This window comes from Strongylocentrotus purpuratus, unplaced genomic scaffold (assembly GCF_000002235.5).
Source record: "Strongylocentrotus purpuratus isolate Spur 01 unplaced genomic scaffold, Spur_5.0 spur5_scaffold_18, whole genome shotgun sequence".
NCBI classification, from domain to species: domain Eukaryota; kingdom Metazoa; phylum Echinodermata; class Echinoidea; order Camarodonta; family Strongylocentrotidae; genus Strongylocentrotus; species Strongylocentrotus purpuratus.
In genome coordinates, this window is record NW_022145603.1 from 2,584,151 (window position 1) to 2,637,711 (window position 53,561).

Consider the following 53,561-nt stretch of genomic DNA (forward strand, 5'->3'; position numbering starts at 1 on the left):
TTATGAATTCAATAAATATTTTTAAAGGCCAAATAAAAATAATATCCATTTCTTTCTATGTATAGAATTGTTTTTTGATGTAAACTAGTCATGCTTAACAGTCTTTACAAATGAAATAACAAATAAATAAATAACGGAGTAGACCTACCACCTAAATGCACCCTTTCGCAGGCACGTAGCCAAAGTTTGATGTTGGGGGGGGGGCACGTGCCCCCCCCCCCCCCGGTGGGTACGTGCCTGCCCTTTCGGGATAAGCGGGCGGGGGGGGGGAGGGGGCTTTCTGAATTCCATACATAGAAAGAAATGGATATTATTTTTCGTTATTTTAATAAATAAACGACTGATATGCAAGACTAGGAAAACACGTTTATTAGATTTTTAGATATCATAGTAAATTATTTGATTGTGTTTCTTGTTATTTATTGATTTAATTCTTATAAACGCCTGATGAGCAAGACTACGTAAAAACCAGTTTGATTCAATTTTTAATCTGTTTCTATTTTGATTGTTTGAATTTAAACGACTTAAATTTCTATTCCTTAAATTCTATTATAAACGACTAATGTGGAAGACTAGTCAACGCACCCTTTCGGCCAAACCGGGGGGGGGGGTGTGATGGGTGTATCGACCGATTCTAGATACATTGTACCAACCGTCCTGAGGACGAGTTAAGTCTAGTTTTGGAGTTGAAGAACGAAGCTCGAAATGAAGATCAGCCCATGAAATCTAACCACTTTGTGTTGTGTAATCTGTTGTTGTGGAATTAAGGACCTGGGGACAACGGGTAGAGGAAACCACACGTAACAAATGGGGGCTCGGCCAGGTATATAAAGTGGAAAGTATGATTTTCAGGTGATTTTCGTGATCATATTAGCGCTGGCAAACTAGCATGTTGGATTACATTGCGTGCGACAAGTTTCATACACGTTACTTATGAGCGGACTGTTCGGTGTGTACTGTGTGTGTGTTGTCGATGTCCATACAATGCACCCAGTGCCACAGTGCTAATCTCCTGTGTGCCAAGTTAATTTTAAGGTTGGTTCAAGTGCGTGTTATTTAAATCTTTACAAAAAACAAATCGCTGAATTACTCGAGAAAATCCAATCTGACTGTTGTATACAAAGACGCGTAATCCAAAGCCGATAATCTGATGCACGCGATGGTACTTTCAATAGCGCTGTAAAAGCACTCAGCACGGTGCAATGGGCATGAACAATAACTGTTTTTACATATGCGTGCTAGCGTGCACAAAGCAGACAAACGGTAGCGCGCTCGCGGTGTGTGTGGTGAGAAAAACATTGTTGTCTTCTCATGTTTCTGCATGGATTTGCAGGGTTTGACTGAGGGTTATAACAGTCAGGTTGTCTAGATTTCTCGGATATTGTAGAATCTAGGTGTTGTAAGGTTGGCTGGGGATTATAACAGCCAGGCTCTAGTTCTTTCTAGGTTATTTAGGAGGCTAGGTTTTTTGCATGATGGCTAGCGAGTTCTCGTTGGGAGAGTTTGTTAGGGATCCGTCTGCGGAGCGATTAAGCTCATTGACTAAAGTTGAATTGTTAGATGTAGCAGCTCATTATGAGGTTGTGGATATCAAACGTTATATGCTGAAGTCTGACATTTTGAACAAGATTGTCAAGTTTCTGGTTGCTGAAGAGGTTTTGTCTTCAGAGGCGGCGGACAGTATGAGTGTGACTCCTCCAAGGTCTCGGTCTCCGGAATTAAATTCTCAGGCTAGGGCTTCAGTTTCGGATGAAGTGAGGATAAAGGAGTTGGAATTAGAAAGGGCGAGAGTAGAGTTGGAGAGAGAGAAACTGGTTGCCGTACACAGAAAAGAGAGCAGAAATGCTGATAGGCATTTTGACGTTGCAAAGCATGTCAGAATGGTCCCTCCATTCGAGGAGGAAGGGGTGGAAAAGTACTTTCCACACTTTGAGAAATTAGCTCAAAGCATGGGGTGGCCTAGGGAAATGTGTGCTCACCTGATTCAGAGTAAGCTTAGCGGTAAGGCTAGGGATGCTTATTTAGCGATGTCGATGGCCGACGTGTCGGATTACGATAAAGTAAAATCGGGTGTGCTAAAAGCTTACGAACTTGTACCCGAAGCGTACAGGCAGCGATTTCGCAAAGCGCGAAAGGAAGAATCGCAAACTCATATGGAGTTTTCAAGACAAAAAGAGCAATTGTTTGACAGAGGGAGCTCATCTCTCCATGTAGATCATGATTATGATAAATTGCGTGACATTCTTCTGTTTGAGGAATTCAAGCGCAGCGTGCGACTGGATGTTCGTATACATCTCGAGGAGCAGCGCGTCGATTCGCTGGATGAAGCAGCAAGAATTGCGGATGATTTTGTGCTCACACACAAAATCTCAAACAAAATTAGTGTAGAACCTAAGAAGAATGGAAACTGGAGCAAAAGCCAGAAAACTAGTTCATCACAAATAAAAGATGAAATGAAACCGCAGTCCCAGCAAGGACAGGTAACAGAGGAAAGAATATGCTTGCAAACAGTATGGGCACATAAAGTCAAAGTGTCCTTCACTTCTGGATAAGAAACAGGAAGGTAGTGCACATCCTAATGCATTCGTACAAACTGTGTCAAACTCACAAAGTGGAATTATTCCAGCGAACATAGACACAATTCAGAAAGAGTATGAACCGTTTGTGTCTGTAGGATATGTTTCTGTACCAGAGAGTGATGTAGCACGGAAAGTGAAAGTGTTGAGGGATACTGGTGCTTCTCAGTCCTTGATGTTGGAAAGTGCGTTGCCCTTTTGTGGTAGTTCTTCTGTTGGTGCTAGTGTTTTGCTCAAAAGCATTGGAGACGGCTTTGTGGAGGCACCCCTTCATGTGGTAGACTTGAAGTCAGACCTTGTTTCTGGTATGGTGAAGATGGCAGTTAGACCATCACTTCCTGTGGAAGGGGTATCCATCATCTTAGGTAATGATCTCGCTGGTGATAGAGTCGTGTCATGTCCAGTAGTGAGTTTGAGTCCTTGTGATAGTTCTGAGACAGATGAGTTGGTTGCAGAATTTCCAGTAGTGTTCCCAGCATGTGCTGTAACTCGTTCAATGGCTAAGAAAGTTGAGTCAGAGAAGAAGTCTAATGAGATAGATGTTGACTTAGGAGATTCTTTCTTTTGTCGTTTGGTTGAGGATGAGTCTGATTCCAATGTGAATGAGAGTGCGAGAAAGGTTCATAGTGTAGGAAATAGTAAAAAATCTGAACCACTATCTTTGAAAAAGAGTAAGTTGCTAAAGGAGCAACAAACAGATCCTCAGCTGAGTTCTTTGAATGAGAGAGCTGTTTCTGAGGAGGAGGCATTGACTGTGCCTGTTTGTTATTACAAGAAAGCAGGTGTGCTAATGAGAAAGTGGAGGCCAGCAGATGTCCCTGCAGATGAGGTGTGGAAAGAAGTCCACCAAATTGTAGTCCCTTCTACATACAGGCAGGACATAATTAGCCTTGCTCATGAAGCTCCACTTGCAGGTCACTTAGGGGTTCACAAAACCCAGGAGAAAATTCTTTCTCATTTCTTTTGGCCAGGTGTGCAAAAAGATGTTGCAAATTTTTGCAGAAGTTGCCACGCATGTCAAGTTGTAGGTAAACCGAATCAGAAAATACCGGCAGCACCATTGAAGCCAATACCGGCGTTGGATGAGCCATTTTCTAGGATCATAGTAGATTGTGTAGGTCCTCTGCCAAAGACAAAGGCAGGTAATGAATACTTATTGACGATCATGTGCGCTGCGACGAGATATACCGAATCGATACCAGTAAGGCGCATTACAGCTAATAATGTAACAAAGGCATTAGTGAAATTTTTCACTACTGTAGGGCTACCAAAAACTGTACAATCTGATCAAGGGTCAAATTTCATGTCTAGGGTGTTCAATCAGGTGTTGAAGGAACTGGGCGTAAAACATGTCGTTTCGAGTGCATACCACCCAGAGTCCCAGGGAGCTCTGGAGAGATTCCACCAGACTTTGAAGAATATGTTGAAAACTTATTGTATGGAGTCAGAGAAACAATGGGATGAGGGAGTTCCCTTGTTGTTGTTTGCTGTGCGGGATGCTGTACAAGAGTCGCTTGGTTTCAGTTCTTTTGAGTTGGTATATGGTCACTCAGTACGTGGACCATTGAAGTTGCTGAAAGAGAGACTGTTGTGTGATGATGCACAAACAAATGTGTTGGAGTATGTGAGTACTTTCCGTGAGAGAATGCATAAGGCGTGGGGGATGGCCAGACAGAATTTGTCAGATTCTCAGGAGAAGATGAAGTCATGGTATGACAGGAAATCCAAAGAGAGGAATTTCGAGGAAAGAGATGAAGTCTTGGTCTTACTGCCGATAGTTGGTCATTCTCTGCAGGCTAGATTCTCTGGGCCATACACTATTGCTGAGAAAGTTGGTGATGTCGACTGTGTTGTCAATACTCCAGATAGGCAGAAGAAGAGACGTGTGTGTCATGTGAATATGCTTAAGCCATATATCCGGAGAGATGACGAGAGTAAAGCACAACCAGTGTTGAGTGCTGTTGAATGTGAGTCAAAGTGTGAAGTTGAGAAAGAAGTGTGCAAGATTGAGAGAGAGAACCCATGTGTGAAATTGAAAAATTCAGAGGTTCTAGCACAAATCGATAACAAACTAACACACTTATCTGTGAAGGAGAGGAGCGACGTGAAAGAGCTGTTGAGTGAATATCCACAGTTATTTGCTGATGTTCCCTCTCGAACTGATGTTGTTGAGCATGATGTTGATGTGGGAGATACACCCCCAATCAAACAGGCACCATATCGTGCAAAACTGAATAATCTTGTAGCGAATATGGCAGGTTGTGAAGCATACATAGATGACATAATCGTGTATAGTGAGGAGTGGGATGGGCACTTATCTCTTATCTACCAATCCGGTACTGATGGTCCGGATTTCAACCAGCCGTTCAGCATGATGGTGGACGCGAGTGATGTGGGTGCTGGTGCAGTTCTTACTCAAGCAGACGCTGAAGGTATCGACAGACCCATATCATTCTTCTCAAAGAAATTCAGTGCAAGTCAAAAGAACTATTATACTGTGGAAAAAGAAACATTGGCTTTGATACTTGCACTTGAACATTTCGACGTGTATGTCAGTGGATCTCAACATCCAGTCAGGGTACTAACTGATCATAACCCCCTGACATTCCTCAACAGAATAAAAAACAAGAACCAAAGACTGACGCGATGGAGTTTGCTGCTCCAAGAATACAACTTGGACATTCTACATGTGCCAGGAAAGGACAATGTTATTGCGGACGCTTTATCTCGTGTGTGATATTTGGACAGAAGTGAGCAACTAATTGATATATTCACATGGAAGAGTAAACAACCCTTGTGTGAACCATATTTCTTAAACAGTTGAACACTTACAGTGAAGCATCATTCTTGAACAGTTGAACATTGGTGAATTCACTGGAATTCTATGTGAGAAAGGAAACCAGAACTTTTTACTTTGATGGTTTCTTTACTAATCACAAAGCATTGTGAACATAGACTGATTGGACTCATTGAAACTGTTTATTGGACTCAAAGAAAAATGTGTTTTTCTTATGTTTGCTTTCGAGATGTCTGTAAACCAGTGTTATATGTATGTGATATGCTTATCTTAATCGTTGACGAAAATGAACACGCATGATAATATTATTGTGTTATAACCCTTTTGGTACAAACACAAGGAACTAGAAAGACTTGTGAGTTATCATTTTGTCTGTGCATGTATTTATATATGAAAACAGAAACAGTAATTTGATTTATATGTTTTATCCAAGGCAGGATAGATATTGAAAGAAAGAATTTTGGAACAAGAAAGGATTTTGGTGTTTTACCATATCTTTGGTTATGGATATAAAGTAATCAAAAAGTATTCTTGAAAATATTCAATACTCAACCAACACAGATGATATGGTTTTGCACTACAACGCAAAACTTCAGATTAATAGTAACATGTTTCTACAACTGACGTGAAGGCTATATTATATTATCTTTCAGACAGGTTTAATGTTGCTGGAGTTTGCTTATTATTATTTTTATGCAAAGAAGTATGTTTAGATTCAAAATTGCAAAGAAGCATGAAGACATATTGACATTGATAGGTCATTTAAGGTGAACTTCTCTGCGATTTTAATTGTATTTGTGTTATGTTTAGTACAAATGACTTCTGATATATGCAAAAGTCGGTGATAAAAATGATAGAGCAGGATGCTAGAAGAATGGTTAATGTTTTTACTTATAGCTGTTCATACTCAATTTAATTGTATGAACAGAAACCACTAGACAACACTGTGATACCATTTGCATGCTGGTACTGTATAGTTTAACAAGCTGACTTGTTTATCAGATTTCTAAATCTTCAAAGACCTCATACTTATAAATACTTTCAGGTTTTTGTATTCTTACAGCAGTTGCTGAAACAGCATTGAAAAAGAAATGTTTTTATATCACTACTTCTACTGGTATAAGTGCTAATTTATGAGGGGGGGTGTGATGGGTGTATCGACCGATTCTAGATACATTGTACCAACCGTCCTGAGGACGAGTTAAGTCTAGTTTTGGAGTTGAAGAACGAAGCTCGAAATGAAGATCAGCCCATGAAATCTAACCACTTTGTGTTGTGTAATCTGTTGTTGTGGAATTAAGGACCTGGGGACAACGGGTAGAGGAAACCACTCGTAACAGGGGGACTTTGGACGAATGGTCGCGTTCGACGCGACGCGACACTCCCAACGCACCCTTTCGGCCAAACCGGGGGGGGGGCTTTGGACGAATGGTCGAGTTCGAGTCAGCGCGCCGCGACGCGACGCTACCCACCCTTTCGGCATAAGCCGGAGACAGATATTCATGTGGAAAGTTGAAAAAGACGAACGGTAACATTATAATTTTTAAAAAATCAGATTAGTCAGATCATACGGATATACAGACACGCACACGCACGCACATATACATAGAGAGAGAGAGAGAGAGATGAGGACGATAGAGAAAACGATATGTGTATATATAACGAGAGAGAGAGAGAGAGAGGGGGAGCGAAAGTAGGAGTTGTTGACGATGCCTTAGTCTTTTGCCTGCCCTAGGCCGTTACAACCGCAGCAAGTCTCCGATGTAAAATACGCTGGGATTATTAAAATCTTGTCTTTCCTTTTAAAATTTAAAATAATTTAAAGAATTGTTAGATTTTACATCTTTATCATGTTCATGGTACATTGATTGTGTTCAGATGATTATGTACAAAATAACACGGGTTCGACAGATTTCTTTAAAACAAAATAATTTGGTTCAAGCAATGAGGGACTTACAAAAAGTACAGTTTGGTTGTGATCGAAGAACGGGAAGCCGACAGAGATTGATAGCTCGTCTGTGGCACCATCATCACTTTCTGGTAGAGATTCGTCCCCTTCATTTAACCCAAATGGAAAGAACAGACCTGAAAAATGGGGTTAATAAAGGGGAAAAATTAATAATTCTTATAATTTTAATGATAATAATTATTATAATATTAATACAAATAATAATAACTAGACTTGAATTCGTCCCTTTGACGGATTAGGTGATACGTATGCTAATGTTTACATAATGAAGAATGAATTTCCACGATTTCATCATATCTTATAAAATGCTCCTCCCATTATGGTCTATCCAAAAGTCAAGTTTCAAATGTTTAGCCTTGATCATTATGGGTCTATGGAAGAAAGATTGAGACAATATGACCATTAGGCATTGACCATGTACATTAACCAGTATATACCGTTGACTCTAATTAACACAATGAAGAATGCATTTTCACAATATCATCTTATTTCATGAACTACTTCACCCATTATGTTCTACATATATGTCAAGTTTCAGCTATAGTCCGGGAGCCATGGGGGGGGGGGGGGTCAACCTAGCTGGAAAGGAAACCAATTTTCATGTGCACGGATGTAAAGATCGCATAGCCATATATTACTAATTGACCGTCTGGTACAGGGGTGTTGATTTGTATCCGTGGTTGGGGGGATGATAGGTGCCAAAATATTTTCGGCAATGGATCAAGGCAACCAAGAGGTAGAAGCGTGTGGCAGGTTGCACCCCCTCCCTTCCAAGTTATTAACTTTTTCAAGTCACCCTCAGTAAAGATAATATTTCAGAAAACATAAGAGTGGTAATAAAATTAATAACATGCTAAATGTTAGTCCTGACTCTTGCCTGCAGTGTAGGCCTACCAGACTGATATCATATATTTTTAAACGAAATTTAAACATTACCCTAAAAAATCCAATGGTGCATGAGGGATATCAACTTGTGAAAGTATAATGTTACCAGTGGGCAAATGCCTTAATAAGCAACCAGGAAAGGTTCATGTAGACAGAAAATTCTGTAGTTCCTGGTGATAGAAACATACATTTTATGAATATTGATGTCTCCAAACAACATTCATCGTGAAAAACCCATTTCAATATTCTGTGTAAGGAGATCTCAAAAAAAACATAGTTCTCATTAGTAAATGAAAAACATATTGCTTTTGGTTCTTCATTTGACTCTCTTCCTTCTTTAATTAAACAAACTGAATCCTCTCTGCGGGAAACTCAATAATGAAACAGAATATCACTGATGCAAAATTTGGTTCACAAAATGACAGAAAATGTCCACTCCTGATCTCATACAAACCGTCTGTTTCTTAAAAACATAATATAAAACTTACGTTCCAACTACCAAACAACAAACTTCCATTATCTCCTTCTTCACCCAGATATACTTATCATACTAGATACGCTCTAAAATATAAGCATAATATTCTCCTAAGGCCCTGACCAGAGCACTATTTTTTTCTTCAAAAACTATAACCAGTCTTATAAGGTGCATTATTATTGGAAGGGTGTTATAAACAATATTTCAGACTTGATAACATTCTAACCTTCAAAAACACCTTGACTATCTTATGCCTGTTATTTTTTAATACAATACATAGGCCTACATCAGCTTTAAAAAAATATAAAAAAATTGTGACTGATTAATCTTTCTCCGAAATATCGAACTGGAGTATTCTGTTGTATTGCTTGTTTATGTACATACAAAGAGCTTATTTTCAAGAGGCATTTGGCGCACTGCATTTCTATGATTAAGGCGCATGACTGGAGATGCGAAGGTCGAGGGTTCGAATTCCGACACGACACTAATATCCTTTGGCAAGATATTAACCTGCACTTGCTACTCTCCACCCAGGTGTTAAATGGGTACCCGGTAGGATGCGACCGTCATTGTTGGTCAAACAGTTTTTGAGCGTCATGTAACGCCTGGCTGGAATGCTCCCCAGGGAGCGGAGATTGTGCATACAGTGTGTGCGGGCACATATTGCTCCGATTGTCTCATTTTCGCTCGCGTGAACATTGCCAGCACAAACCACTGACCTCTACCTCCTGAACGGATCATCGCCCATTCCCATTCACTATACGTTACGTACTAAAAGGCTGTATTGTCTGACCGTTCATGAATATTCATGTTTTTGCTAAACTCGGCAAAATGTTTGCTTTTACTAAATGGAAAAATTACGGTGGGGGGTTGGATGAAATGGACATAATGAAATAGGCAGAAGTGAACTTTGATAATTCATGCGTTTTATGTTTCGTGTGCTCGACCTATAATCTTCAAATCGCTTGGTAAACTGAGTCCAAAGTTAGACTTGTTTCACATGTGTATTATAGGCAATGACGAGCTTGCAACCTATTTTGAAAAATTACGGTGGGTGAACTTTCAAAAGTCAATGAGACATGAGGGCTCAAATGAAAGAGCTAGTGATAACGTACGTCGGGTGGATGTGCTTTTCGTTTAAACAAAAAATGAATTTTTAACGATTTTTAAAAAAAAACGTCCATTGGCTAACATGTTAGGCTGCTGACGCTGACCATGCTCTGACGATAGGGGGCGTCGTGAAATGAGACTAAACGGAGCCATATGAGCACTGAATCCAATGACCGGGGTAATAGTATATTTGTAAAGCGCTTAGAGACATTTGTAATAAGCGCTATATAAAAATTAAATATTATTATTATGATGCTGTTGATTGAATAAATTGAAAAAATTATCAATTCCTGATAAAGCCGTTTGAGCGAGAATTCGATTTATTCTTGTCTCATATGCGGTTGTCTTATTTACTTCGTTTTCTATTTATATATGTATGTATTACGAAAATGAGATAGCAAAAAGTGTATATTGATAGTCATCTTGCGAGTAATAACCATTAACTAATCTCATCGGGCTCTCATCATTAATTTTTCTCTTCATTTTTTTTTAATGGTAAATTATTGGAGGGATGATCGTACAGGCCATCCCCCCACATGAAATATTTGGGGGGGGGATATATCCCCCACCCCCCCCCCCCTGCCCGGATCGACACCCATGGTCTGATATGTCCTGAGTGGTGGGTGTGGTCAGGGGGAGGCCCCAAAGTGGTAAAAAATAGAGCTAGATCAGCTGGAAAGGAAACCCTATGGAAACCCATATGAGAGGATTCGCTATAGTCTCGAGGTACATGAATGGACAATGCCAGACGTTTTAAGTGGTGGGGAGTGACGGTCGGACGCCCCCCCAAAAGGTCAAAAATGGAGCTAGATCAGCTGGAAAGGAAACCCCATGAAACCAATGGGGAATTGTTGGACAAAGTTCACAGATACACAAATGACCACTGCCAGACGAATGAGTGGTGGGGAGTGCATGCCAGACGCCCCCCCCCCCCAAAAGGTCAAAAAATGGACCTAGATCAGCTGGAAAGGAAACCCTATTAAAACAGTAGGGAATTATACGGTGGAGTCTACAGAAACACAAATGACCACTACCAGACGAATGCCTACCAGATGCCCCTAAAGTGACCCAATCCCCAAAATTTAGCTGGATCAGCTGGAAAGGAAACCCAATGGAACCTATATGACAATATTCTCCTTCTCCTTGCGGGACTAATGTGAAAGGCATATTTTAAGGTTTGAACGTCACTTTCCTACCCTCCTTCCCGATATACAGTAATTATTGTTATTGAGTTATTCCAATTTACAAAACAATGTCCAGCCAAATGCTTTATGCAACGCCTTTAACAACTTTATTTATGAAGGCAATATCAGAACGCAACAAATATGTTTTCAACATCTAGGAAATATCCATCTGAGATCAAACATGAACAATATTAAAGATACTATGTCCCTTTTGGTGCCAACATCAAATTCTGTAGAACTTTGCAGTAATTTTGAATATGTCATGTATGTCCTATCTGTGAAATTTAAACGTTAGCAATGTCTTAGTATTCAAATTATGCAAGGAAACCCGAGAAAACCCGTTTACTTTCTAGACTTCCCTGTCAGACACTATTGAATGACTGACTGACATCTTTTTATTTTTCTTTGGTAATAACATACACAAAATCAGTTTAACAGATACGTGAGCATTTGTCTACATCTATAACCCACTACTTGCAACGGCCAAAATTCAGCTGATTAAATCTTTGTGCAGCACAAAACACACTGCCATTCGGTACAAGAGTCTGAAAATCAGACTATTACTTAGGTGATAGCAATCACTTATGTCGATTCAACAACCGATGGTCGTTATTTGCCCACTTAAAGGGATCCGGTAACTTTGTCTCAGATTCTGAAAACATATTCTGGATTTAGCTCATGATGCAATGATAATTATAAACCTTTAGGTCAGTCAGGAACCCCGTGACTTTTACAAGCCGATCGCCTGTCTGATTATCAAGATATTTATGATTGGAATTACAAATTTTGAAAACCGTTCGCCTGACGGTTTTCATAACACTACAGTCTATTGGGGGAAAACGAGTATGTTAAAACCGGTCACTCAAAGATTTTTACTTTTTTGAGGCACTTCTTAATCATTTTGAAGCGCAATTTGTTTAGGGCTTCAATATTACATCATATCACAGACACTGATAACACGTAGGGCCGTGTATCTCAGATTTAACATTGTTAAACGATCCCTTTAAAGAAATTACAAAGTCCTGTTGTTTTTAGGAAAGTTCTAAATACATGTAATTATTGTCTATCAAATGCCGTTGGAATTTAACATTTTCAGTTTTTGACCTACAAATGGGACATAATACCATTAAAACATGGCCATATATATGTCCATTTATAAAACATAACAAGTAATTTTCCAGAAACATTGTGCCTACTTGAGTTCGATGGTATATGGTACATAATACGCTTGAAATGATCAGTCGTAGCATGTTCACTAGCTTGAACTTCATGAATTATTAAATATCAATGATAGTTTAAAAATATGGAAAAGGATTTTTTTTGTTGAACTTTCTTAACAATGTATTTCATAATTAGCAATGAATCCCAGACAACTCGACCCAAAGACAGCTCAAGCCTGGACAACTCGACACAATACCCTGGACAACTCGCCCAGGTCGAGTTGTCCAGGGTGGGGTGCCTTTTCGGACAGCTCGCCACACTTTTTTCCCCTCATGATTTCTAGATCTAAAATCCCTCATCTTAGATAAAATTGTCATTTTATGTATTCATTATGCTTTTATAAACACATTCATGACAGAAAACATGGAAATTGTGAGTATGTTGAGAGCTGTTCCAAAGAATAAAGCTGATTTCCCTTGCAAAAAGTATATATTTTTGACAAACCGAAGGCGTACGATCGCCGGAAAACTTCTCAGTATGTAGAGGTATATAAGTTCATTTTTCTGTCTCAGAAAACCTTTTAATGCTAGGAATATGCTGTTATATATCTTTACATTTCAATATTACCTTTCTTCTACCATCGACAAATGTTTACAATTATGTGGTTTTAGGAAATCCTTTCGGCAATTGATTGAATTGTTATATTTAAATCCAAGCTTATCAGTTAAAGTAAATTGATAGTTTACTGGCAATATTAAACCATTTAGAGGCATAAGGCAAGGTTGTCCCCTGTCTGCCCTTCTTTTTATCCTGAGTGTCGAAGTTTTAAGCAATAGAATAAGACAGAATATAAATATTAAAGGTATCACTATCGGAAAACACAATACAGAAATTAAGGTAGCTCAACTGGCTGATGATATGACATTTTTTGTACAAGATGTTTAATCTGGAAGGAAGGTAATAAATGTGATTGAAAACTTTGAAAGGGTATCGGGAATACATTTAAATACAAATACAACTAGATTCAAGATTCAAGATTTTATTGTTCATAATATAATACAGAAAATTGTTTTCCATTGGTGTAACATGTAATACATAAAACATAAGACAAAAACATGGTGTCGTGTGCTAAAACCCAGAAGGGCGTCAAGACTCTATAAGAAAAAGTTTATGAGCATGTACGGTCCTCCGGCTTTCAGCACAAAACATGACAAGACAGTTATATGACTTATATACATAGCAAGAATTTTAAATACAATTCTGAATCACATCATGAATAAATTCAGGTATGAATATAAATGTGAATATTAAAGTAGAATAGGAGCAGCATCACAATCGAAATACGAGCAGAAAGAGAAAGGAAAAGAGAGCTCAAGCTCGAAGGACTGATAAAAGAGAGCAATATAGGGAGAGTTGGTAACGGTCTAAAGGGAAAGGAGAGAGATAGAGAAGGAGAGATGGCATAATTTCCCATCAGATTATAATGCATGATAGAAAATACATCGCCATAGTAATGTGGAAACAAATCAGCAGCAGAGCTAAACAACGGATATTTTTGACACACAAAGGTGATAAAGTGGAAAACTTTCCAACCCAATCCCTACAAATTTATTTTACTGGGTGGGTAGAGAAAAAGTTAACAAATAATCATAATCGCTATTATCGCTATTATTTCGCTTAAAGCTGAGAACTATGTGTTTTTTGTGCATTATAGATGTGCATGGAATTTGGAATAAAAGAATTTCTGTATCTGGCTCTACGTGTAATTGGTACACGAAAGCGGATTCCTGAGCGGTTAAAAGTAAGACAAGAAATATTGGATGTGATGGGTCTTTCATAACAGAAGTTATTTTAGTCAATAAGCGATCTTCAAACAAAACTGATAGGGGTGGTAATTCAATGCCGATAAGACGTTGAGCAATTTTCCTAGGACGTTCGAGTTTAGTTTTGTCTGCTTGTGTGAGATTTCCATAAAATTAAATGAGATTGAATAGAAGAACACTTTGAATGATAGACTGATATAAAAGACGCAAGATCGTCCTGTCAACGTTAAATTTGTTGAGCTTCCTTAGAAAAAAACATCGGTTGATTAGCTCTACTGTGTACAGCGTTGGTGTTCTTATTAAATCGTAGCTTATCATCAATCAAGGTACCAAAATACTTATATTCATGTACGTGTTCGATTGCCTGTTCATGAATATACAAAGGGATATGATTAACATCACCACGTCGAATGTCTATAATAATCTCTTTGGTTTGTTGAACATTCAAATATAGGTTGTGGCAATCGCACTATTCAACAAACTGATTAACTTGACAAAAATACTCATTCTCACTATTTCCTCCCTTAATGAAACCTGTAATAGCAGTGTCATCAGCATACTTTATAAATGAACAACATTGACTGGTACTAGTGCAATCACTGGTATACAGTGAAAATAACAGGGGAGAAAGGACACACCCTTGTGGAGCTCCTGTATTGGTTACCAAAGTAGGTGATTGAATATTTCCAAGTCTTATTGATTGTTGTCTATTTGTTAAAAAGTTATGAATCCAGAGCACTATTTTAACATCAACCCACATTTCTATCAGTTTATTTATTAAAAGGTGAGGAGTTATGGTATTGAAAGCACTAGAGAAGTCAATGAAGGTACATCTTAAATATGATTCAAAATCAACCTTTCCAAACATTTCAGGACATTAGATGTGAGTGCTATACAGGGCGCAAGGCATTCAGATCTGTGCTACTACCTTTCCTATTCCCTTTTGGAACTGGTATAATCGAAGATGTTTTCCATATTTTTGGTATTACACCTAGATCCAAAGTTAACTGATATAATCTCGTAAAAATAGGAGCTAATTGTTGATAACAAGTCTTAAGAACCCGATTTGAGATGCCATCAGGTCCAGTGGCCTTGTTTACCTTTACTCTTTTTAAGATGTTCCTCACATCTAACTCTGATATTACAATGCCAACATTACTTGTGATTTTACTTAGCAAGGATTTACTCATGCATTCATTTTGATCATGAAAATCATTGCAATCAAATCGTGTATAAAATAAGTTTAAATCATCTGCAAAGTCCTGGTTACATTCAGTTATTTTCTGTTTGCTCTTAAACCTGTAATCGTTTCCATAGCTCGCCATGATGCGCGACTATTGTTCTGTTGAAAGTCTCGTTCCAGCTTACATTTATATTCGTGCTTACATTTATTAATCTGACGATTTATTTCTCTTTGTAGTTCTTTGACCGACGAATTATTGCCATCAATAAATGCTTTCCGTTTTTCCTGTAGTAATGGCTTTAACTCACTAGAAACCCATGGCTTATTATTTGGATATATTTTCACCTTCTTGCTTGGTATCAGACTATCAACGCAGAACCGTATGTATGCGGTGATCGTGTCAACAGCCTCATCAAGGGAATCATCCGCGTCCATGAAAACGCTCCAATCGGTGCAATCGAGACAACTCTGAAGCCGCTCAGCTGTATCGATGTTCCATTCGCGGCTCACTGTGTTGATGGGTTTACTTCTTTTCAACTTTTGTTTGTATAGGAAGTAACAGAATGTTGTTATGATCGGAGGCTCCCAGCTTGGGACATATATAAAGCTATATGGTTGGGTAAAACTTCCCCCTCAGAGACAATAAAGAATATAAGTTGGTGTGATACTTTTGTTAAACCTCTGGGTATATGCTTCAGTAAGAATAAATCTTTGAGTATGAATATTAATTGGTCTCAAGAAAGATTCATTAAAATACAACAACTTTTAAATTCTTGGAAGCGGAGGAATTTGACATTTAAAGGGAAAATACTTATCTTTAAAAATCTTGTGATTTCAAAATTGATTTATACAGCTCAAGTGTTATCGTGCCTCTATGGAATGGATAAAAGTGTATGAAAAGTTATTTTATAATTTGTTATGGGGTAATAGAGCAAAAAAGGAAAACATGATAGTTACTCTTGAGAATGGAGGCATGAATATGGTTGACATGTGTACGCAATTTATGTCGTTACGAATAAAATGGTTGTTTTGCTTCCTAAGTTTTTAAAAAACTCCAAGAAAAGAAAGGGAAATGGATTTTTTGTTTGTTTTAGTATTGGATTGAAAAACTGGGAGGGATTGATATCATTATGAATTGTAAATGTTTACCAAAATACAGTGCGTCCCAGAAAAAACTTTGTTTAAAGTAGTGCTTGCATTTTCATAATTTTATTAAACGAATTCGTTTTCACTGGCTGCCTGCCGTATCAATAAACGAAATTAACAAAAGACTTAACTCCGTTTCGTTGACAATCAGCCGTAGACGAGAGTCTTCATGCATGGCTGATTGTCAACGAAACGGGGTTAAGTCTTTTGTCAAATCTGCTTTTTCGTTTTCACTGGCTGCCTCACGTAACAACAAACGGAATTAACAAAAGACTTAACTCCTTTTCGTTGACAATCAGCCGTAGACGAAAGACCTCATGCATGGCTGATTGTCAACGAAACGGAGTTAAGTCTTCAGTCAACTATGCTTGTTGCATCGGCAGGCAGCCTGTGAAAATGCATTCGTTTGATAAATTATGGAAATGCAAGCACTACTTTAAACAAACAGAACTTTGTCATTCCTAGCTCGTTTTTCCTGATTGAGGTGTCATATGAAAGGGCAGAAACTCAACTTTCTAGAAATGTGAATGTTTCTTCGAAATTCAGATACCGTCCGCCAAATGACTTTTTGGTTTCCTCTCTTCAAATTGATTTTAATCACTCATGCGTAAAATATGCATCATATAAGTTGCATCAAATGAAAGAAGAGGATCCAAGCTTTCCAAATATGTGTCATTTATTTATTATAATTTTGATTAAGTTATGATAAAACATCGATAATTCTCGGTTTCGTTTTTTCTGGGACGCACTGTATAGTAGGTCTGGATTTTGAGACGTCATGTGACGTCATGTCCTCACTATATTTATCAATTTCTTTATATAGTTTAATCCCATTAATTTCCCTTTTTATTCCCCAAAGCTTGATTTCCCCATGCCTTTGCCCAGGTTATATGATTTGTATCATATTACGTGCATGACATTTCACAAAATCTTTTATGAACTTTGAAGAATTTATACTATTTTCTGAATATTGTATTTCATAATTATTGATTTTTATATAAATAGTTAATCAAAATTCACCTTTTTCATGATTTAACTGGAAAAAAGTTACTCTATATTAGTGCATCCACACAAAAACATATTACTATCAATCTAACTTGGATGTTGGTGTGAAGAAATAAGATTATTAAGGAGAAAATAGGAAATTTATATCATCAATTTAAAGAAAATAATTAGTGGATAGTGAGGACATGACGTCACAGACTCATGATTGAGTTGCCAATTTGTATAGTGATTTTCAAAGTTTTTCATGTCATTAAATATTCATAACTTTCTTATTACTTATCCGATATTGCTCAAACTTGTTTTGATTGGTTAGTCTGATTTGTCTGCTTCTATTGAAAGTAAGTTATTTTTGGAGTGGACTTGGGCTTTAATATTCATCAGGGGTTGTTTTTTTGTCTTCTTTATAAGATATAATTTTTCAAATGGGACCTCACAAATCTTATAATTTTTGCTCGCTTGCTTCGCTTGCTCGAAAATCAATATTCAGTCCATCACACCCAATTGCGGAACACGTTGCGTAAGCAGTTTATTGTTCCACGTAAAGAAATACACAAATATTGATGTCATTCGTGGTAGTGTATTCACAATCTTGACCAAGGGGTAGACCTATATACAAATGTCAAAAGGGGTTTTATTATTTTTGATGTTTCCCTTTGTAGGTGCCCCCCCCCCCCACCACTTTTTTGAAAAGTATGTTAAGGAGAAAGAGGAAGAAAGAACGAGTGGCCTGCTAGTGTCACATATGAGGTATTTGGGCGTAATTAAATGCCTAAATCCCCTGAGCTTCTGGGGCTCCACCCCTTGACCCCTGCCGGTGCAAAGCCCCTGGACCCCACGCCAATTTACGCTCAACCCACTTTGCTCGCTACGCTCTACCTGATTGTTGATACTCCACATCGAAAAACGTTCCGCCAGGGGCCTGCATGTTACGTGTAAGAGTGGTGGCGATGCAGATTTTTCTTCTCCCCCAACCCCCTGTTACACCCACAATGTAATAACGCCCACAAATGTTATAACACTTTACCCACAAATGTAATAACACCCACAAATGTAATAATGACTTTACCCACAAATGTAAAAAATTTGAAGTGATATTTTGTCGAATTTGTTCAAAACTAAAACCCTGTAATAAAGCATGGGTATAGCGCGCAGTCTTTACTCCAGACCCGGTTATTTCAAAAATTTAAAAAATCTTCAAAACTAAGACCCCATAATCCTTTTCCTGTGGAATAACATGAGAATCGAGCGTAGTCTTTCCTCCAGACCCCTCCTCTGTGTGTTATATATATGGACCATTTTTTACTGATTCGTCAGTTCGTGTGACCGCCGACCAATCATTTATTTGTGACGTGTTGTATCCACATATGTAATCATGTAATTTATTTTTAAATGGAAAAAAAAAAGAGGAATAAAATGGTGGGTCTTAGTTTCGAAGATTTGTTTAAATTTCTATTTCTTTTGAAAAAAACCGGGTCTGGAGGAAAGACTACGCTCTATACCCATGTTATTTCACAGGAATGAGATGGTGAGGTCTTAGTTTTAAGATTTTTTTAAGTTTTGAAATAACCGGGTCTGGAGTAAAGACTGCGCGCTATACCCATGCTTTATTACAGGGTTTTAGTTTTAAACATATTCGACAAAATATCACTTCAAATTTATTACATCTGTGGGTAAAGTCATTATTACATTTGTGGGTGATTCAAACAAAAATTAAATAACCGAGTCTGAAGTAAAGACTACGCTCTAATCCCATGCTTTATTACCGGGTCTTAATTTGGAAGATGGAGGGGTCTTAGTTTAAAAGGTTTTTTTATTTTTTTTTATTTTTTTTTTATACTTTTGAATAACCGGGTCTGGAGGAAAGACTACGCTCAATACTCATGTTCTTCCACAGGAAAAGGATTACGGGGTCTTAATTTTGAAGATTTTTTAAATTTTTGAAATAACCGGGTCTGGAGTAAAGACTGCGCGCTATACCCATGCTTTATTACAGGGTTTTAGTTTTGAACAAATTCGACAAAATATCACTTCAAATTTATTACATTTGTGGGTAAAGTCATTATTACATTTGTGGGTGATTCAAAATTATTACATTTGTGGGTAAAGTGTTATTACATTTGTGGGTGTTATTACATGTGTGGGTGTTATTACATTTGTGGGTAAAGTGTTATTATAATGGTGGGTGTTATTACATTTGTGGGTAAAGTGTTATTACATTTGTGGGTGTTATAACATTTGTGGGTAAAGTGTTATTACATTCATTTGTGGGCGTTATTACATTTGTGGGTGAAACACCCCCCCCCCCCCCCAAAAAAAAAAAAAAGTTTTTGCTCATTACGCCACAGCCCCCGGAAGGTGAGCCCCTGGAATATTCCTCCCTCCCCCCCCCCCCCCCACACCCAACTAAATCCCAAACTGCTTCCAGCGCGAATGGTTGCGATGTCACCAACGCTCGTTTAACCTCTTTGGTAATCCTGGCAGTGACAAAAAAATGTAACCGGGGCTCATGCCATGCAGCTTCACTTTTTATAACTTAATTGAATATTTTATTTGTCTTAGTCCTAAAAACTATTGTGCTGTGTCGGGAAACACAGCCTTGAACTATCATCCTGAAAAATCAATAATTAAAGGTCTGTACCCCCACAAGGGCGTATTCCGGATTTGTTAAAGGGACTGTGTCCCATTTGCAGGCCAAACAAAAGAAAAGGTTAAATTCAACCACATTTGGAAGATAATACTAATTTAGAACTTACCTTAAAAAAAGGGGGCTTGAAAATGTCTTTAAGTGGGAAAATAACGAATATTAGTTGTCGAATCGACTTAAGAGCTATAGAGCCAGTAAGTAATAGTCTGATTTTCAGACCATTTTACCGAATGGTCGTATGTTTTATGCTGCTCAAAGATTCAATCAGTTTAATTTTGGCCATTACAAGAAGTGGGTTATTGATGTAGACAAATGCTCATGTACCCTTTACAGCTCATTTTATGTATGTTATTACCAAAGAAGAAAAAAAGCCAGTCAGTCACTCAACAGTGTCTGACAGTGAAGTCTAGCAATTCAATTGGTTTCCTTGCGTAATTTGAATATTAGGACAGTGCTAAAATTTCACAGATAGGTCATGCATGACATATTCATAATTCCTGCAAAGTTCTACAGAATTTTATGTTGGCTGCAAAAGGGAATAGTATCTTTAAGGGGGATGTTTAGGATTATTTTTCAGTTAAACTTAAATCATTCAATGACATGCGGGAGCATTGGAACGATATGGAAGTGGGGGTGGGGTGGAAAGACGCTCAAAGGAGCTTTACCAATGAGCCTTAAAAAGATACCGGTAATAACAATACTACTACTGATTCACTACTACTACTACTACTACTACTCTACACTAATAATAATAATAATATTACTAATAATGATGATGATGAGGAGGATGATGTTGAAAATTGAACGACAACGGTGATGATGATGACGATGACGACGATGACAACAATAATAAAAAGTAATAAATATAACTGCAACAAGCCAGACATTTTATAAATCTAATGCTTCCTGGGAAAAATTTCAATTATTTAAACATATTTGTGGCTCACACCCAGTAAATAAGATCGATTGATCGATCTGTATTGAAAAACGAGTCAGAAAAAACTTGGAACCAGCGGGACTTGAACCTGCATCTACTGCTTGCCGGGCAGCGACTCTATACCACCAGGCCATCACTGGTCCATGTCACAGTCACGATGAACTATAAACAAATATCCAAGCTCTCCTGATTGATCAATCGATCTTATCTACTGGGTGTAAGCCACAAATATTTTTAAAATAATTGAAATTTCTCCCAGGAAGCACTACATTTATACAAGTTATTGTCCTATGGCGGACTAATGAATATCAATAAGTCAGAATAAATCAGGAGAGCTTGGGTATTTGTTTCTAATTCAGCGTGACTGTGCCATGGACCAATAAATACCTCTTGAATCATATAAGACATCATTCACCCTATGCTGATGACTTGATGGCATGCCAAGATAACAATGGCTGCGTTTCCATACACAAATAAAACTAGTTTTCAATTAAAAATAGTAAATTTATCGATTATTTCACAATTTGCCGTCACATACAATATTACATAATTGATAGGTGATTGGCTATTTTTTTAGTAATGTCGACCGAGCCACGTTTGTGCTGGCATGTGTTACAGCGAGCGAAATACAGGAGCAATATGAATTAACGAGAAAATGAACTTTCATCTAAAACACGTATAGTTATTCTCCCCCTCTACGAAACAAAATTGAAATGGAACACACAACAAGAACAAAGACAAAATCAATATTTACCATTTGGATCCGAAGTTACAGCCATCGCTGTCGTTGGTCCGTTCATAGTAGTAGGAATCGGTGTTGATTTTGTTAAAAACAAAGAATACGAGAAGTTACTATTGTAGCGTTCCATACACCCATTTATTGTGGGGTCAGCAAACTTTTATATCGGCACTTCCTTTTTGTTATGTAAATTACGTGCACCTGTGTTATGACATTTGTGGTCTCCATGGTTTATTTTTCTCTAAGCGCCAATCACGGCGTTCCATAGTCTTGTGTTTTTGGCTAAGCAGCGTGATTATCGCCACTCATCCCGTATGTACTCATCAGAGCTACACGTGTCTACGGTTTTAGTCATTTTCCTTACTTCATACATATCGCGTACGATTTTTGCGACGTTGTATTTTTCTCGGTCTATTTAATCGTCTGCGGTAGTATTTCTTTTCTTCGCTGGATTAAATACGAGTCTTCATTTGTTAATTCGCCAAGTAGGCTATTCATTCTTTTTCTTCGGTTTACGCTTGGGCTAGCCAGAGTTAGCCATTTTGTTTCTGAGCACATTTATTGTATATATATTCCTGATAGTTTCGGTTCTCGTCGAAGTTTCCGATAAGATTGTGTATTGCATTTTGCCTTGTTGAATTGACAGAGTGTTTCATTCGTCGAGACTACGTAGTGAGTTCGTCGAGAAGACATTTCAAGTTGGATCATTTCCAGTCTCCTTAATTCCAGTTTTCCGGTGAGTTCAAATCACAATACCACTTTCTTTTCTCACGTCTTTGTAATTTTAGTTGAACCTGTACTTTGGTTCTACACTATCAATATTAAAATCAGGGAACACAAATATTAATAAAGAAGAGGAGATATAAAAATTGAATAGTGTAATATACTTTTAAATGAAATACTCAAGATAAACACTGGCGTACTGATGGAGGGAGGTGGGCTTGAGGGGCACTTGATCCCCCCCCCAAAAAAAAAAAATAAATAAATAAAAAATAAAACGTGGTTTATATTTCTAATTCGATACCAGTGATTTACAAACGGTGCTGAAATGACATGATTTTCCGAAATATGACACCCCAAATAAAATTCAAATGTGGTTTATTTCAGATTCGATACCATTAATTTACAAATGTTTGCTGAAATGACAGGATTTTTCAGGATTTTTTCTCACTTTTTTAAAATAATTTATACTTTTTGTATGCGTTTGTTGGACAATGACTTATTCCCAAATGTACAGTCGGGAAAATTATGCTTATTTAGAACTCTACATGTCAAGACCTGCGGAACGGCGTTGCTCGGGGGCTCGAGCCCCCCTCACTTTTTTGAAAAAGAGAAATAGAAAGAAAGAAAGATTAGCGACCTGGCAGTGTAACAAATGAGGTATCAAAATATGCTCATCTGAAAGTAATTTATTGCCTGAAACACGTGAGCTTCTGGGCGCTCCGTCCCCTGGACCCCACGCTTATTAGTAACCTACCTGTGTCACAAATAAGGTATCAAAATATGCTCATCTGACCGTAATTAAATGCCTAAAACCCATGAGCTTCCTGGGTCTCCGCCCTTTGACCGCCGCCGAGGCTTTGTCCTTGGACCCCAACCCAATTTACGCTCCACTCTCTTCGCTTGCTACGCTCTACCTGATCGGAAATACTTTAGCCCCCCCCCCCCCCCCTCCCCCACTTTGAAGAATGTTCCGTGGGGCCTGCATGTAACATGTTAGACTGGTGTGGATGCGGAATTATTTCTTCCCCCCCCCCCCCCAACGTTTTTGCTCATTACAACACCGATGATGAACAACCAATAAAATTACAATAGACAGCAACACCGTTCATTGGCTCTCAGCATTGTTCTTAAATGCTCATTCACATAGGATAAGGTTACCAAACAAAATGGTCTAAATATTATATATTTGAAACATTAGGATTGCCGCTCTTAAAAAAAATGAAACTGAAATCATTAGTTAGACGATACGTGAGCGATACGGTACTTATACTTAAGCGCTTAGAGACGTCATAGATGTATTAAGCGCTATATAAAAGCGGAGTTATTATTATACTCTATGATAAAAGAATGTTAGCATTACCATTCCTATACTAATTTCTAATGAGTTTCCTACACTTGTTGGTTTTGTATTTGTTTGCAAAGCTTACAGTTAATGCAAGTTTGTACAGGTAATGCACATTTATCTAAAAAGTGTAAGTTTGTTAATTTATTGTAATGGAAGTGAATCTGACCTTGTCCTTTTTTGGAAATACGAAAATATTTTACTAAGATTGACATTAATTGCTCGTTCCCTCTACTTTTAAAGACAATTGTAAAAATGATATAAATCAGAAGCATAGCTTTCACCATAGACCAAAAGCTTTGGCGTGTCACATTCTCAAAAGACATAATTTGGGATAAATAAATTTCACATACTTAAAAAGGTACAAAACGTGGTATTTGTATAAAATCATTTTTTCGTAAATTATATATATAAAACCATAAAAGTGCCCCCTCCCCTTTCCACCTCTGATATGTGCCCCTTTTATTTTGACACGTACCTCTTTTCCCTGACAAGTTCCCAGTTTCCTTTGCAATAAGGGTTTATTTTCCTTTCTCATAAGTGCCCTTTTTAATCTATAGTAAGTGCCCCTTTTGGGGTACAAGAAGCGCCCCTTTTCACTTTTGTTAAGCGCCTCCTTCACCTCTGATAATTGCCCTATTCAAATTTTAGAGGTGCTCCTTTTACTTTGACAATTGCCCCTTTTCCTTTGTAAGAAGTGCCCCTTTCCCTTTTAATAACTACCTCTTTTTAACTCGGATAACCGCACCTTATATTTTCACATGTGCCTCCTTTCCTTTCTAATAAGTGCCCCTTTTCCTTATGATAAGTGCCCCAATTTAACAAAGAGCCCTTCGCCTTTTCATAAATGCCCCTTTTCAACTATGAAAATAGTCCTTTTTCATTCTCCTACTAGTGCCCCTTTTCATGTCTGGTAAATTACCCTATTCAATTCTGAGAGATACTCGTTTTATTTTGACAAGTGCCCCCTTTTCCTCCTCATAAGTGCTCTTTTCATCTCTAATAACACCCCCTTTTATTTTGACACGTGCCCCTTTTTCTTCCTTAATAAATGCTCCTTTTCCTTCATAATATCCGCTTTTCATAAAAGCCCCCTTTCACCTCCAATAAATGACCCTATTAAAATCTGATCGGTGCTCCTTTTCTTTTAACAAATGCACATTTCCCTTTATTATTAGTGCCCCTTTTTCATTCTCATAAGTGCCTCTTTCATATATGGTGTGTGCCCCTTTTCACCTCTGATAATTAACCTTTTTAACAATGATACGTGCCCCTTTTCCTTTCTTATGAGGAACCTATCCCTTTTTCATAAATGTCCTTATCAAAATCTGATGGTTGCCTCTTTTCCGTCGACAAATGCCCAATTTCCATTCTCACAAGTGCCTTTTCATCCCTGGTGAGTGCCCCATTTTAACCTCTGATAATAACCCTTTGTACTTTGACACGTGCTCCTTTGTCTAAAAATGGTATATTTTCGCTATGAGATTTCCCTTTGTAGGTGCCCTTTTTTTCCCAGAAAGTGCCCTTTTTGTTGGTGCCCCCCCCCCACACTTTGGAAGTCGCTCCGCCGCCTCTGTATATAACTGAAGACATTTTGTCAGCTTTTAAAAAACGATAAGTGCGTATCGCGATCTCAATCCCCTACCTGCTGTACGCCGAAGATGGCGTGATCCACGGATCCGCTCGCCCAGCCTGACCAACTGTGATTAGCAGTAAGTAGGGGAGATCGGGAAGGTGTTCTTACCTGATACGTTGACTGTTTGAACACTAATCACTATCACAGCGATTTCTGCAACTAGCATCAGTATAGACCTCATGGTCGAGGGCATCCTTCCTCCAACCAGAGACAATTCCACAGACTTCTACATGAACAGAAAATGGTGTATTCGATATAATTTGCAAGATTTCACAGCTCTATGGGGTGAGGAGAGACTCACATATTAGACAGTACTATCTCACATAAAATGATTTTCAGAGTCACCCACACTTTATTCATCATAAGATTAGAGGCACTGCAATATTTTCGTATCAAACTTAAGAGTAGACATCAACATTGAAGTTGACATTAGTTTAACAGTTGTAAAGCGTTTCAGGAAGCAGTCATGGGTTAGAAGCCACCCTCAATACAAATACATATCCCATGTTTTACATGATGAAAGTCTGTTACGATAACAGTCTTTCTTGACAAAAGCGATAAGCATCTGCCTTCCGACTTATATGCTTTGTGGACTGTTTCACTCCCCGTTCGTTGCTAAGTTACATCAAAGACATGCGTATTTGTGTAATTGTGTAATTGTATGATGACGATAGTGTCTTTCTGAATTGATTGAAGGAAAGGCTTTCAGTGAAGAATGAAGTGATGACTTTTTTTGCGAGGCGTATACTATGTTTCACTTTAATACATACACCGTTTATTTGAATATGGTATCCCTGATTGGTACAGCAGTTAGGGAAAGGGGGATCAGAAAAGGTTAATTTGGAATATTCAAAGATAACATTGTAAGATTTATCAATTGATCATGCCCACAGACACATGTCAGGAGGAATAGACCCGAAAAAGCACATCCATCAATGATGTAGATCATTGGATAACCAAGTATTTTTTTTAATTATTAAATAGCCTTTTCTTAAAGTGACTCGGTAACATTGTTGAAGGTTGATGAAAAAAATAGCTTAAGTTTTGTATAAAATGTTACTTATTATATTCCTTTTACTGTACTAACTCTCTGACATTCTCAAACCACGAAGATATCTATGGTTTTCTTTGAAGGCGTAACTGCGCAACACCCTCTAACAGTGATTAACAGTAAATTCTCCTAACCATTATTGAATTTTTCCAACCGTTTTTTCCGTGGAAAAAAGACATAAAACAGGCCATTAAAAATATGTCAACATTTAAATGTCTGGAATCGTATGTAAAGCCAATCTTTTGCTTTGTGATGATTTACATTCACCTAAAATGTAATTAAATTGTAATAATATAGTTGGGAGAATTAAGGAATCGATCAAATCAGTTTTTCCCAATTTGTATCCTTAATAATGGTCCGTTTTCACTCAAATTTGCAGATTATCTTTAATTGTAGATCTAGGATATTGAAGTCACCACCTTAGCACCACTATCTCTCATGTGAACAATGTTACCAAGTCCCTTTAAGCATTTCAAGAAATAACTTGTAACTAATAAGTGTTTATCTCAAAAGACACAGACAAATCTGGAACTATTTTTTAAATTTCAATGTAATTCAATTTTCGAACTTTCATCCATAACACTGTCAAAGTTTGTGAAACTTAACTGTCATTTGAATAGGATTTATATCTAGAAGACTGCCTCCTCCCCCTTTAAATGAGCTACCTAATTTCCTATTGCTTTACTACATCGAAGATGTCCACCCAAACTCTCAATTCGTTGCCGAGATATTATCGAGAGAAAAGAGAAAACATAAGAATGAAAATTTTTAAATAAAGTTAAATACAAATTAGAAATAAGTAAAGAATAAAATCATGACAATAAACATAGGCCCGAATTCACAAAGCAAGGTTTGAGATCAGACCAAGGTTTTCGTACGTCATTATGACGCGTTTCAGGTTTGAGTTCGGACCTTGGTCTGAAATGCATTTCACAAAGCAGGTTTGTCCTCAGACCAAGGTTTTCGTACGTCATGTGACGCGTTTCAGGTTTGAGTTCAGGGGGTGTTTCATCAACATTAGTCGGCGGAAAACTGTCAGCGCTGACTAAAGGCCCTTTTACACTTTCACGGATCGCATCACGGATCATCCCGGATCTTAATCCGGGGTGTTCCGGCGTGCGACACCACGATTTCTTCTCGATGCAGGTTTGGATACGTTCCGAACTGGGTGTATACACGGGCAAGTACGGTGTCTCCACGGACAGACAAGGTAGTTCAGTTCAGTTCAGTTCATTTTATTCAAAACCATACAAAGCATGATATAATCTGTTACATAAAAAAGAGACTGGTAATAGTACATCAATCAACATATTCTAACTTGATTACATCATAAACTGAACGGTTTTAGGACCCCTTTAGAAGCTAAGCTTGTGAGCGGGGCCCTATAACAAAATACATACATTTACAGTAAAAAGAATGTTACGTATGATTATACAATGGATGAAAATACTAAGCTACAGAATATAGAACATACAAATACTCTCACACACACACACGCACACGCACATACACAGCAAACACACTGACGAGTAGGTCCTTAGTGGTCAAAAAGCATTTCAGAATAAGAAATTACTAAGATGCGAATAAAAACTATGTCAGTCTTTCAAGCAGGTACGTTTTCGATAAACTTCTAAACCTAGAAAGAGTTGTACTATTTTTTATATCATCAGGCAGACTGTTCCATTCTTTAATGCAAGAGATATGGAAAGAGGTCAGAGTGACATTTGTTCTTGCAAAAGGCTGTCGAATAAGACACCTTTGACGTGTATTATAATTATGAATTTGCGAGTTCTGACGGAATAAATCTTTTAACGTACATTCATGAGGCACAGACTTAAGATAAGATTAAACATAAACAATATGCAATTGAACGACACAAGTCCACTTAGTGGTAACGTTCTTAGTCGAAGGAACAATGGAGAACTTGGATGTCTATAATAAGAATTAGTAATAAGCCGTATTGCTTTCTTCTGCCATACTCTCAACTTATCAAGATATGACTTAAAAGTGTTTCCCCAAGCAACATTACAATATGTCAAATAAGGAACAACAATACTATTATATAATGTTATCAGCACTCTTTCAGGTAAAATAAATAAACGCGGACCACGCCGGAAACGCATACGGAGCTAACACGGATTTCAAGGAAGAGCACGGAGGCTACTGGGTACTTTTACGGTCCTTACACGGAGGTGTACGTTGTCTATTGGGATATCTCCGGAATGTTGACGGGTGACTTGAGCTTGTAGGCGCTCATTTGATATACGGAATTTCAAACCCGGATGAAACCGGTGTTAATACGGACCTCCCGGTGTCTACACGGACTGTCCCGGATGTATTCGCCGGCTACAGGGAAGAGGACGGATTGTTTCATCCGTGAACTCCGGGATGAAAAATTAAGCAAGCTTAATTTTTTCCCCGGATATGCCGGTACGCCAAGGATCACGCCGGATGCCTCCCCGGTGTATACACACGGTAATGCCGGAGATAACACGGATGATGCGACGATCCGGGATGATCCGTGATGCGATCCGTGAAAGTGTAAAAGGGCCTTAAAAACCGTTTCACGAAGCTCTATAACAAGCTCTGACAAATTGTCAGCGGACTTTTAATCTTCAATCGAGTGGGACGAGCCTTCTGACTAATTAAGCCATGAATTAGGCGCCAGAAAAATAAACAAAAAATTCTTTATCGCACATAAACGATCGCGATGATCAAACTTGAGCTCGTACCAATCTAGTCATCATCATCATCATCATCAACATCAACATCGGCAAAATGACCGAAATGGAGGTGTCTGTAAGTATAGCTTTTCAAAGTATATATGTTGAATACTGTTCATAAAAAAGTAGAAATTCTTTGTATAGATCTAGAGTCTTTAGAGCTAGAGACAGAATTAAAACCCGGCAGCGGCCCCAAACGGGCCCCAAACGCAACCTAAAATAATTCTAGTATTGTCCCACATATGCGTTTCTGTGTCTGTACTACAACGCGCTTATGCTTTCTCCCTTCTTTTTTTCACCGCCGTTGTTACAATTTTTCCATGATTATTCATTCAACCTGCCCGTTATTCAACCCTATTTATGGCATTGATTGCGAGTGTGAATGCAGACGCGTACGCAGGGGGGTGTTTGGGGGGTTACCCCCCCCCCCCTTGGTATTTTTATGTGTATAAAACCCCCTAAAAAACCCAAACACCCCCCCCCCCCCCCCCCTTTGGTTTTTTTTTTTTTTTTTTTTTTTTTTTTAATAAAAAAATTAAATTAAAAAAATATTCCCATGGTTGACCTAAAAAAGGTAACCTTACCCCCAGCCCCCCAACGGAGCAAAATGTCAAATTTTCAAATTTCGAGACCAGAAAAAAAGTGTCCTCTTACCCCCCCCCCCCCCCCCCCCCCCCCCCGGCTTATTCAGCGGCTGACTGAGTCGATGCGAACTTTTCGGCCCGATTTAAAAATGTTAACCCCCCCCCCCCCCACTTGAAAAAATCCTGCGTACGCGCCTGTGTGAATGCATATAGGGTATAGACTCTAAATTCACTTAGCCTTGCCTTACTTAGGCTTAGCCTTACTAGATCTAGGGCAGTAGGGGGGGGGTGTCTGATTCTCAACGAGAGCCGTACTGTAGTGGATGTGGTACCTTTTTTCTAATCTCTTTGTTGGTTTTGCCTCTAAAGCCAAAGGCTCTAGAAAGTCTATCTCTGAAATTATTTTTTGTTGAGAACATGATTAAGTTTTCTGACTCTGTCAGTCATAGCTAGATCCATGTTTATTTTGCATTTTCTCAATTTGATAGAATAAACAGATCTACGAGACATCGATCTAGATCATATCAGATATGATCTAGGATCTATCTGAGATCAAGAAATGTAACATACAGTAAATTTCAATGGTAGATAATGAAAGGGGCTTTTTTTTGGTAAAGAGAAAATCCAAATTACAAGTCAATAGCACAGTTAATTCTGCAAATGCTCATCAATATTCATAATGGTCATTAAAAAAAATTCTAAATCAAATTCCCCCTCTCTTGTTTACAGGAAAATTTACAGAGCGACTTGTCGCAGCTGCTTGCCTTCTTTGAGTATGTGCTTGAAACAAAATGTCCTGGAAAGAACAGACCACCACAAGAGAAGGTAAACATATTTACCTTGGATCTTATAACTTGGATCTGTTTAGTTTTCTCAAGTAAAAAGAAATTTTGAAATGAGTGAGGTCAAGTTGGAGGGCGATGCAAAGGGCTGGTTTGAGAAGTATCCTTTAAAGGGAGTGGCTATGTGTGTATCAACATCTCTACTTATAAGTTGCTGTAGTGTTTATTTAAAGTGTAATTTTAACCCTATCTAGCCCCCCCCCCCCCTTTACATTTTTTGCGATAATTTGTTAACGCCAAAGACTCTTAGCTGATATTTTGTGACTTTTTTTTTCAAGCCTTGCGCATCTTTTAAAATAATTTTTTTGAAAAACTGGACCTTACGTTACAAAGTCACGTGACCTTTTGTCTTTGCATATCAGCCCGAAAATCACTCATTTTCATGATTTATGTACAAAACATGGAAATCTCATTTTCCAGAAAAAGAGATAAAACATTGTTTATTTGGTCTTGTTTATAGTTAAGGTGTTTATTTTTTTTTTAGGGGGGGGGGAGGGGGTTCAAAATATTTGAATTATAGTTAGAATTGAAATAAAACAATAAAATACATAAATTAAAAAAACAAAGAAATACACTGTACATAAGAAATTATCAAATTAATAGAATAGATAAGGGATAAGGAATAACCTGGCTCCAAAGTTTAAATTACCATAGTCTACACTTCACTTGACATGCATGCAAATTTTGGCAGCGATTGGCCGTTCAACGGCCGAGATCATAGGGGGAGGGGACCTTCAAAGTCCCCCCCCCCCCCCCCCGGGCTATGCTATGCAGTTTCTAAATAGCCTAGGCTAGATAGGGTTATACCTCCAATATATCTCTTTTTAGAATTAACATTTGAAGATTTTGTAGAAGTCCAGTACATGAAACGGAATGGCGAGCAAAAAGAAAAAATAATTGACTTTCAAATTTTGCTGAAAAGTAAATATTGAAGACAACTAAACTCTTAGACAATGCTATTTTATTTGTATTTTCTTTCATATTTGGTTAATATTTATTGAAATGTTTATAATTCTGTTCCAGGGATTGAGAAGGAGGGTTTCCTGTGGAGAGATGGGGTGCCTTGAGGTTCCAGTCTTGATGTTCTGCCCCTTACCTCATAGCGGTGGCCTCTTGTGCCCAACAATATAGGAGCAAAGCACAATCGACTGGTAATTCATAGTGAATATTACAATGTTTTTAATAAACGGGGAAAGAAACAGATACATTTATTTATTGACGTGAAACGATTGATATTGTTATTGTTCAAGAATGCGTCATTCAGTTGTCTCCTTTGGACAGCCAACACAACAACCTTGCTATGACGTAAATAAAGCATATATATATATAAATTTGAAAGTTCTGTGATGGGTCCACATTAAAAACACACAATTAGAGATAAATATATAGATTATAAATATATATTTTATTATATATTGGATCACTATACCATCAAATTCAGACCCCCTCCAAAAAAAATGAACCACTGGAGGTAAAATGTTGCCTTTTCTGTGAATATACCTATTTGAGAAATGGTAAGTAAAAAATGGTAAGTGTGAAATATTAATGAAAGCAATCTCAATATTATTCATTTTATGAAGTGGTGGACCCCGGCCAAAATGTCATGACCATCACTAGATGGTGCTGGAGGCACTGCCAGCACAAACAATCCAGGGCTTCTATGGTAGTGAAGCTGAAGCCGGAAATGTAATGTCTTTGGTGAGTTGAACATTCTTTATTATAAATTTCCAGGCTTTCCAACTGCATTCATGTTTTCATTAACCTTTCCTGCACTGCCCCCCCCCCCCATCAGTTGCGTGACTTGACCAAACGCCACACAGACATTGATAAGTGTGTTAAGAACCTAAATCCATTATTGCTATTTGTTTAATCATTTAATGTCTTTTTTATCATTAAATATGATAATTTATGCAAATTTTATGAATAGATGTATATATCACTTGATGATCATGCAAAGTAAAGCAGTAGGGTTAAATGACATGTCAAGTGCTAAAAATAGTTATAATAGAAATTGGACACCAAGTATTCAGTAATTCCTCACTGCTTTTTAATATTTTTAACAGCTTAGATATCTATCAAAGAAATATTTAAGTTAAAACAAGTTTGTTTTTTCATCACTTACCGGTATGTCGGAAATTTACGATGCATACTGCTCAAATTGAACCACATTGACATGTTTCTACTTCATTACTAAACCAATTTGATGCTTTTCTGCAAATGAGATTCTTTGACATTAATACATTCTACTCTGCTCAAGTCATGATGAAATAATCACATAAGTCAAAGTATCATGTTTGCATTACACTGTTCGCAATAATAGATGGGCCTATATTGGATAAGCATTTTTTTTGTATTTTTTTTGTTAATATATTCAACTATGTAGTTACCTGACTTGTTCATTTTATTTCAGTTTTCAAGTAAGGAACTCTGGAAGATTTGAAGAAAGACACAATCACTTAGTCTAAATTTATTGGAATGTATTCTTTTAATGAATATATAAGGAGATCAAGAAAAAGACAAGCCATATAAAATCAATGATTAACAATGACAATGATAGGGGAAGTTATAATAGCAGTACTTATACCACAAACAATAACAATTATTTAATATATTAATGTTTTTCATAAGATGATAATAGCATTATAACTAGAAATGCAATCGTGTCACAACGATGTGCGTGCAATGACGCCGTGTTTCTACGTGTCGAACGAAAGAGCTTCTCTCGGACTATCCAGAGCAATTTGTACGAAGTCTTTAGCTTCTGTAATATTGGAGACAGGTAGGGCGAAAGAAAGGCCTCAATAGTGACCTTGATTGGATGGTAGTGACTATGCCTACGATGTTTGAAAGAAATTGGGATAGGGGAAAGAACCTAGAAAGGGCTCGCAAGCACTGCGTGCAAAAACAAATGGGATTAGTTGCATGTTCGTCAAATCAATCAAGCTCGTTCTAGGGGTCAAAAGCGTGAACCCGATTTGCCCCATAGACAATGCGTGTAATGCATGGGCGGAAAACGTACAGGATCTGTATTATGACCGGAGTTAAATTGTTTTTTCTCTCTCTCTTTATGTCTCTTTATGGGCCGTATATGGTATCATTGGAAAGAGAATTTCATGGTTGTTATTGTAAACTACTCTCTTTTTTTCTATGATAATCCTATCGAAACATGTGATGTAAAATAGATTTAAAGGACAAAATGGCGTCTTAAATGGCCCCCTTGACTACTTTCAAAAATCCGGCCACGAGGTGCCCTGCGTATTGCATCTCGGAATGTCATTGCAAATTTTCAACGAAAAAAAAGGATGTTTAGGGGGCGAAAAGTAGTCTGAAAAAATGACGTCATCGCCGATAAGTGTTATAATCGGGCGGAATTCGTATAGTGACCCTTGTTCAAATGCGATTTACTCACAATTTTCTGTGTAAACATATACCATACTTGGTATCATTCGAAAGGGCACTTCATTGCGGTCAGTTTGACACCATTGTCATCTGCACGCAATGTACTGCACGCATTAACGGCGCTATTACGTAATGCATAGCAAATTCATCATTTTTGGCGATAACTTTGCGCTGACGTTATTAAAATTTACCAAACTTGACAGACAGTTGTCACGTATATGGATACATGTGTCTGCCAAGTTTCAACGACGTAGGTATAAAGATCGTCATTTTAGAGCAAGTTGAAGTTATTTCGGAATTTTCTTGAAAATGGCGAATTTGGAGGGCAATTTTCGCAAAGTTGGTCAGTGATAGGGTATATAATTTTGTATATGGCTGGAAAGGGCATATCTTCAAGTATCTAAATCCAAAAAAGGGTACGGGTTTGCTAAGCCATTATGGAGATACGGCCACAGAGAGAAAGCCAATTCCCAGAACTTTAGAGGGCGCTATTTATGTTGTGCAAGCCCATTGGAGCGTGAAATTTAGCATGGCTATGTGCAATTATGAGATAAAGATACTGTGAGATTTAAATACAAAACGGAATTTATATGAGAAAGTTATGGCAGTTTTAGATTATTTAGGGGTCCATTTTTCAAGAACTTGAGAGATTTTTGACGGAGTCGGTTTTAGATTTGAATTTCGAGTATGAAGATGGCATTTTGAAGGTCAAGTCATGTGTCGCAGATGAAAGAACATCTCTCAGACTATCTAGAGGAATTTGTTAGAAGTTTGTAGGATGAAGGATAGTGGAGACAGGAAGAAAGAAAGAAAGGCCTTAAAATGGACCAGAAACGGACAAAATGGCGCCTGGACGGTTATGCATGAGTGATTTCGAGAATCGAAGAATGTAGTGACCTTGATGAGATGTTAGAGACTATGCCTATGAAATTTGAAAGGAAAAGGACATGAGGAAAGCACCTAACTAGGAATAACAAGCACTACGTGCAAAACGAATGGGATTCCGGACGACAAGAAGAAGAGGAGGAAGAAGTAAGAATATTAATAAGAAGAATGTGAACGAAAACAAGGCAATGACGAAGGTTCGTCATTGCAAATATGAATTCAAATTGCAGTTGATTAAATCACAACAGCATCAAGAGAACCAACATTTTCCAGAGACTCAGCAGCAACAACCAACAACAGCGGCAGCAGCTGCAACAACAGCAGCAACAACAGCAGCAACAGCAGCAACAGCAGCAGCAACAACAACATCAACAGCAGCAGCAACCTGGACAACAACAGAGATGGCAGCAGCAACATCGACAAGGACAACAAAGAAAATGCAGTTGATGGACAGCTGGAGCTGTTGGAGATTGAGGGGGAGATGGAATATAAAAATTGAGGTTTTAAAGGAAAAGTTGCAAGTAATGACAAGAACCAGAAATCAATACTAGAAAATGAACTGTATATTTTCTTCATCATTTTTAACTGCATTTTTCAAACTTTGAGTTTTTTTTTTCTCTCAGTAGTTTAAGTAGATCTCAAGATATAGATCTATTGATCTAGATTAAGTAGTCTGTTCTTTGAAAATTGATGGAAAATTGACACAACAAATGTCATTCTGATTTTATTTTATTAATAAAGTCCGTTCAATTGAGAAGGCCCTTTAACATTACTTTCAGCTGTTTGTTGTGTGTTTATTTTAATTTTGTTGTCTCTGCCAAAAACAAAAAAAATGTAATAAAGTTGGGTGAATGTGGAGTCTGAATCTACACGCTTAGTCTTATCGTTAGACCCCATTCATTCACCTTTGTTATCTAAATTAAACTGAATGAAAGAATGGAATAAAATTTTAGGTCCCAATTCTTTTTTTTAATCAAACGAACAATTTTGTACATTGCGATGATATTGGGTATACTTTTCATAGGACTTAAAGCTCAAGTCAGTTCATTTCAGGAAAAAAAGGCAATACTAACTTGGTTTTTCTTTCCGCATATGACTTGCGTCACCCTTCTATTGTCGCAAAAAAGTTCTCAAAGCCACATAGACTTGCAGATGGGCAGATAGATCCTTGCTCCTCTTTGTGGCATGCTCTAACTCGTCGTTTAACTCATTTATTATGTTTAACACTCCTTCCCTAGTAAATCTGTATTTTTGTAACATAGCTGCATCAACTCACGGTCCCGGAAAACACACTCTCTACCGAGGGCAGCACCCCCTAGGATATTCATGATTGCTGCCATTTTGCCCTTTTGGTGCCTTTTTTGGTTGTTGAGACTAATTAGTCGGTGTAAATTGACTTTGTCGGGAGGTCCAAGGCAACCAACAAATGTATTAAAATTAGTCGGTGACTTACAGAAATTTGTCGGTGTTTTCCACGGACAAATTTTCATGAAATGGAAATTAGTCGGTGATGATGAAATTGTCGGTGAAAATGAAAAAAAATTGTCGGTGAAAACCACCGACTAAATGTTTGATGAAACGCTCCCCAGACCTTGGTCTGAAATTACATTTCACAAAGCAAGGTTTGTCCTCAGACCAGGTTTATGTACGTCATCAGACCCGAAATTTACAGACTGCTCAGATAGGAGGTTTGTTATTTCTCAAACCTGGTTTGAGAGCTATCCACCAATCAGGATGCAGCACTGGGTGGAGATATTTATGCTCGATTGATTTTATCCAAATAATTCACCGCCAAAACAATCTGCGATAGTATCTGGTCAGCCCGATTTTAGTGCAATTGAAATCTCTCAATTTCTCGATCCTTTCCTTAAAATCGTAAGTATAAAACCTGTACATGTAGTCGAATCCATACTCTTCACTTTATTGACATTTCACTATGTGATATGCTTTATAACTTTCCATTTTCCATGAAATGTTCGGTGTTTTCATATCCGACGGCCTCTCAATACCAGAGTTAAGGGACTGAGTCTGACGGAGCTCGAGTCAAACGCCCAAGGCGGCGGCGGAGCTCGCACCCTCTGACACTGGGCTGGAGTTGGGCCTAGCCGGGCCTACAGTAGACTATATCTGAGTATGACTCTCATGTTTAATTCTGTCTTGTTGTCAGCAATGCCATGACACATGCCAATTAGACTAGGCCTAGACCTACACTAGTTATTACAAATTCATGATAATGATATAATACCAGGCTCTAGGCTAAGCCTGGCAATGATGTCCATCACTTGACTTGTTTCACTGGTAGATATCTAAATAAATAGAAATTGAAGTGGCATCAGCAATGCCAATCAATGTTCCCCAAAATGAATCACACTGACAAGCATAGACCAAAAGCTTCAGTCTCTCTATATCGCCGGTTGTTCACTGAGACTACGTCTGGCTCCACTTGACCTCCGATTATAGTGTGGTGGGCCAGTTAATGAGTTGAAGATGACAAGTTCGAATATAAATGAAAACACAAGAAGCTCGGATATACAGTTGAAGCCCACTTTGTTAATTATATAAGTCAGCCGAAGCTCCAATCGTTGCAAACGAAGAGTATTATTATTATATAAATATTATAAATAAGCTGCTTCTCTCAGAGGCTGGGCAGCCATATTGACAGTAAACTAGCAGCACATCCTAAACATGATAACGGAATGAAATAAACTCTCAAATAATATCTACTATCAAATAATATACTCTCAAATAATATGACTACAAAACCCCGCACATGGCATTTAAATACTGCGGCACCCGACGAGGCTTAGATATCACCAGCCAACCAGGAGGACCCCTTACGAAGCCAACCAATTACAAGACGTGATTAATACAATTACCCTTACACTGTTAAAACAAGTATTACAATTTTTAATCAAGTTGGTTAAAATTTTAATCAACCACGGATTACCAGGTGAATCACCCAATCGTTGGTTAAACTTTAACCAACAGCCTGTTGATTAAAATTTAACCTGTGGTTGATTAAAAATTTTAATCAATTATTGGTTTAAAAAATTTGCTCAATGTTGGTTAAAATGGTGTTGATTAAACTTTAACCATTTGTTGATTAAAACTTTAATCTTTTGTTGGTTATTTATGCTTTGTTCGGGGCTGATTCACATGATGTTGGTTAAACTTACATGGGCCGTTGGTTAACATTGTAACCATTGTAGGTTAATTCTTTTTTGATTCACACGATGTTGGTTAAACTTTAGTGGGTTGTTGGTTACAGTTATAACTACTGTTGGTTAAACTTACGGGGGTTTGGAGGTCTTATCCTCGTGTTTGCAGGTAAGAAATTGTTTAATATGATTATCATCAATGCTAAGATTGTAAGGAAGAAGTGAAATAAGGTTCTTGCTCAAATTAAAAACGCTTTGTGTCCCGGTCCGTAGGTTGTAGCTCAGCCAGTAAGTGTAACGGATGACCTATCCAAATTGCATGCATAAAGACGTTTCACTTCATGATGACATCTTATTTTATATTTAATTGTTTTAAACAATTAGATTTAAAAAAATAAGATTATTATTCATGCATGCAATTTGGGCAAGTGATCCGTAATAAGCCTACACTTCTCCTTCTTTAATTGGGTCTGCCTCCTTCACGGTTGAAGATTCTTGCAGACTGATGAGTGTGTGTGTGTGTGTGTGCTTACGAGAGCAAGGTCCACGGTGCAAGTAAAATGTTACTTATTGGTTGAGCTACGTACAGCCTAGGGGACACAAATCGTTTTTGATTTGAGCAAGAACCTTATTTCACTTCTTCCTTACAATCTTAGAATTGATGATGATCATATTAAAATAATTTCTTACCTGAAAACACGGAGATAAGACCGTCCAAACCCCCATTTGTCAGGTCCTCGCGACAACCTCCATTGTTAATTTTGTCGCACGCGTAAACTGCATGTACTTTGTATGTACTTTATTTGTATGTCGATCGATCGCTAGCTACGCGCTTCGATATCGTTCCGTTGGGTCACGTGACCAGTACTTTAATCATCATTGATTAAACTTTAACCGGAAGGGGGCTATCATTACTGTCGGAATTTTGTTTTTAATCCATGCTGGGTTACAATTTTTGCCAACGACTTAGACTTAACCAACATAGGTTAAAAGGAATAATTTTGATCTACACTGTTTTTAACCAACGCAAGATTAAAAGTAAATTTTAATCAACACTACATTTTTAACCATGGTTGAGCGTTTTTTAATCAACAATTTTTTAACCCGCAGTTTTTTAATACTTGTTTTAACAGTGTAGGTCATCCGACCAATTAAGAGAGGAGTTTTACCTTTAATCAATTATAACCAATTACAGAGCATCATAGATACGAGTAATTTGAACTAGTCACCGACAAAAATGGGAGGAGTCTATCTCTTCGCGAGAATGTCGCGTCCCCGGCAAAACAGTCTATTGTCTAACGTGTTATTGGAAATGAACACCTGTACATCTTGATGCAGGAATTCATTTCCAACGTGCTTATCGAAATGAAAACTTTAATCTTATGCAAGAATTCAAAACCAGGGGTTGTTTACCCGTTCCCGGCATACTATTGGAAACATAATTAATGCTATTTAACTTTTAGGTGTATACCAAGTCAAACTAATAATCGTAAAATTAATCAACCTAGCCCGGCTCTTCTATGGCTCTAGCGCCCCCTTTAGCCCAAATGAGCGTACCACTACAAATCTCCCCTACTAAAACGATCTATTACCTGGAGATCGCACACAATTAAGATAAAATATTATCCAAGCAATACATATTTGTGTTGCTTTAAAGCATAATTTTGTCAATATACTATCAACACAGCACATTTGGGCTGCATTAACCAACACTTTGACTTAAGAATGTACTTTAACAGAATTACAGTTAACATTCTCCTTGTAATGTCAAACACTCCTTACCCATGCATAATCACATGCAACAATATCTAAATTTATTTATTTTACAACCAATTAAACAGGAAGACCTGCAATTGCAATGTCTTGCCCACCTTGCAAATATAACCCAGCCAACAGAATATAATATCAGGATGACGTCATGTCCTTCCTCTATTTTGGAGCTGGATGCCCCCAGACCTCCAAATCAAAGGCAGGCATAAACATCATCCCTCTATTTTAACTGCTCCCAAACATGGAAGGGTATAACCACTAAAATGACAACACAATGACATCGTGCAAAGTCAACTGGTAATTGTAGTAATAAATAAACACAACATGTTAACCACATTACAAACAACCTACATTCATAAATTCCTTAATTCCATTCTTTCCTCAAACCCCCATGAGAAAAATTTTAACCGTACAATCAACAACATCTTGATGAAAACCTAACATCTCACTGGAAGCAAGACTAAACATACCTTATTATATACATACAATTAACCCCTTTTCTCATAAACCTGTATAATTATGTATCATAATAATCTCAACATTCCCAGTCTCAGCAACAACCAGCAGTCTATAATTATCTCATCGAATCTACTTCCAACTAACATTATAAAACTCAGACAAATCTATTTTGTCACATATGTATTATTTAATGTCATCTAAATGTAGACTCCAACTGTTTAATTTTATCTTTTTGTTTATATACAGTTACCAAACAAACATTAAGTGCCAACTTGGCACAGGATGGCTTCTTTAAAAAAAACACTAAATCACCTGGTAACAATAATTTTGTACCTCGCAAATATATGAATGATATCAGGAAAAACATCATACAGGACAACTAATGGAACTGGATTTCCCAAGACCTCCACAGCGCACTCCGTATGATGTCACCTTCCATCTTTACAATATAAAATGCGTGTAAACAAACCTAACAAGTTAAAGCACCAACATATTTGCATTTATAAATTTCGATACATTGAAATAATGCAGAATTCAGTAAAATATCATATCCAGATATCATGCCCACTATACCAACATTATGTTACGGGATTGTATCATATCAAAGGATAAACCCCTTCCCAAAACATTCACCCCTCAATTCACCTTAGCTCCTATTTTAGCATTTTGTAAATAAGCTAACGAATTGTTATCAGTAAATATAACAAATGGGGCTCCCAATAAACGGTCTCTAAATTACCCACTGTCTATTTTAATAATTATTTAACTCTCATTAACATAAACCTAAATCTGGTTATCTTTTGTTCTGTATTTTGTTTAATTGTCTATTACCATATATGCTAAATGATGACGCCTTCCATCCTCCCCTACTTCTGATAGGCAAGGCCCTAAACCGTTTAGGGAATTGTATCAACTTCTAAAAACAAAACCCTTTGAAAAACCCGGATAACTAAAAGGTGCCTCAATCCACTTCTTTGAGCAAATTAAATTAATCATTCGTTAGAATATTCCACTCAAGCTTAAATAGTTTCCCTTTTCTTTGTCCTTTTACTAAAGGGAGAATTGGTTGAGCTGAATCAACGGTGCAGCTAACTTAGCAGATTAATAAACAAAACATCTTTAAAATACATCTAATCCCAATGAGCGCCCAGCCTCTATATGAATTTGAATGTTAGCAAAACTTAAAATGTTTATATTTTATCACCGAATTCTCAATGCCTTTTTAGTCGCAAAAGAGAATTAAAATACCAAACTTTTCCTCCAATGACATAAACAACTACATGTACTCACAAAAAGTATTGACTAACAAAACAGTAACCCTAGGACCTTTCTCCATCAATTCACTTAAAATACCTACTCCATTTTCATCCAAATTATTCCCTCTTTACCTCGCCCCTGGTAGTGGAGGACGACCCTTTCCCTGCCATCGGTAACCTCTTTCCTCTCTTTTTTTTACTGGACAGGCTCTAGCAAAGTGACCAAACCTCCCACAATGCCAGCAAGCACCATCATTCACCTGAGATGCGTTGTTATTTTGAGGGTGATTAGATGGAGATCGGGGAGTGGAGGAATTGAGACACAACAATTGCTCTAAACTTTGTTGAATTTTTTCCAATGCTAGTAGGAGTTTAGTGATCAAAGCATCTCCACCTGCTCCTTGTGGTGCCTGGCCATGGTCTTCTAAGAGGGAACCAAAGTGGAGTTCTCTGACCACTCCCCTCCTACCCTTAGGAGTCTCAAACTCACCCAACAACCCCAAAGCCACTTCCCTCATATCTTCGAAGGATTGATCTTCCGAACTCATTTGCATTCTTTTTAGTTCTAAACGAAGACTTGGGTGTTTGGTTCCCGCAACAAATTGTCCTATTAATGACTTATCTCGCAAAAGCTTGAGAGCTTGTGCCTCTGTTTTAGAAGCTTTATCAACCGCACGGTCGTATAATTGAATAAGTTCTCGTGAGAACTCAACCAAAGACTCATTATCTTGTTGCACCCTATCGTAAAAAGCCTGCTGTAAGAATTGGACAGTTTCCCTGGGGCCAAAATACTGTTCCAATATCTGAATCAATTTCTTTCTATCTTTTTCGATCCCCGAATGACACCTTACCTCAGCCCTGGCAGACCCTTCTAAGTGGGCGAGAATAACAGAAGGTTGTTGGCTTTCTGGAATATGTGCTTGTGCACAATAAAATTCTACGTCTTCAAGCCATTCCTTCAAAGTTGGGTCATCGGGCCGAGTCGGTCTATCCTGAAATTTGTGCAACTTTACTGGGCGGGATGTAGTAAATCTACAACCCTGTAAAGCCTCGGTTAGCCCGGTTACTATTTTTTCCATTTCACTCATGGTACTGATCAAAATCAAATGCTTATATTATATTAATTTAGGTTAAACGTAGGTTTATGTTGAAATAATCTATCATATGCTTACATAAATGCTAGCCAAAATTGGAATAGCAAACGGGTACCCAATATTTTCACTAACACACAATATTCAACCACTTAAACATCACTACATTATCTTTAAAGAATCTAGGACAAAAATCCAAAAATATCCAAGATTCAACGGACGTTTCAATTTATCAGTCCACAGTTCAATTATCACCGTCCAATTCTCGACTTTCAAAACATACCTCAGCTCAACGTGTCTCCCGCTGAAGGTTGCTGCCTACGAACTTGGCGTTGCAGACCAAAATAAACCCAAGTTCAGCTCATCAATCGAAGCCTCTGAACATAAACTTTATTCAATTGAGTCCTCGCTACTTGCAGGTTGAATATCTTGACGAGGCATCGACGTAACTCATTTCCCCCGCGAGCTTCCCGATGTGCACATCTCGGGTGCCAGGCCAGCTGACAAACCAGGTCCGGAGGAAATAGCCAGACTTTGAGTACCTCCTGTACGGGGAACCTCCTTCAGGTAGTACGTTGCTGATCACCCAAGAAGAAATGGTTTGCAGAATACTTCTTCAAGGGGCAGTTGATTAAACAATAGGGACTTTTAGATTTGCGTGGACTGATACGTGGTACTTCCATTTACGGCAGTGCTTTAAAAGGACGTCGATCGTAGCATAGACCTATTGTCTTCGTGCAAATCTAAAAGTCCCTAATATTTCGTCAATACCAAACGTGCTGGATATCACGGAATCACTCTTCGTGGACGTGTGTTGGAAACAGGTAAATGGGGTCTCTCGGGTAACTTGTCTCTCTCCGTCGTGATCCTCACAGTCGAGAAGAACGTGCAATGTGTTCCAAGAAAAGGGCTCCAATTACCCGTTGGTCCCACTGTTCGTACTGGACTACTCTGCTACCCCCACCTAATTAAACATGCCCTGAATAAACGCCAAGATACTCTATCGCTAACTCCACCGGTGAGAAACAGTTCAGCCACAGCAACTCAAAATACTTCTGTGTTCCGAGCAAATGATATCGAGTTCGAGTGGTGGGTCGGCACGACGAACCAGCGGTAACCGCTAGCAAGCCAACGGCAAACTTCGCCGTTAACGAAAGAAAGCTGACCCCATCCTTACTACCAAATGTGGTGGGCCAGTAAATGAGTTGAAAAAAACATAAATGAAACACAAGAAGCTCGAAAAACGACGAGTATTATTATTATATGAACATGGTAAATAAACTGCTTCTCTCAGAGGCTGGGCGGCCATATTGATAGTAAACTAGCAGCACATCCTAAAAATGATAACGGAATGAAATAAACTCTCAAATAATATACTCTCAAATAATATCAACTAAAACTGACTTCAATATCCCACACCTCGCATTTAAATACCGCGGCACCCGATGAGGCTTAGATATTACATGATATTGCCAGCCAACCAGGAGGACTCTTACGAAGCCAACCAATTACAAGACGGGATATATCAAATTACCCTTTAGGTCATCCGACCAATTAAGAGAGGATTTATACCTTTAATTAATTATAACCAATGACAAAGCATAATAGATGAGTGTTATCTGATCTAGTCACCGACAGAACTGGGAGGAGTCTATCTCTTCGCGAGAATGTCGCGTCCCCGGCAAAACAGTCTATTGTCTAATGTGTTATTGGAAATGAACACCTGTACATCTTGATGCAGGCATTCATTTCCAACGTGCTTATCGAAATGAACACTTTAATCTAATGCAAGAATTCAAAACCAGGGGTTGTTTACCCGTTCCCGGCATACTATTGGAAACATAATTAATGCTATTTAACTTTTAGGTGAATACAATTAATCAACCCAGCCCGGCTCTTATATGGCTCTAGCGCCCCCTTTAGCCCAAATGAGCGTACTACTACATAATACTATAGGATATGGAATAGCAATTTACTCTTTAGGGACTTTTGAAACATGTAGTTGATTTCACAGTTGATTTCACATTGTTGTTTTCACTGTCCGCAGTGCCAACGGCTGTCTATTATTATTACTCATATCTGTTCATCGCCTCTACAAAAGGCTATTTGAATAAACAACAGCTTTAATTGTTAGGCTTCCTGGAATAAGTTTCAATTGATGTTTAGAAATTTCTGTTTGCACCCAGTAGACCCCGCTGGTTCGAGGACAAAAGAAAATTCTGACTTTTTCAATAACAAGATCGAAAACATGATAATAATTTACTGGGTGAAAAGTCAATAGTTTTTTTCACAGCAATAAACATCATAGTCGTGGTTAATTTTTGTACGTGGCACTACGTGGCAATGACATATCAGATAGTTTCATTAACACCAGGTATACAATTTTAAAGAAAATTGAATTTAAATCCTTGACCATGATCTCTCATTCTTTCTCTCTCACTCTATTTCTCTCTATCTTTCTCTTTCTCTCTCTCTCTCTCTCCCTCTCTCTTTCTTACAATACAAATCAGAAAATGCATGTGCCCTTTTGACCCCCCCCCCCTCCCCTCGGAGCTTCGTCACTGACTCTTATTCCGGACCGTAAGTCTTACAATTTAACACGTTTAAATGTACAGGTAACCTTGCACAAGTCGAAACCTCTTGGGACCACATAAATATATTAGACTAATAAGAGGTAAATAACATATGTTTTGCATTATCTGGTTGAAAAAGTTGTATCAATTCATTCAAGGTTAACTACAAAACAGATGTGTAGTATAAATTAGGAATAGGTTAAAGATGACCCCCCCCCCCCCCCTCTAAAAATAAAAACAAGTGCCGTATGTAGACAAACCCCCAAAAAGGTATAGACTCCTTATGAAAAAAATGTTAGTGTGGAGCCCCGCACATATGCAGGATCCCAAACTATTTTGTTCATAGGCGGTCATGATTATAATTCTTTAGGGTTTGTATATGTTGAGGGCCCACGTTCAAATTTCAAAATTGTTGGGTTCAGAGCTCAATGTGGGGGCCATATGTATGAGAATCTTGTTTTTAGAAGTCCTACATGACACCGGTCGCTTAAAATCTCGAGCCGCGGATTCAAAGTTAAACGTTGAGAACAGCCCCTGCGGTCATCACTCTTTAGTGAGAAATTTGAAAAGGGGCACAATATTTTGGATGTCTTACGGTAGGGCCGCTTCACAACTCTTAATTTTGCCCTTCATTTGGATTCAGCTCATACCAAATCGCTTGTGCTTGTATTTGAACTCATGTTGGTAGTAATCATGGACAGGGGCGGCAATCCTTGGCCCGATAGGGGGACACGTCCCCCAGAAAATTTAGAAAGATAGCTAGAAAGAAATATAGCGGAAAGAACGCACATATTGGGCCTAGGGATTTTCTAGAATGCATAATTTCAGCATTCAACTTGGAAAATCTCGCTTGGTCGCTACGCCCCGGCCCTCGCCCGATAACACAAAACTATGACGCTCCCGGCCGTGATTTATCCATGGTTGGTGTAAAAGATCTTTTTTCCCTTTCATTTCTACTTACCTAATTGTGTGCTATCACAATCATGATTGTTTCATTTTCCCTTTAAAGCAGGCGCGTAGCTAGAGGCGGTAGGGGCAGTAAGAGGACATAGGACGAAAAAGGAGCAGACAAAGAAACATTGTTGAAAATTCTGAAAAGTCGAGAACAGTACCACGAATCGTCTTCTTTCTCTAATAATTTAATGAAATGTCAAAACTTCCGCGCATCGCTCGAGAGGGGGGCAACTGAATTCAGACAAGGATTGGGAGTCAAGAATGGTAAAACGAATCATCTTCTTTCTCTAATAATTTAATGAAACGTCAAAGCTTCCACGCTTCTACGGGGGAAACTGCATTCAAACAAGGATTAAGAGTCACGAATCGTCTTCTTTCTGTAATAATTTAATGAAACGTCAAAGCTTACGCGCTACGCGCGGGCAGGGGGAAACTGAATTCAGACAAGGATTAAGAGTCGAGAATGGTACAAAGGATCGTCTCCTTTCTCTTATAATTTAATGAAACGTCAAAGCTTCCGCGCTTCGCGCGGGAGTGGGGGGGGGGGGGCGGGAACTCAATTCAGACAAGGATTAAGAGTCGAGAACGGAACAACGAATCATCTTCTTTCTCTAATAATTAAATGAAACGGCTTACGTGCAAAGCGCAGGAGGGGAGCTGAATTCAGTCAAGTAATAAGAGTCGAGAATGGTACAACAAATATTCTTTCTTTAATAATTAATGAAAGGGCAAAGCTTCCGCGCTTCGCGCGGGCGGGAGGAAACTGAATTCAGACAAAGATTAAGAGTCGAGAATAGTATACAACGAATCGTCTTCTTTCTCTGATATTTAATGAAACGTCAAAGCTTCCACGCTTCGCGCGAGAGGGGGGTGGGGAAACTGCATTTAAACATGGATTAAGAGTCACGAATCGTCTCCTTTCTCTAATAATTTAATGAAATGTCAAAGCTTCCACGCTTCGCGCGAGGGGGGGGGAACTGCCTTCAAACAAGGATTAAGAGTCAAGAATGTTACAACGAATCGTCTTCTTTCTCTAATAATTTAATGAAACGTCAAAGCTTCCGCGCTTCGCGCGAGAGGGGGTAAACTGAAATCAGACAAAGAATACGTGTCCAGAATTGTACAACAAATCTTCTTTTTTCTCTAATAATTAATGAAAGGTCAAAGCTTCCGCGCTTCGCGCGTAATGGGGGGGGGACGGGGCGAATATGAGTTTTTAATATCTTTTCTCGTTTATTTTGGTGATAAATAACACTTTTACAAAATACATATTACGCTCCAGTTGTTGCTCGCTCACTAGCCGAATTGTGAAACCAGAAAATTACTTTTTCGGGCAAGAGGCTTTAACCCCCCCCCCCCCCCCCGCCCCCCAGAGAGAAAAATGTCAAAAAGTGTACCGGTATGGTGCCTCTAAAATGACCTTGAAAAAACGGTCTGCGCAATTTCCAAATAGCTTTTTGTATAATTATGATCCCATGTCTTATTCATTATAGTTTTAATGTTTTCTGACTGTTTTTCAAGACACTATCATGTTTGTCGATCATAGTTCTATCTAGCTTGATATCTCATGGTAGATTTTAGGGAAAAGCAATCAAAGCAAAAAAAAATTGAATTTAGGCGACAACCGTTCGCCTTTGCTGCCCTTTAGAATGACAAGCAGAAAATAGTAGAAGACAAAAACAAAAGGTCTAGAAAAGGGAGATTGAGAAAGAGATAGAGTCGAGAGTCAAACAAACCGAGATTCGATCATGTACATATTTATGTGTTTAAAAGTTTAGTCTTTAACTTTTTTTAAAGTGTATAGACTGATACTTTGTCGAAGAGATGTTATTTCATGTTATTCCAAAATACTGGACCGGTGTAAATAATTGTTTTTTGAGTATGAATGTATCTCGTTATTTTTTTGGAAAATGCAGGAAATCGGGAGATGTAACTCGTTATTAATCAGCTGGAACATAAAGATAGAAGTGAACGCGGTCCCACGCTGAACGACGTTTAATTATTATTCTTATATAATAACTTTCGAATCTTCGGTGCCAGAGAATCTCCCAATGAATCACCTTACAACATCGCTATCGACATCGTACGCAATCATCTCAATGTCGACCTGACAGCTTCAGACATAGATCGCTGCCACCGTGTTGGTAAACCTAGTGGTCAGAGTAGCAAGCCGCGCCCCATCATCGTCAAACTCATTTCTCACCGGAAGAAGAGGGAAATCTTTAGTAATAAGAAAAATCTGAAGAAACAGAAGGAAACTAACAACAGAATTCACTAGGATCTGTCTGTCAAACGCTACAGCATTCTCTTAGCTGCACAGAAGTGTGACAAGCTTCAAGCCTGTTGGACAATCGATGGTAAGGTTTTTGCCAATGTTCCTGCCAGTAATAACAAAGTAGTGAGAAAACTCATTCCTAACAAGGAATTTTTAGAAACTTTGTGAATCGTCTCATACTTCCTGCTTTTATAAGTAGGCCTACACACCGAACCCTAATAGAAGACTGATAGTACTGTTAATATGGCATTTATGTAGTTTTAACTCTACACTTTTTATTCTCAATAAAAAAAAAAAAATTGTTATCTTGTTTCAATTCCATTGCCTTGTGTATAACGATTTTTACATGCCAATTTATACTGGCCATTACATAGTATATAACCAATGTTTTTATTTTTTTTCTTCTTCATTTTTGTAATTAATTAATTGAATATTTTGATATCCTATTTGTTAATAGCTTATCTAGTGGTACCTCTGTCCTATGCCTCTCTCTGACTATTTTCATCAGAATAATGCATCTTATCTATTAGAAAATCAATTTCAGGAATATATGAGTAATGTTGACAGCATGTCAACTTTCTCCAGCATTCATTGTAACTGTCGAAGCCTTAGGAAAAATTATGGTGGAATATTTGATTACATTGACACACTTTCACACAATTTTGATGTTGTTGGTTTAACTGAAACCTGGATAAATGAAAATGAAGATATTTCTATATTCATACCAAAAAAGTATTCGTTTGTACATTATGGAAGACCGATGCGTCGAGGAGGTGGTGTTGGAGTTTTAGTGAATGAAAATATTAATTTTTTTCAAAGGTCAGATTTGTCATTTACTTGTGAAAGTCTTGAAATGGTGTTCATTGAAATTCCAAAAAAAACGTGACAGAAATGTGCTAATTGGTGTTATCTATAGACCACTTAATCAATCTATCAATTCTTTTCTGGAAGTAATAAGTCCTGTTTTGTCAAAAATTCTTAGAGAAAGAAAAGAATGTTATCTCTTGGGGGATTATAATGTTGATCTTATGAAGTTGGATTCAACCCCAAACATAAATTATTTTCTTGAATTGATGCTTTTAAATTGTTTTTATCCTGCCATTTAAAATCCAACAAGAATTACTACAGATACAGCATCACTTATTGATAACATCTTCTCAAATACTCGAGATAATATCTTGAAGGCTGGAATTCTTATGACTGATATAACCGACCACCTGCCAATCTTTGTCACAATTTCTTGGAATGAACCTCTACACGAGTCACAGGAATCTTTTTACCGTAGGAAGATATCTGAACTTGGTATACAAATGTTCAGTGCAAATTTTTATGCAATAGATTTTCATGACTTTTATGATGAACCTAATATTAATGTAAAATATGATATATTTCTACAATCCTTTATGAAACTGTATAATGAATGCTTTCCTTTGAAGAAAGTCTATGTAAAAAGGAGTAGTTGTATTAGACCTTGGTTAACTAATGATTTGAGAAAGAGGTATAAAAAGAAAAACAGGTTATATAAGAAATTCATTCTAAATCCATCTCCTTACCGTGAGAGCAATCATAAACACTTTAGAAATTCTTTGAACAATGACATCAGGCATGCAAAGCAAGAATATTTTTATAAGAAATTCCATACTATAAAAAATGATATAAAAAAAGACTTGGAAATACTTAAATGAAATCATAAAGCAAAAAAAGCAAAACAATAGTCCTGACTATATTATTAAAGATAACATAAAGATAACCAATAAACTTGAAATGTCAAAGGAATTTAACGAATATTTCAGTACAATCGGCAGTTCTATTGGGAATCAGTCGATACCTTTGCTGAGGACAGATTTTAAACATTATCTCACAGGCAATTATGTTAATTCTCTATTTCTTAAACCTGTAACTGAATCAGAAATAATTAATTGTGCTAAAGAATTGAAAGTGGGTAAAAGTGCGGGATACGATAATATAGATCCAACATTTGTTAAAAAGACCATATTTTTGTATACAAAGCATCTGTGCTGTCTTTTTAACGAATCTTTTATCTCTGGAACAATACCGGATCAACTTAAGATTGCCAAAGTAATTCCTATATATAAAAGTAAGGGTAAAGAGTGTTTAGACAACTATCGACCAATATATATCTTGCCAGTATTTTCCAAAATTTGAGAAAAACTTGTCTACAGAAGACTCATTGACTAATATTTTGTTCTCAAAACAATTTGGATTCAGGCAGAAATATTCAACCTCAATGGCTTTAATAGAATTCATGAATCATGTATCCCGTGCCATAGAAAGCAAACTGGTTTCAATTAGTATCTTTCTTGATCTTTCTAAGGCCTTCGATAGTGTCAATCATTCATATTTGTTACAAAAACTTTCATTTTGTGGTATTAGAGGTATTTCCTTGAATTGGTTTGAAAATTATTTGAATAATCGTAAACAATTTGTTATTATTGATAAACAGTCTTCTGATTTATGTAACGTTGTGACTGGAATTCCTCAGGGGAGTATCCTCGGCCCCCCCCCCCCCCCATTGTTTATATTATTCATTAATGATCTTCATTATGCATCTAGTAAACTGTCCTTTATATTATTTGCTGATGACACAAATATGTTTTTGTCTGGTAAATCTGTTCAGCAACTGAATAGGGATTTGAAAACAGAATTGGAGAAGGTTTCATGCTGGTTTTATGCTAATAAATTAAAGGTCAACATGACTAAAACTAATTATATGGTGTTTAAAGGTAGAAATATCAATTTCGATGTTGATGAATTACATGTGCAATTAAATGATGAATATTTATCCAGAGTCTGTTCAACAAAATTTTTAGGAATATATGTAGATGAAGGCTTAAACTGGAAGACACATGTTAACCACATTGCCTCCAAGATTTCAAGTGCTATAGGTATTCTTTATGTTGTACATAAATTATTTCCTTTGCCAATCTTATGTAACCTTTATAATACATTGCTGCTTCCTTACTTGTCGTATGCAAATATTGTTTGGGGCAACTGCTCAGTAACCCTTCTAAATAGACTTTTAGTTCTTCAAAAGAAAGCCATACGCTTGATAACCAAATCTTCCTACCGAGCACATACTGCACCCCTATTTAAACGGATGAATATTTTAAATGTTAATTCTATATATATTATGCAGCTTGGTCAATTCATGTTCCAGTACAAACATAACAACTTGCCACCTGTCTTTGATGACCTTTTTATAATTAACTCTTCTATTCATTCATATGCTACAAGAAATACAAATAGTTTCCATATACCCATAGCTAGGACTTCTTTTTTTACAAAAACGGATACCCTTCAATGGACCTATGTTATGGAGTCATCTTCCACCTGACATCAAAAATTGTTCTTCATTGTATTCTTTTAAGGCTAAGTTAAGATTATTCCTGTTAACACTATAAACATGACAGACAATGAAAGCGGACAAAATATACAGTTCCTCAGGTAGACAAAGGGACATCCCTTCACTGCTATTATGTAAAAATGTGTAGAACAGGTGTCACATGCATATTCACCCGTTCTACACATTTTTACATAATAGCAGTGAAGGGATGTTCCTTTGTTTTCCTGAGGAACTGTATATTTTGTCCGCTTTCATTTTCTGTCATGTTCATAGTGTAAGTAACCCATCCTTTACAACATTCACATATAGGTAGATGCACCCCCCCCCCCCTGTCTTTGATATTTTTCTCCCTCTTCTTTCTTGTTATTGGTACCACCTCATAATTTTACCTTATATTTACTTTTAAGTTTTAATTGTATAATTTTTTTTAAATTATTGGGGGTAGTCCTCGACAAATCATTTTTGATTTTTGACTACCCCTTCCACATTTGCTGATTTGTTTCTTTTTAAAACATACATTGCTCCAACTGGAGTCTTTCTATATATATTGTACATGTTCTATTATTGTATTGTATGTATGTATTATACTCTATGTAGCTCCCTATGTTTTGCATTTGTGGAGAAATAAATTGAACTATTGAACTTTGAACTTATTTGTTCATCGTCTCTAAAATGCTTTTTGAATAAAGATAAAAAACTTTTTATTGTTAGGCTTCCTGGAAGAAGTTCAATTGTTGTTAAGAAATATTTTGATTGCACCCAGTAGACCCCGCTGGTTCCAAGGTTTTTGTCTGGCTTGTTTTAAATAACAAGATCGAATACATCATCATAATCTACTGGGTGCAAGCGAATACGTTCTTTCCAACAATGAGGTGCTATTCGATGTAGCGTTACATGTCAATCACATGGTAGGTTAAATTGGGTCAAGTTTGCTGTGCATGAGGATCGCCATTCATAAGAACCAATATTCATAAGGACGCTATCCATAACGCGCGACAAAATGAATAGCGGTCCTTTATGAAAAGCGGTACTTTTTTATAGGGACAGACCAAATTCTACGCTATTGAATTCCTGAGGTTTTAGTAGGGGTACATATTTAATATTTTCTTCATAGAATATGCACAATAGCTTTTTATGGTAGGCAAACTGTATGGCATTTTGGTGTGTGTGTGTGTGTGTGTGTACATTACCAATATGGAGTACAAGTAGGTGATTTTTCAACTCGGGAAAGAAAGCAAAAGTCAAATTATTCCCTCTCACGCTACTTCAAAAGTCCTAGACAGTCCTCATTGATCTCTGGTTCTTCTCCTTCACAAGTCATGCAAAGTACATTCACAGAAAAGCTAAAAAGACGATTAAAATAACCAAATTCTGTGAGCTAAAAACAAGAGCTGGCTGCCTATAAGGCGCTATCACACTAGTAGTGCCGTTTTGAGGGGCTCTAAAAGGGTTATTAATGCACTAGAAGTGTGATTTTTGCGAGCTGCATGCGTCTAATAGCACCAGAAGTGTAAAAAGGCTTACACTTAAAGTGTTTAAAGTAGCACTTGGACTGGTGTTGAATTATAGCACGTGTACAAGTGCTACTTTAGCACAATTTGGGCAGTCCATATGCGTGCCCTTACAGGTGCTGCCTCCAAATCTTGAGGTGCTTAAATTAGCACTTGATTTTTTAGAGTGTAACACAACTACTTATATTACTGTAAACAGTTTTTACCCACGACACATCCTGTTTAAGTTTTATCATTTCGCGACAAAGTAACCGTTATGAAGTCTACGCGAGCATCTCTAGCCAACGAAAACTACTTCATGGTCGATGACCTCACTAAAGATGATCCAACA

At 37.7% G+C, this 53,561-nt stretch overlaps 1 protein-coding gene across 1 annotated transcript; it reads left to right on the forward strand.

Annotated features, from left to right (window-relative positions):
* The first annotated feature begins 32,011 nt into the window (after positions 1-32,011).
* Positions 32,012-36,138, forward strand: LOC115925465. The gene is made up of 3 exons (XM_030989364.1): positions 32,012-32,233; positions 35,050-35,319; positions 36,082-36,138. Exons 1-3 carry the CDS (start codon positions 32,153-32,155, stop codon positions 36,136-36,138), a joined length of 408 nt encoding a protein of 135 aa, XP_030845224.1. The 5' UTR covers positions 32,012-32,152.
* The last annotated feature ends 17,423 nt before the right edge of the window (positions 36,139-53,561 follow it).

Bases quoted from the DNA above. Each gene is read 5' to 3' on its own strand.
- LOC115925465 (XM_030989364.1), top strand. From the start codon at position 32,153: ATGGTGCTGGAGGCACTGCCAGCACAAACAATCCAGGGCTTCTATGGT. The intron at 32,234-35,049 runs GTGAGTTGAACA...TTCAAATTGCAG, and splicing joins CCGGAAATGTAATGTCTTTG to TTGATTAAATCACAACAGCA. The intron at 35,320-36,081 runs GTTTTAAAGGAA...TTTGTAACATAG, and splicing joins GATGGAATATAAAAATTGAG to CTGCATCAACTCACGGTCCC.